This window comes from Oncorhynchus nerka, linkage group LG17 (assembly GCF_034236695.1).
Source record: "Oncorhynchus nerka isolate Pitt River linkage group LG17, Oner_Uvic_2.0, whole genome shotgun sequence".
Lineage (NCBI taxonomy): Eukaryota > Metazoa > Chordata > Actinopteri > Salmoniformes > Salmonidae > Oncorhynchus > Oncorhynchus nerka.
In genome coordinates, this window is record NC_088412.1 from 40,958,479 (window position 1) to 41,027,281 (window position 68,803).

General features: G+C 42.7%; 2 protein-coding genes and 2 long non-coding RNA genes across 5 annotated transcripts; 2 read left to right on the forward strand and 2 right to left on the reverse strand.

The window, feature by feature from the left end:
• Window positions 1-966: 966 nt before the first annotated feature.
• Window positions 967-13,676, reverse strand: LOC115145239 (serine/threonine-protein phosphatase 4 catalytic subunit B). 2 transcript variants are annotated; one of them, XM_029686655.2, is made up of 9 exons: window positions 13,573-13,676; window positions 12,817-13,025; window positions 12,667-12,718; window positions 6,598-6,648; window positions 6,280-6,381; window positions 5,765-5,938; window positions 4,056-4,182; window positions 2,509-2,698; window positions 967-2,318 (listed from the first exon to the last, which is right to left on the reverse strand). In XM_029686655.2, the coding sequence occupies exons 2-9, from the start codon at window positions 12,924-12,926 to the stop codon at window positions 2,189-2,191; spliced, it is 936 nt and encodes a 311-aa protein (XP_029542515.1). In that variant the 5' UTR covers window positions 12,927-13,025; window positions 13,573-13,676; the 3' UTR covers window positions 967-2,188. The 2 variants fall into 2 exon arrangements, with proteins under 2 accessions (XP_029542515.1, XP_029542516.1); XM_029686656.2 differs by having other exon boundaries at window positions 12,817-13,071; window positions 13,573-13,668.
• Window positions 13,677-13,721: 45 nt separating this feature from the next.
• LOC135561437 (uncharacterized) lies at window positions 13,722-18,062 on the forward strand. Its single transcript, XR_010459456.1, has 2 exons — window positions 13,722-13,984; window positions 14,439-18,062. It is a non-coding gene; the product is annotated as an uncharacterized LOC135561437 (long non-coding RNA).
• Window positions 18,063-26,209: 8,147 nt separating this feature from the next.
• On the reverse strand, window positions 26,210-44,148 carry LOC115145241 (fructose-bisphosphate aldolase A-like). Its single transcript, XM_065003163.1, has 9 exons — window positions 44,019-44,148; window positions 40,487-40,605; window positions 37,354-37,617; window positions 36,961-37,121; window positions 36,529-36,612; window positions 35,818-35,992; window positions 35,264-35,463; window positions 33,357-33,452; window positions 26,210-32,089 (listed from the first exon to the last, which is right to left on the reverse strand). Exons 2-8 carry the CDS (start codon window positions 40,596-40,598, stop codon window positions 33,357-33,359), a joined length of 1,092 nt encoding a protein of 363 aa, XP_064859235.1. The 5' UTR covers window positions 40,599-40,605; window positions 44,019-44,148; the 3' UTR covers window positions 26,210-32,089.
• A 19,710-nt stretch (window positions 44,149-63,858) lies between these two features.
• LOC135561438 (uncharacterized) lies at window positions 63,859-68,139 on the forward strand. The gene is made up of 2 exons (XR_010459457.1): window positions 63,859-67,452; window positions 67,485-68,139. It is a non-coding gene; the product is annotated as an uncharacterized LOC135561438 (long non-coding RNA).
• The last annotated feature ends 664 nt before the right edge of the window (window positions 68,140-68,803 follow it).

The following is a 68,803-nucleotide window of genomic DNA, read 5'->3' on the forward strand; positions in this document are numbered from 1 at the left end:
TTTTTTATTGAGGTAATTGACAATCAAAGTGTCCTGGCATCAGTTCAAAATAGATTAAACAAGGGGGTACTGTATAGTAATGACCTCTGCAGATGGAGAGGGTTTCAAAGGCCTCAGCATTTGAGTGGGGGAGGCTGTGAAACTCTCCTGCCAATGTTGGGCTCAAGGGCTTTGAAACCTCACACTTCCCACCTGTGCTAATAATTGATCTGATCTGTCCTAGCAAGCTTGGTAACCTTAACTTAGCATTCAGTCCTTATGAAGTGAAATATATAATTGTAATTATTTTTTATTCTTGGCTTTAAAAGTAACTTCAGTCTAAACATTACTCACTCAGTTCCAGGTTGGATGGCGTTTTCAGGTTTCTTGTGCTTCATTTGCTGGTCATTGGTTTGCTAGAGCATTTGCTGTATATACCTTGGAAATAAGAATATTTGGTAATAGGAATCCTTCCAGGTAATTTTGTCCAAAATTAGGTTGTAGGTTTGGATTTTTAATTTGGATTGAAGGTTATGTTGTGGAGGGTAGAATCCTGTATATGTCCTTGCAGAAAAATGTCAAATTTATCCAACTCTAAATCTTTTTTTTTGCAAAAACATGCTGAAAAATGCAGGAGCCCATCTGCTCATGATCTCACTCTCTCTCCAAAATTATTGCTCTGTGAATGTCCACATTATATATATATATAAACATTTATGTAGAAATATATTAAACAGTCACACTGGACAAGTGTGCCTGCTAAATTACTAAGATGTTATCTAAAATCACCACACTTACTCATTTCATGCCTCTTGTAAATATTGCAATTAGGACTTTGGTTGGGAACAACACTCAACAGTATATCATGTCTGGATATATAATTGAAGGTTAGGTCAAAATCATTGTATTTTTTTCCACTCCATGCATCAACTGGCTAAATAAACAGAACTTGAAACGTCCAAACTATAGCCACTCCAGCAGATAAAGGAGATTGATACAAAAAGATTTTATTTTCACAATATCAAAAGTCAACAGTGAACCCTACAGAGATTTGTGGATCAATAGGCATCAACAAGGTACAGAAAAAAAAAAAAATGTGTGTAGTGATCCCATTTAACCAGTTACTTTATTTTTGTTTGAGTGTAGGTGCTGTTTAGGCTGAGTAGCATCGAGAACAATGTTTTTGAAAACTGAGTTAGAGAAAACAAGCAAACAGGACACTGAAATAGCAAACTGAAGAAAAATAATTTTTGCAGTTCATCCTTTACACAACAGTTATACAAAAATCAAAGAAAAGAAAAATGTGTAAGAAATTATGCATATGGAAAATTCAACCCAGAAATGGGTTAATTTCCTATATCTGCAGATTAAAATATTCTTTCATCTCCTTTCAAGTATCCCTCCATCTGTAGGACAATGTTCACATTTTCAAATGTAAAAATACTACAAGATTAGGGGGAAGGGCAAATACCAAATAACTCAATGGCGGTGAGAGGGGATAAGAGAAGTTAATAGGAGGGGAGGAAGAAAAAGAACTATGGCCATTGTAAAGAGCTGAAATGGGCACAGATTCATTCAGACCCAAAGCAGTCACAACTAGATACTTCATGATCTTCCAACCAAGGCCTGAACAGTATCAGCAGTATGGTAATAGCGCCACCTCATCCTCTGATAGGGTAGGTGGAGTTTCTGCCATATTGCTCACACTGACACAGCTCTTTCATCTCTACAGTGGGGAATCAAGAAGTGTCTAGGGCAGGGGTAGGCAACCCTGGTCCTGGTGTGCGGAAGGCACTTCCTGCTTTTGATTAAACTGACCTGGAAGAAAAAATGTGTTGAATTGAACTGATAAATAAGCTTAGTAGCTCAATGTGGTGCCTTGAGACAATTGTACAGTACCTGCAGCACTCCAGGAACAGGGTTGTATACCCCTGGTCTAGGGGTCAGTTTGAAACAGAACCAAAGAGGTTCAAGACACAAGAAACCATCCTAACATAAAGGGTGCGTTCCTCTGCCCAGGCATTGCTAACGCATGCCAGATCTTACAACCCCTGGATAGACATTTTAAGTATCAGCTAACCACATCAAGTTATAGCAATATAGCAGTCGACGACAGTCAATGATGTGGCACGCAACCATTGGTTGATGCATGCAACGTCTGAGCAGGGGAACACAGCCAAAGGCTCCGTATTCCCTCCAGGGTGAGAGGTCACAGGAAGTAGTCTGCCACTGGCTTTTTGGAGGGAATACCCCTGGTTTCCTGCGGGGCGGCTTCAAATATGATGAACTCCCTCTGCAGGTGCTCATCCAGCTCCAAGATGGCTGCCACATTACCACATCTGTGTTACAGGGGAGGGAGAGAGGGAGCAGAAGAGTTAGATGTTTGCTATGGCGACCTAAACATTGCTTTAAGCTAACAACATGCATACACAGCAGAGTTTGGCCATAAACTCAGCAGTCCAAATGCAGAATATATAGAAAAAAACTAAACGACAAGCAAGCAAGAAAAGATGGAGACAGGACACAGACCTGTAGCAGTAGTTGGGTGCGGACCACACAGTTAGCACTGTCTCATTGAAGTGCCACTTGTAGCCCTCCATGACCAGCTGGTGAGCCCTGCAGATCATGTGGATGTCATTGGCCGCGTTGAACTGGGCCACCACGTCACTGCCAAACAGGTAGCCCGCCCCCCTCGGGCTCACCCCCCACCCTGTGGTGTCTGTGGGAGAGAAACTCGAATTGTCTCATTCCTTTTCGTTGGGGATAAATGCTATAATGTGTGAGACAGACTTGGTGGAATCTTCACCATCCTGCTTATCAACTCTCCGAGTTGGGCATCTCCGGCGCGGCCCACGCTTGGATTGCGTCCTACCTGACAGGTCGCTCCTACCAGGTGGCGTGGCGAGAATCTGTCTCCTCACCACGCGCTCTCACCACTGGCGTCCCCCAGGGCTCTGTTCTAGGCCCTCTCCTATTCTCGCTATACACCAAGTCACTTGGCTCTGTCATAACCTCACATGGTCTCTCCTATCATTGCTATGCAGACGACACACAATTAATCTTCTCCTTTCCCCCTTCTGATGACCAGGTGGCGAATCGCATCTCTGCATGTCTGGCAGACATATCAGTGTGGATGACGGATCACCACCTCAAGCTGAACCTCGGCAAGACGGAGCTGCTCTTCCTCCCGGGGAAGGACTGCCCATTCCATGATCTCGCCATCACGGTTGACAACTCCATTGTGTCCTCCTCCCAGAGCGCTAAGAACCTTGGCGTGATCCTGGACAACACCCTGTCGTTCTCAACTAACATCAAGGCGGTGGCCCGTTCTTGTAGGTTCATGCTCTACAACATCCGCAGAGTACGACCCTGCCTCACACAGGAAGCAGCGCAGGTCCTAATCCAGGCACTTGTCATCTCCCGTCTGGATTACTGCAACTCGCTGTTGGCTGGGCTCCCTGCCTGTGCCATTAAACCCCTACAACTCATCCAGAACGCCGCAGCCCGTCTGGTGTTCAACCTTCCCAAGTTCTCTCACGTCACCCCGCTCCTCCGCTCTCTCCACTGGCTTCCAGTTGAAGCTCGCATCCGCTACAAGACCATGGTGCTTGCCTACGGAGCTGTGAGGGGAACGGCACCTCAGTACCTCCAGGCTCTGATCAGGCCCTACACCCAAACAAGGGCACTGCATTCATCCACCTCTGGCCTGCTCGCCTCCCTACCACTGAGGAAGTACAGTTCCCGCGCAGCCCAGTCAAAACTGTTCGCTGCTCTGGCCCCCCAATGGTGGAACAAACTCCCTCACGACGCCAGGACAGCGGAGTCAATCACCACCTTCCGGAGACACCTGAAACCCCACCTCTTTCAGGAATACCTAGGATAGGATAAAGTAATCCTTCTCACCCCCCTTAAAATATTTAGATGCACTATTGTAAAGTGGCTGTTCCACTGGATGTCTTAAGGTGAACGCACCAATTTGTACGTCGCTCTGGATAAGAGCGTCTGCTAAATGACTTAAATGTAAATGTTATAGCTACACATTTTTGGGGTGGAAGGGTTATTTACCAGTATCTTACCTTCTGGGTCAGACCACAGCAGGTCACACATGGGGCCATCGTGAGGCACTTCCTGCTTCCTGTCAATAGTTCTGATCTGGTCCAGAGTTTGAATAGAGGGAGAAAGGCCACCATGCACACAGAATATCTACACAATGAGAGAAAGAGAGAGAGAAAAAAAATCTACATTGGACAAAAATATTAACACGTTTCATGAGCTGAAATATAAGATCCCTGACATTTTTCATACGCACAAAAAGCTTATTTCTCTCAAATGTAGTACACACATTGTTTACATCCCTTTTAGTGAGCATTTCTCCTTTGCCAAGATAATCCATCCACCTGACAGGTGTGGCATATCAAGAAGCTGATTAAACATCATGACCATTACACAGATGCACCTTGTGCTGGGGACAATAAAAGGCCACTATAATGTGCAGTTTTGTTACACACCACAATCCCACAGAGGTCTCAAGTTATGTGAGTGTGCAGTTGGCATACTGACTGCAGGAACATCCACCAGAGCTGTTGCCAGAGAAATTAATGTTAATTTCTCTACCATAAGCCGCCCCCAACATCTAGAGAATTTGGCAGTAGGTCCAACCGGCCTCACAACCGCAGACCACTTGTAAGGCGTTGTGTGGTGCGCAGTTTGCTGATGTCAACGTTTTGAGTGCCCCATGGTGGGGGTAAGGTTATGGTATGGGCAGGCATAAGCTATGGATAACAAACACAATAGCATTTTGTATCAATGGCAATTTGAACGCACAGATATGCCGTGATGAGATCCTGAGGCCCATTGTCGTGCCATTGATCCGCAGCCATCACCTCATGTTTCAGCATGATAATCCACAGCTCCATGTCGCAAGGATCTGTACACAATTCCTGGAAGCTGAAAATATCCTAGTTCTTCCATGACCTGCATACACAGACATGTCACCCATTAAGCATGTTTGGGATGCTCTGGATTGACGTGTACAACAGCATGTTCTAGTTCCTGCCAATATCCAGCAACTCTGCATAGCCATTGAAGAGTGGGACAACATTTCACAGGCCACAATCAACAGCCTGATCAACTCTATGCGAAGGAGATGTTTCTCGCTGAATGAGGCAAATGGCGGTTACAGCAGACGCTGACTGGTTCTGATCCACAGCCCAAACTTATTTTTTAAAGGTATCAGTGACCAACAGATGCATATCTGTATTCCCAGTCATGTGAAAGCCATAGATCAAGGCCTAATGAATTTATTTCAATTGACTGATTTTCTTATATGAACTGGAACACTCAGTAAAACCTTTCAAATCGTTGCATGTTGTGTTTATATTTTTGTTCAGTATAGTTAAGGCCTTACACAATCCAACTCAAGAAACAGGTTTCTTTAAAAACATTCTTCTCAATAAAGCAACAAAACATGTTTGAACCGATGGGTGCAATTGCGATCCAGAGTTACTTGCATTAATTACCAGAGGAAAACCTGAGCTAGCTGGAAAGATATAAAGAGGGGAGATTGTCACGAGTCATGCTGTTTCAGTGAGACCTAGCTATTTAGCGAGACTAGCCATCTAACCATAACAATCTAGCCTGGTCCCAGATCTATTTGTGCTGTATTATCAACTCCTATGTTCATTGTCACGTCCCTCCTTGGTATGACCATTGGAGTTGGTAAGACGGCACAAATAACAATCAGAGAGAAGCAGAGAAATGTGACTGAAGGGGCCGGGGAGCGCACCTTGCCGTCGATGATGGCAGAGAGGGACAGGTAATCAAAGATCTCGGTGCAATATCTCCACACGGTGACCGAGCCGTACTTGCGGAGGCACTCGTCATAGAAGCCGTAGACCTGTGTGATCTGCCGTGACTCGTGGTTCCCTCGGATCAGAGTGATCCTGTCTGGATACCGCACCTATGGGGGGAGGAAGGGGTAAGTTACTTGTTAGAATGGGTCCTTCAATGGGACCCTACTGGCCAAAAAGCAAATGAGGGGTAGTAGGTCCGACTTTGTCCCATAGAGAGGTTAGTAGTGGGGCTAGACACAAAGCGCACACTTCGCACAGTACAATGAGAAAGTATAAAAAAACGTCCAATCATTGCATTTCCTGAATTTACATAAGTTTAAATTGAACTAACTCCAACCCTGCATAGCATTAGAAACACTACAACAGAGGGAGTGAAAGAGGGTCTGAAGAATGAAAACATCTAGCCTCAGAATAATTGAATAGCTCCGATTTGGCTTCTCTCGAGTACCTTGAGTGCTAGGAGCAGCAGGAACGTCTCCACGCTGTAGAAGCCTCGGTCCACAAAGTCACCCATGAAGAGATAGTTTGTCTCCGGAACATCGCCCCCTACCTTGCACACACGCAATTGAAGTGTTAAATAATGACACGTCAAAAATGGCACAGCAGAATATGATATGCATGTAAATGACATGGAGTTTATGGCATAATGAAGCAAAATTGTGCCTATGTTGAGTTTGGAACTGTACAGACAAAGAGTGCGGACAAAGAGGCACTGAGAAATCATACAGATGAAATGCAGGAAATACAGACAGGAGAATGAACTTACTCTAAACAACTCCTTTAGGTCATAAAACTGTCCATGAATATCCCCACACACCTGTGATAGAAAATAAGAATTGTAGGGAATTAAAGGGCAACAATTCAGGAAGTAAGCTGAGCAAACATGTATTCAACCCACTAATACTAAACATGTGCTTCTAAAAATAGAAAAATCTATATTTTTTGTATTTTGACCTTGAACAACATTTATTAGGAGGTATGGGTAGCGGCATCTTGAATTGCCATTGTAACAACTGACGCCAATGTGTCTTTGGTAGGAGTGAGCAAATTGTGAGTTTTGGCATTGAGACAAAGTGAATGCGGCCACTGGGAGGTGCCGTGCCTCTACTGGACCTAAAAGGTTTCTCAACTTTGACAGCTCTGTCATTGAGATCAGGACAACAATATTAAGGTATGAAACTGTATACAATTCGCTTTAATGTTGATAATTATATGTACATTTTAGAGTATTTTTTCCAATTGACGAGTCAGTGAAATGAAATGTTGACAAGCCGAGTAGACAATCAGCCAAAATGAGGCAAAGTATCTAACTAGCCAGTCTACTTGATTTAGCTCGTCTTGTCTTTTTTATGTAAATAGTTTCATTGATAACTACAAGCTAAAATACTCCTATCGACAATTTGAAGAGCATGTCATTAGGTATTCGTGAGACCTAGCTAACACAAACTGGAAAATTATTAAGTTAGATATGAAGAAGTGTTGCATGGTATACCAGTACCACAGTAATGTCACGCTACCAAAACGTCATGATACCAACATTTTAGAATACCATAGTACCGTTTCATGATACTATGACATTTTTCAGCCCTACTGATCTGAAAGTACCCGCTGGCACCTGTTATATTTTTTTAAATACATTCTGTAAAAAAAAAAATGTAAGCAACAGCAACTAGTCTCTTGTTAGCACCGGTCCAATAATGTCCCCTTCACTTTCAAGCGCATTTCACATTTCCGCCAGTCGCATCCCATTCCAACTATCAATCACCAGCTTCTCTCCATCCGCTCTTCCTGCGCATCTATTCCTCAGTTTTAAAAATATAATTTAGACGTGATGGCGAGGGGGGATGCAGACACTGATCAGTCTTCTGTTACATTTGTTACATTTGTACATTTGATACATTGGAGCAGCGTGCAGAACGAAGAAAATTGATAGGTCTACATTCTATATAATTTCATCCCTGGTATATCCAAGAGCACAGGCCAGTCTGATAGGCTTTGCAAGTTCGCTGTCACACAGCAGTGCCAGAAGAAAAACAGCTCTGTGACAGTCATGCTTGCAGCTTTACAGCAAAGAAAATGACTTGCCTCCAGCTCAAAGGGTTAAAAAAATATGACTCACATTACTGGAGCAACCTTTTATTCTTCCTGCACAATTTCGCACGCATTTGATATAATTTCACAAAACATGTCGCTGGCTGGGCTGTTTTAAACTAATCCCGGGCCATTGTTCAGTCAAGTTACCTAGGTAGCTAACAACCTGGTAACTTGGCAGGTCTAGGCATATTTGATTGGCATAGGAAGAAAGGAAAAGGGTCTACTACTCATGAGATGTGCTTCAAAAGGTAAGATTCATATAGGCTTAATGTAAGACTAAACTAACAAAAATCTCTCTTTCTGGTGCTCCTTACATTCTGTTTGGTGCCTAACGTTTTTAAAGTTGGGAGCAATGAGTGTGTGTTTATGGGGGAGACAGAGTGTGTGAGGGAGACAGAGTATGTGTGAGTCTTAACTGAAGAGTAAAAGTTTAATTAAGTGTTTTTCCATTCCTGCCACAATGACATGCATACCATTATTTATGCATGTATATTCCATCATCCCATTCCTCCAGCCAAATCACAGGCAGGCCTTTGCAAATATGAGCAAATTAGTCATTCTATGCAGTGAACAGTGTGAAGTTAAATTAAATATTAAATATGTTGTATTGCATAGAAGTGTAAATATCAGTGACAGATTTTTTTTGTATAGCGCATAGCGTTTAGAAAATGGGAAAAAGTGTGGGGAATGGGGTGAACAGGATGCTAAGCCACTTGGCCTTGCTTGGCCTGGTATCGTTATGTTGGCATCGTGACAACACTAGCAAGCGAGGCAGGGATGTGTTTTTTTAATTGACACATCATTTTAAAGGGCTGCTTCTCAGCTTCCAAAATATGTATCATGTTTTCATAAATGGTTTGACACCAGCAATGTATGGCTCATTAATATACGCAGGGGTCATGATTAGGAGTGTGGCGTCGCAAAATAACCGTCAGTCTCAAGGTAATTGACTGTTAATTAACAAACACAATTAGCATCTCCTGGTTCCCACACATAGTCTACAAGCCATTTTAAAAAGTCTAATAAATCCATGCAATATAGCCTACACTTTCACAATAAATCCATGATTTATTTTATACAGGTCTAAAGAAGCATGATGAAGAAAATTGTCAATTTCAGAAGAATAGCATATTCTGAGTTGTCCTTATGTTAGGTCCTGATGTGGCTATGTCAAATGGATGTGGGCAACAATAGTTAATTTGCTTATAATTACGTGGCATTAATTTATATTATTTTATAGTATGAAGAATACAATTGAACAAAGCTGAATAAAATAAATATTTTCTCCAAACGATGAGGGAGTGTGCACATGCGGCTATTCTGTGTTGAGCGACTAACAAAGAAATAGTTACTCCTATATGCTTAATTTAGAGTTATTAATGTAACTTTAGTTGTTCTACAAACTTTGGGCTATATGTTTTGATGTTTAATACATTGTAAGGCTGCATGATGAGACGCTAATGATTATTTGAAAAAAAGTCACTTGAAAAGGCATGAGGTCTACTTTGTTTTTTGAGCAGGCTGTACACACTCCAATAGTATCTCACTCACAATTTGACAAGCACTAGAAAATAAATCCATGGGTTTTGCCCTGCTGCATTTTGCCCTTCTCTCTGAGGAGCGCAATCTGAAGCGTCTCTCACTCACATGGCTCTCCTTCACGTGATCGGGTCTTTCTCACCTGCTACAAGTAAAGACTGACAAATCGTTGACGCAACTGTGTGCGTCCTTATCCCATTCCGACATGCATATTGAAGATATTGGATGAACTGCGCACATTTACTCTTTGTCAGCCAACAAGATGAGTAGGCCTAACAAACAGCAAAGACACTAGCCTGTCAATCTACTATCCCCCATAGTACAAAAGTCAACATATTCTATTCTGTGCGAGAAATAAATATTCCACACAGTCTGGGACAGTTGTGGGATGGAATAGATCCCAAATGAATACAACCAACTAGCATTAAAAAAAACGTATGCAATGTGACGCAACAGATCATAACGTTTAGCTTACACTATTTCTTCACATTATAAGCTCAGAAATTAGCACATAAGCGCAATTGTTCCATTAGCGGAAAACACCATTATGAAAAGTGACCGCAAATGCAATTATGCATGTAATGGTGAAAATAATTTCCCCCAAACTTGAAACTCACTCGCAGCTTATATATGCCAGTTAGGCTCTACACCCCTTGTAAAGCAGTTGCAAAAAAAAGTCATTGTTTCTTATGCTGGGCATCATTCACAAGTGATGGGCATATTGTCACCCATCAAACTATTCTTGATTTAATATTGTCTTTACATATACTAAATAATATATGCGTGACAATTTCTTTGATTTAAAATGGGACATTATCATGCACCTGTCTCGAAACAGGGGCACTGGGAAAAAATACATGTCATCTATGCACTTAAATGGAGGACGTTTTTCCCTGTGGTTTATTTCATGCCAGGTAGGCTGTACTCCTGTTGTAAATATAAGCAATGTGCTTAACCCTCCTGTTATGTTGCAGGTCAATTTGACCCATTTCCACTCTTGAGTTGTCTAAAATACTAGTTAACCTCCCTTTTTCTCCATGGAATTAAAGGACTTTTCCTCATTTAGGGTCATGAACCTAACTTCAAAATTTGGACACACTGATGTGTTGTGGAATGTCTGTGTATATTTGATATACAAACATGATGTTGAGGGTCCTTTTGACCCAGAGCACAGGTCCAAAATAAACAAGTGTCTTTGTATTTTGTTTTGACTGGTTCTGGTTGCACTTTTATAACTATGTTTGGGTGAAAAGGAGTTTCCCAATGTTATCCTTCTCCGTGTGAGAGCAGCAGATCTCTGACACAGACACTCAAATTATCTCCAAAAAATGTTCAGTCAATGAAGCCTTATCACAAATTCTGTACTGTGACAGTGAAATACAATAAGAGGTTTCAGAGACAGAGGACATTTCAGAGACAGAGGACAATGCTGTTGATGATCCAGATTGTGAATTTTTCTTTGGTGAAGAGGAGGAGTCTGCTATACCATCCCCTCCATCAGATGAGAGAGAGAGCACGCAACAACCATCATCCAGAGAAGAGAGGACATGGAGGTCTAAAAAATGGTAATATAGACTGGTCACTGTCCCCACAACGAAGTTAAGGTAGGACTGTCAGCTTCCAATGTAATCAAAATTGTTCCAGGACCCCCCCCTCACAAAGACAGTAAAACCAGCAGTGTAGAATGCAATAAATACATCTGCAGGAAGCACACACGTACATTGTGTTCAACATTTAGAGAGAAAGACTGAAGGGATCATTTTGACCAATAGGGTCAAATCACACCTAAGTGTTACTGGAAAATACAACAAAAAATGTACACTTGGGGAAACAGAAAATGCTTGCTGTGAGAAAGGAAATATGTCAAACAAATAGTTCTTAAATATAGAGTTTTTTAAAAATCAACTGTTCTTGTATTTCTTCTTTCTGAAAGGTCTGACAAGACCGAATAAAGTTTGGGCTGTTTTAACTTGATTCTTTGACTGTCTTGAGCGTGTTTAAACTGTCCGGGTCAATCTGACCCATACCACAATGAACAAAATTTATTTTCAGCAAAGCACAAGGGTTAATATTAGGAAAGTTGAATATTAAATATAGTTGGCCTAGCCTATAGAAAGCTGATGGATCCTCTTTTTATTAGTCGTCATCAACATGATTTCTCCTGCAATTGCATAGCCTATATAAATGTTGCGCAACATGAGCTCATTGGCTCTCATTAAGTGTTAGATTAGATTCTCAAATACATTTGCATTGTCAGAGCGATTAGAGGGACAAGAGTGCTGAGTACCAGGCTGTTAGCAAGTTTAGTGGGCTACTAAATGACCCGCAGCATCAGAGCTTGGAGAAGCCTAATTACTGTGACTAAGCGGTCATGTGGAATTTGACTGCCGGTGTGCCGGTAATCATTCTATTGTCATCCGACATCAAACTTTGTACTTATGAAAAAGTATTAACACAAAACAGCCTCTGCATGACAACAGCAGGCTGGTGCTCCAAATAGCATATTTTCTCTATTTTAACACCAATATATCCATCTGTTTAAAAATGAATTCAGTAAATGTCAATCTAGCAAGCCAGGCAACTAAAAGCAATTTTCTAAACAACGTTTTGGTTTGTTGTCTAGCCAGTTCAAATATAGCTGACAACGTCTAAACTTGAGTTACTTCTTATTCATTATTACAGAAAAGTAAACCCAAAACAATTATTTACAAGGTAATGGCGAGCTTACAGAAAATAGCTTACTGCCACAGTGTGACGAAATAAAAGTAGGTCATTCTATCTGAGAATTTTAGAACTGCATCATCTTGTCACAGGAGGATTTGGTCTGGTTGCTGTGACAGTACAGTAACCACGACAACGGACGTTGTGACAGTCGCAGAGAAGTAGACTTTTTAATGTCTGCACGACAAGGAAACTGACAGTCGCAGTGACGGACTAACAGACATTCCACCGAAGTATAAATTAAATGTTTGACCAGCGACACTTGTCGCATAATTGCCTACAAACATGTTGTTAGACCAAGTATAAACTGGCCTTTACAGTTAGCTGGTGTTCTAAAGCCTAGCGTTTCCATTCCCCAAATGTATTCAATCATCCAACATTACACATGTAACAAGAGGAATCAGGTTGTGAAATGCAAATAATGGCAGTCTAGGCAGATCTACGAAGTAATCAAGATGTCTTCTATTCTGAAAATACTCACTGTAACTGGAGAGTCCACCCTCTGTACGTTACTCTCCTCTACCAGAATCTCCCTGTAACACAAACACAAGCAGACGACAGGCTTAGTGATGAAGATTTAGATTTTATCAGAAATGTTAAAGTAATATGGCCTGTGTGTGTGTTTAATTACCTGGCCTTGGCACACAGTGCTTTGACTTCATTTTCCTTGATGAGTTCACAGCGCCTAAGTTGTTCGATCTGTCTGTCCAGATCACTGATGTCCCCCATTGTCACACACATATGGAGCGAGAGGCTCACACACAATCCTCACTCTGGGGTCTGGAGTTGTCTCCTACAGAGCCTCGTAAACACAGGGTGTGTATACTTCACACAGTCACCCTGGTCCGGGAACACACAAACACACTCTCTAGCTGTTCAGGCAGTTCTAGTCACAAAAAGAGAGCGGCAGATTGGTGCAATAGAGAGGGATCTATGAAAGATTAATATATGACATGTTTTAGAGCATGGCTACATTAACACATTGTTATATGTCCGTTCTGTTCAGTTTGAGGGCTTCAAATAGTGGAAAGCCCAATAAACTAACTAGCTTATAGCTAGCTAACGTTACGAGCGAAGTTAGCGAGTTAGTTAGCATGAAGTGAGTTCAACATTAACATAACGTTAGTTAATTGGTAACGTTAGCTCAGTCGGTTAGTTGGCTGGTCTTTTCATGGAGGTTGGTATTATGGGTATATTTGCGTGAATATTTAATACCCATATATTTATTTTCTAGTTAGCATAAGCTAACTAATTAGCTAACAATCTCGGCCCGTTCATCAAGTAGTACGAAATGCTAACGTTGCTTGGCTAGCTAATTTAGCATGCTAGCTATCTGTTACCTATGTTTTTTAGGCGAAAATGGCGTAATCCAAGCTAACACAAATACCTTTGAATATTGGAGAAGAAGAACTCGAAATACAGACATACAGCTGTTTTATTCCACGGTTATTTTCTTTTTTCACCGGTTCACATAACCACCGCCGGAAGAGCTCTGTCTGCAACTTCCGCTGTCGGGGACCCGCATTTTGTAGTCATGAATCGGGAGGGGAATTTTCAGTTTTTAAGCAAATATCGTAGTTTGACATGGCTAATGCTGTCCTCTTATGCTCAAACATTATAACAAAATCAATGGGGGCCTGACTGTCTACATATCTTTTCTACAACAGCGCTATTGCGCAAAATAATATGCAGCATCATCTGGATATGTATGTAACAAAAGTTCAACATTCAACTTCTGCTTTCATTTCTGTCAAGCCGTCTACGCATACAATTTGACGCATAAATTCGATAAATTCAAGGTATGATATGCACCACACCAAACGCACTGCAACGCAATGCTGAAAGGCAAACGAAGCGTTTCGTTGGAAACGTATGTAATTGTGTACCAAAATGCAATGATGCTGTCGAAGCGTTTACATTGAAAGCGTTTTTCCCACCCTGAAAATGTCAAATAATAACAATATTAATTTACTATGCACAAAAATGTTATCCCCATTGATGTACACAATCCCTAAATTGCTAATGCTATGTATTGGCCAATGAGAGGCTTTGAATACATTTGCACTCCCCAGAAGGAGCAGTCCTCTATAAGATTAATGTAATTCTACAGTATTTCAATGTAATGTTTCAAGGACAATATTATATGTTATTTAAGTATTTTTTGTTGTTGTAGTGGGGACACTAAAATTAGTACTTTAAAAATATATATACTTAAAAAAAAAATAAATTTTTTTTTTCTCCCCAATTTTGTAGTATCCAATTGTTAGTAGTTACTGTCTTGTCTCATCGCTACATCTCCCGTACGGGCTCGGGAGAGACGAAGGTCGAGAGTCATGTGTCCTCCGAAACACAACCCAACCAAGCCGCACTGCTTCTTAACACAGCGATGAGACAAGGATATCCCTATCGGCCTAACCCGGACGACGCTAGGCCAATTGTGCGTCACCCCATGGATCTCCTGGTCGCGGCCGTCTGCGACAGAGCCTGGGCTCGAACCCAGAGTCTTAGACCACTGCGTCACCCGGGAGGCAAAAAATAATAATAATATATATATATACTTTAAGGAAAATGTTTGCAATTATTTGTTTCATTTTTATGTTTAGCTCACATATATACTGAATAAAAATATAAACGCAACATGCAACAATTTAATGGAATTGTTGCATGTTGCGTTTAAGGAAATCAGTCAATAAATAAATTAGGCCCTAATCTATGGACTTCACGACTGAGAATAGACATCTGTTGGTCACAGATACAGTTGAAGTCGGAAGTTTACATACACTTAGGTTGGAGTCATTAAAACTTGCTTTTCAACCACTCCACAAATTTCTTGTTAACAAACTATAGTTTTGGAAAATCGCTGGCTAAAATCCCGTGGCTTCCACTCAAACTCAAATCAATCTAATTATGACAAAAGTCTTCCTACTAATTATTTGCCTCCTTTTGCATTCTATTTCCAAGCCACTGTAATGCACTTTTAATGAAATCAGTGCTCATTGACATTGCATTGTGTCACGCCTGCTCCCGCTCCTCTCTGGCGTTCGAGGGCACCTGGCTGCCCATCATTTTTTTTTTTTTTTTTTTTTTAATTTTTTTTTATTAAACAACAAATCAATACATAAAGCACATGAGGGAACACAAGCATACATAGATTACAAACAATGGACAATCGAGCTAGGGGGTACAATTTCACATTACAATTACACAAGGACCTTAAGGGACATGCATATACTTACAATTCTAACAGCTTTTTTGTTAGTAGAGCATTTAACCGTCTTAAAATACAGTTCAATTTCTTTTTGTAGGATACGAAAATGTGGTTTTCTGTTTGTAAATTTACATTTGTGTATATGAAATTTGGCCAAAAGAATAATGAAATTAATTACATAAAAATGATTCCGCTTATTTCTATTGTATGTAAAGAATCCAAACAGTACATCTCTCCACAATAGTGTAAAATCTTCATAAATGTGTTCAATTATAAACCTACTGATGTCTTGCCACAGTTTTCTTACATGCATACAATGCCAAAAAAGATGCACAACTGTTTCTGGGTGGTCATTACAAAAGGAGCAATTTGAGTTGATGTTTTCCTTAAACTTCTTCATATAGTGGTTGGCAGGATAGTATTTATGAATAATTTTAAAGGAAACTTCCTTAATTTTGTTAACAAGTAGGTATGTTTGTGGCAACATCCAAACTTTTTTCCAACAGATATTATCAATAAATCCATTCCAGTAAGGCATGACATAAGGTATAGATACAACATCCTGCTGAAACAAGGATCGTATCGCTCTGTTGTTGAATGGACCAAAAGAGAAACAAATCTTTCCTACTGATGAGTCAACAGGGTCAATAGAAGGTAGGCTCTGAGGGTCAGGTCTTGACATGTTCCTGAATAACATAGCAACACCTGAGGGAATGGCATCTAAAACAATTGCAAAATCTTTAGGTGTTACAGGGACCTTGTAAAGTGATAAGAATTCTTTATAACTGAGTAAAAGACCCTCTGCATTTACCAGTTGGCTCACCAATAGGATATTATTTCTGAACCAATATTCTAAAAACAGAGGTATTTTTATACAATATATCCCGATTATTCCATATATAATATCTGTGTGGAGAAAAATTGTGTTTATAAATTAAGGACCATGACAAGAAAACCTGCCGATGAAAAGCAGAAAGTTTCACTGGAACTTTGTCAATATTATAATTGCAAAACAACATGAAGTTAAGGCCACCAAAAGTAGAGAAGACATGATGAGGAATACAATTCCAGATAGAAGTGGGTCTTCTTAGGAATTGTTTTATCCAATTGATCTTGAAAGTATTATTTAAAGTAGTAAAATCCAGAAAATTCAGTCCACCATTCTCATAAGTGTTCATTACAACAGTTTTCCTAATGTAATGGGTACGGTTTCTCCAAAGAAAGTTGAAAAGCATCTGGTCTATCTCCTTGCTTATTTTACGGTCAAGATATAAAGATAGAGCACCATATGTTAGTCTAGAGATACCTTCAGCCTTGGTTATTAGGACTCTACCTTTTAAAGATAAGTCCCTCTGTAGCCATTGATTTAGTTTCTTCTGGGTTTTTTTAATAAGAGGGTTAAAATTTAGTAAGCCTCTAGACTTCTGATCCTTTGTAATGGTTATGCCTAAATATGTAAGTTCTTCTTTTACTGGAATACCATAATATGAAGGTGTCACACAATCTTTGACAGCCATGAGTTCACATTTCTTAATGTTAAGATATAGACCAGACGCTTTGGAAAAGGATTGTAATCACATTGATCGATATGGGAATTTGGTTAGCATCTTTCAGAAAAAGTGTAGTATCGTCAGCCAGCTGGCTTATAATAATTTCTTTACCAGCTATGGAAATACCTTGTACAGGACTATTATTTAAAGAATTTGCAAGAAGTTGGGTGATTAATAAAAACAGGTACGGAGAGATAGGACAACCTTGCCTAATTCCTCTCTTTAACTCAAATCTAGGTGAGGTGCCATATTTCAATTTGATAGAGCTGTTACCATTTGCATAGAGAGTCTTAATAGCCTTACAGAAAAAATCCCCAAAGCCAAGTCTCTCAAGGGAGTGGAAGAGAAACTGATGCTCTACTGTGTCAAATGCTTTATAAAAATCTAAAAATAATATGAAGCTATCCTCAGTTATTAGGTCTGAGTAGTCAAGTACGTCTAATACTAGTCTGACATTGTTAGAAATATGTCTGTTCCTCATGAAGCCAGACTGTGTTTCATCAATGATTGCATCCAAAACTTCTTTAATTCTTTTTGCAAGTAGTGAGGCTAATATCTTATAGTCATTATTAAGAAGACAAATTGGACGCCAGTTATCGATGAGCAGCACTTCTTTTTAGGCTTAGGTATCAGTGTTATTAACCCCTGACTCATTGTAGGAGGGAGAACATTGTTTTTAATACTCTCTAAAAAGACTTGGAATAGGAAGGGAGCTACTTGTTCAGAAAATAATTTGTAAAATTCTGATGTAATTCCATCAACACCTGGTGATTTATTGTTCTTTAGATGTTTGATAGACTCTATAATCTCTTCAACTTTGATGGGTTCATCACACTGTTTAGATTCTATATCACTGATAGAGTGAACATTATTCAGTGAGTTAAAAAACATATCTGTGGATTCCTGACAGTACGTAGAGCTATACAATTTTCTGTAAAAATTGCTGCAGTATTTAGCGATTAATTTTTGGTCATCTGTAATAACACCATCAATGTTTAACTTATGGATAGTGTTATTTTTAGAGTGAAATTTCTCAAGTCTAAAGAAATAGGATGAATTCTGTTCTCCCTCCTCAATCCATTTTTTCCTAGATCTAATAAAGGCTCCTTCTGCTTTTAATTTATATATATTATCCAGTTTATTTTGTAACTCAATTAGTTCCATCTTCTCCTCCCCCAAGAGGTCAGCTGGGGACCTCTGAGAAAGGGAAGTTATCTTAATGATCACCTTTTCCTCCTCAGCTCTTCTGGTCTTAGCAAGATTACTACCATATTTTCTAAGATATTTGGACACCTCAAATTTAAAGAGCTCCCAGTTCTTGCAATAAGATTTTTCTTCACAAGCCCTTTCCCAAAAGTGTGAGAGCAGATCTTTAACCTCAAATGTAACTATATCATTATTTAATAATGAGCTATTTAGCTTCCAGTAGGATGCTCTACCAAGGTTCGTATCAGGGGTAAATATTTTGATATCAATGTAAATAGCCTTATGGTCTGTGAGGGGAGTAGTACAAATATTTGTAGTAACACACTCACTATCAATACATTTGGATATAAGCCAAAAATCTATTCTGGATTGTCTGGAGCCTGTTTTGTTACTCCAAGTGAATGATCTGTCGGCCGGAAACCTCTCTCTCCATATATCAGTAAGATCAAACTTTTCCATAAAAAGTATTAAACCCAAATTCTGATTGGTTGGCCTACCTGGGGGCCATCTATCAGTTGAATTATCTATTGTAATGTTAAAGTCCCCTCCTATCAATAATAACGAATTGGGAAATTTAGATAACCAATGAAGTATATGTTTCTCTATAGATTCAAGAAATTCATCATTCTCATGTTTGGTGTTGTACCCGTAGAAGTTTACAGTAATGAGTGTAATGTCATTGTAACTGATCACAAGACAAATAAAGTGACCAAAGGGGTCACATTCCGAGTGTAGAATATTACCACCAAAGGTATTTTCATTGTAGTGACACCAGCAGAGCGTTCAGATCCATGGGAAAGCCAAATATCGTTGCCCCACTGTGACCTCCAGAAGTTGGCATCAGCAGAAATTGAGTGAGACTCTTGAAAAAAGCAAAAATCTGTTCGAAATTGTTTAGCAAATAAAAATAAGGCCTTGCGCTTCACACTGTTTCGTAACCCCCTAGCATTAAGAGATAATATAGACAAAGACAAAACAACAAAGATTATATAAAAGTATAAACTGTAGTAGGATGAGTCAAAGACGTAGGAGCAGTGAACGTAAACGATAAGGAACCGAGATCTGCACCATTTAAGTCAATTTAAAGTGAAAATAGCTTATTCCATAACATTTGAAATGCAACTCAACTGGAAATTATGTTCAAGACCAAACCAAGTGTTCTTGTAGTACGAGAGACTAAAAACCCTCTTTAGTGTAATCAGGAACTATTCTGAGAAATCATACAAATAATAATTTAAATAAAAGGGTACTACTACTTTAAGTACATATGAAAACTGATCATAAAATAATTGAATAACAAAATGTTTTACATATAAACGTTCCTAAGACCTTTTTTGGAAATAAGTATTAATAACTAAATAGAACAATAACCGTGTAAAGTCAGAGCAGACCTGTATGCCATTTAAAACAGTATCTTAGTTACTGTATACATAAAACATCAATTCAGCTTTCAATTTTCTTCGTAAGTTTATAAACAAAATAGGACTTCTGGTCATACAAGAACAAACTAATGAATTGAAATACCTGAGTATTCCTTTAAAATAGTCACCTGATACTTGTTAGGTAAACAACATAAGGAAAATGAGAATACCATGGCTGAAACCATCAATCAACCTGTTCCTTCTGGTGAGATTTTAGGGAGGAATATGGATTTCTGAACCGTTGATGAAACCTCGTCCTCCGACGAAGTAAGCAGCCTTCCCCTCACTTCGTGCTATCTTGATCGTTGGCCACAACTTGTTCCTTCTTTCTATGTCTTCCGGGCTGAGATGCTCGGCGAAACGCATACCATGGCTCTGAAGGAAGGCGTTCTTCCTAGCAGCTTTCCAGACAGCATCCCTGTAGAATCTGGTAGTGAATAGGATGATGATACCCCTGGGTCTTGAATCGCTTTGCTGTTGCTTCTTGCCGAGGCGATGTACAACGTCGATGTTATCACCAACTTTGTTGTTCTCTGCAGGCAAAACTTCTTGGCAGATACGGATAGCCTCTCCTCGCACATCTTCATTCTCCACCTCTGGCAAGCCGTAGAGTCTCAGGTTCCATTTTCTTGTGTATTGTTCCAGATCAGTGAGACGTCTATGGTAGACATTGTTATTCTTTTCCACCCTTTCCACATTTTTTTCAACTTTTGTCACTCTCGTTTTCACATCATTAATTTCACCACATGCAAACTCCACAGTCTTTTTCAAGCCTTCGATAACCATGGTGTTCGCGGCTACCATTTTCTCAATGGCGTCACACCTGGAGTTGATGAGTAAGGAGAGGGTAGCCACGAAGTCAGAGTTCATGTTGGGTTTTTTGGAGGGTGGAGGTTTGCACGGAGTAACCGGTAAAGAGGGGAATTCGTCATCTTCAGCATTCGAAAGCATGATATTATCCATAGGCCAGGTGTAGTTATGGCAGTTGTCTATAAGCACGTTTCTCTCTTGTTGATTAGCAATAGAACGGCTAACTTTTTCCTTTATTTTTTTGTCACGACTTTGCATGGACATGCTGAAATAAATTATCCAATTATCATTCCAGTCGCAGGAAAGGTCTTATATCTTGAACAAATAAAAATAATAATGACTAAACTTTTTTTTAAACAATTTTCACAATCTTTCTGAAGTTTGGTACGGAGCTCGGTAAAAAAGCGTCTGTTCAAGCAGCCATCTTGGCCAATCGCCAGATCCTGGCTGCCCATCATTACAGCTCATCAGGCTCACTTCCCACGTCATGCCTCAGCCGTTTCATCAGGCTCCCACGCCTCAGCGGGGATATATTTTTTTGCTTTGAGATATGAGGGTTTTCATTTGATTTATTTGACTATTTTAATCACAATTCACTTTTTTCTCAATGCAATGATTAAACTAGCTCCACCTAGGCTGTCTCTGCCTAACTTTAAGTTTTACTTTTGTGCTACACCCCCTCTCAACATGGTTTGATCCAAATGCTTTAGTCTCCCGGAGACCTATAGAAGATAATTTGGCATTATCACAAAGACTTCAGGATCTAGTCTATTCAGCATTATCATTAAAACGTGATAAGTTAAGTTGGACCACTAATTACATACTCACACCATGGCGCTTAGTAGAAAAGGAATCGATCACAATACAGAAGTGGCATGCTCAGTCACCAATTTTCCACAATCATTCCGTTCTTTCTGGAGGTATCCCCTTTTCATTCACTCAATGGGAGGATAAGGGGGATCATATTTTGGACGATTCTTTTGGAGATTAAGTTTTGCAAGCTTTTAATGATCTTAGGGCTAAATTTCAATGACCTGATAAGTCTTTTTTATTTGATCTACATTGAAGATCAGCATGCAGGCATATGGTGTCCCTTAGGGCTCATCCATCCCACAATATAAATTACAGAATATTAGATAGACAAGGTAACTCAAAGGGTTTGGTTACTAATTTGGGGAAGAATATTCATCTTAATGATGAATTCTAGCTTGGTGAGAGTTTGAAGCTGTGACCATTTTGAGAGGTCTACTTCTATTCATATATTCCTTGGAAATTCTTTGGTCCTAAGCTTAATGACATTATAGCAGATTTTGTCCAGTTAATGTTGTATCCAGTTGGGCACTAAAATGATCAAATGTAGAGAGTATATTTGGTCATTGTAACGCTCTGGGCATAGTGGGTGCGAAGTCAGGCGCAGGAAGCAGAGAGTACAGGGTAGTGCTTTTAATTGCGCACACGGCGAACATAAGCCACCCCACAAAACACAGGGCGCACACAAAACAAATTCCCCAAACACAGGGACTCAAACAGTCCGGAGAAAAGCCCACGAACGAAAACATGTCAACCTCAAACGTGCACAGTAGCAACACAAAACAATCCCGCACAAAGAGCAGGCGGGCCTACTGGTTAACAAAGCTCGACTAATCAGCCTACACACAAAACAGGTGAAACCAATAAACAGAAAGGGGAAAAGGGATCAGTGGAAGCCGGTGACGACCGCCGAGCGCCACCCGAACAGGAAGGGGAGCCACCTTCGGTAGGAGTCGTGACAGTCATGAAGAAACAGCGTTATCAGTGAACAAAAATATGTAATCTGCATATAAGGATATGTGATGGGATGCATTATTAAAACTTCAAGGATAAATATTAGGGTGATTTCTGAGTTTCGGTGTTAGCAGTTCGATCGAAAGAACGAAGAGCAAAGGCGAGATGGGGGATCCTTGGCTACAGCCTCTGGATACGGGGAATTGCGTAGAGCAATTATCCCACTTGTGGTCACCATGGCAGAAGGATTTGGATAGATGAAACGTGGCTGGGTCTTTCAGCATGACAATGATCCCAAACACACCGCCTGGGCAACGAAGGAGTGGCTTCGTAAGAAGCATTTCAAGGTCCTGGAGTGGCCTAGCCAGTCTCCAGATCTCAACCCCATAGAAAACCTTTGGAGGGAGTTGAAAGTCCGTGTTGCCCAGCAACAGCCCCAAAACATCACTGCTCTAGAGGAGATCTGCATGGAGTAATGGGCCAAAATACCAGCAACAGTGTGTGAAAACCTTGTGGAGACTTACAGAAAACATTTGACCTCTGTCATTGCCAACAAAGGGTATATAACAAAGTATTGAGATAAACTTTTGTTATTGACCAAAAACTTATTTTCCACCATAATTTGCAAATAAATTCATTAAAAATCCTACAATGTGATTTTCTGGATTTTTAAAAATAATTTTGTCTGTCATAGTTGAAGTGTACCTGTGATGAAATTTACAGGCCTCTCTCATATTTTTAAGTGGGAGAACTTGCACAATTGGTGGCTGACTAATTACTTTTTTGCCCCACTGTATATTACATATGTGGTGTTCGGGTCCAGGGTAATACAAGTGTGGAAAAGTGTGTGTGTAGGTGAAAACAAGTAAAAATTAAACAAAAAGCTTTGCTGTGTGCCTTCACTCTGTCTTCCTCCTCCCTGGGCCTGCTGCTTCAACATAGCACCAAGAACCTGTCTGTCTCCCTGCCTGTCTACCGCTTTTCTCACACTCTTTACCCTTTGTTATGTGTGAAACTACACAATGTCTTGCAGGAACCTCCACATTGTTATTACAATACATTATTTATTTATTTTAATTAAACGCAGTATTTTCCGAAACTCTACCGCAGCCAGGTGCAAATTTGGGGAGGGAAACAACAAATAAATAGCTTTGCATGTGTGGCTCCTTACCACAATCAATCAGTATGGCAAAAATAATCTCTGCTCAGAGGGCCTTAGAAATAATTTTTGCAGAGAGAGAAGCTAGTGTGGAAGGAGCATCTTGCACTTTGGAAGATGAAGAATTTTCTGAATATGAGGATAATTTCTCTGTCAATTCGGAGTCTGATACTGGACTGCACTAATTTGGAGGGAAGGCGTGTTTTTGGAAGGAGATGGACCAAATCCATTTACATGAATACTTTGGGGTTCTTATCCTTGCTGGTGTTTTCAGATCCAATGGGGAATCCCTGTGGGATGCAGAAAAGGGCAGAGAACTTTTCCGTGCAACGTCTCTGGAAAACTTCCACATTATTTCCAGGATTATCCGTTTCGATAACCAAGACACCGGACCAGCTCTGTGGCAGACAGACAAGCCAGCTGTAATCAGGTCAATGTGAGACAAGTGGGTGGACCGCCTTCCCTTGTTTTACAACCCTGGGCCCAACGTTACTGTTGATGAGCAGCTTATGCCATATAGGGACCGCTGCCCTTTCAGGCAGTACATATTGTCTAAATCCGCAAAATATGGAATCAAGATCTGGGCTGCCTGTGATGCTACTTCAACATACGCGTGGAACTTGCAAGTGTATACGGGGAAGCCAGATGGAGGCACCCCTGAAAAGAACCAAGGGATCCAGGATGTCCTGGATGTGGCCACAACATCACATACTATCACTTTTTTACTTTGCACAAGCTGGGACAGGAGCTCCTTAAGAGGAAGCTGATGATGGTAGGAACAGTACAAAAAAGTTCTGTTAAGGGATTTTTATCAATAATGACTAAATCATGTATACATTTCAATCAGGACTATGACTAAACAGAATACTATTATGTTACGGTATGGATGTATGAATCTTATTATAATCCTAGAACTGAATATAATGTGTGTAATTATAATCAAGAATTTGAACAAAGACTGTCTGTTCCTTGGTAAAAAAAAAAACGAATTAACTTGTCGTCAGACTGGCTAGAATGCTTATCTACACAGGGAGAAGAAAGACCTTGGGCTGGTAGTAAATTATCTAAACCGGTGGTGGACGATGTGGGAAGGCTTGTGAACTATACTGCCGTTGTATCGGAGTGGAGGAGGGACGGTTTAAAACCTATGACGTTATTTTTAGTTTATAACCTGTTGTAAATTGTACCATGTTCAGTACTCTCGAGAATAAACGCTATTGATTGAATTTGAGACTGGTCTCTGTCCATTTTATGCAACTAAGTATTTTACAAATTCTTAGGAATGGGCAGAGTTATTACTTGAATTGGTTAATAAACATATAGGAATTCAATTCCACTAACAAGTTCCCACCTCAGCTGTTGAATACACGGAACAGGCCTATCAATTCCTCTAAGTTTGTGTTCACGGCCGACAGGTCCCTAGTATCCTATGTGCCAAAGAAAGGCAAAAATGTGGAATAGGGATGGGAGAATCTGTGGCCAGGAACATCAGACATTGGTAAGACCTCAAATCCAGAGGAGGAAACATATCCCAAGGACCCCAGCTTCTGCAGTCATTGGGAGGAGGATGCTGGTCCCCCTTCCGCCCGACCCACAGAACCAACAACTCCAAAACCGGAAGTAAGTGTGTGTGTGTTGCATGTGTGTGTGTCTGACTCTCCTACCTTGGCCTGTTGTAACTACCTATGTGAGTGAGTGAGTGAGTGAGTGAGGTGTTAGTAAAATTCCTGAACTAGATTGCAGCCGGTAGCAACAGGAGGAATCACTGCGATGTTTGTCCACCCATGTCTTGATTATAAGTGAGTTTTGTTTACGATTACAAGCAATGTGATCAAGCAGAGGTAAATGGCAAATATTAACCATGTATCCTATCTATATTGCTTGTAATTGATATAAGTCAACATCTAAGTATCATGTATTTTCACGTAAATTGTTATGGCTGTATTGTTTTAACAACCCAATAATGTTGTGGGTCCATCTGTCCCACAAACATTTGGTGAATAACAAAACCATGAACACCACATAAGGGTTAATAAACCCTGTCTGGTCGTGATGCACTAGTGTAGTCATATAAGATTCTAAACGGGCTAAGAGAACTTTAGCATACAATTTAACCTCAGAGCACAACAATGACAAAGGTCTACAGTTACCAGTTAGAGTGTGATCTTTATTGGACTTCGGACGTACCGCAATCGTTGCAGAGTTTACATTATTATGAAACGATTCCTTTTCAACAGAAGTCCAAATCATATTATGTAAAAATTGGCCTAATTTATCCCAAAAGGGAAGGTAGAAATCTGGGGGAATCCCATCCAAACCAGAGGATATACCTTTTTTCATCTTTGTTAGTGCCTCTTTAAGTTTGTCCATTGAAATGGGTTTCCCGAGGGATTGTGATTCTTCATTGGAAAGGTAAGGACAAATTCAGCTGAGGCATATTTATCCAAAGTAATATCAGATTTACATAGAGTAGAGTAAAAAGAACCAAACCGCATTGATTAGCAAAGGATTAGTTAACAATCATTTATGTGCTTTAATAGCTGAAATATTAGAGCATATCTCCCTGTTTCTGAGTCTCATTGCGAAAAGATAACTAGGTTTAGCTCCATTAAAATAATAGTTCTGTCTGGTTCGATGAATTAAGAATTCTGCCCTATGTCTGAACAAAGAATGAAGTTCTAACTTGACTACATCTATCCTTTTCTTTTTGTCATCAGAGTAAGAGTTTTGTTGTTCTCGTTCCTGATTATCCAAATATGTTTCTAGTTTGTTAATTGTTTTCATTCTGGTTTTATTAAGGTGAAATGTAAATGACACTGAGAAGTTCCTAATAAATTCCGTTATAGAGTTCCATTGTCAGGTATGCGTAAATGGCTGTAAGAGAGTCAGGTGCAGGAGAGCAGATATTGGGTAGCCAACGGAGCTTTTTATTTAGGCGAACCAAAAGCACACGGCAAAGTGAACACGAAATAACAATACGGGTTAACATAACCCAGCGCAACAGACTACCGTGCGCATAACGTGAAACAGAATAAACAATACCACACAAAGACATGGGGGAAACAGAGGGTTAAATACACAACACATGTTGAGGGAAATGAGAACCAGGTGTGTGGGAAAACAAGACAAGACAAATGAAAAATGGATCGGCGATGGCTAAAAGACCGCCGAGCACCGCCCGAACAAGGAGAGGCATCGACTTCGGCAGAAGTCGTGACATCCATAGGATATTTTCAACAGACCAAACATTCTGTGTTAGATAAACATCAAGTTATTTTTCAAATAAAGTACAAAATTGATTGTTCTTTAATAATATTATATTGAAACTATGATCCGAAATGGACGTGGGCATATTGTTGCATTATGAATATCTGCATATGCAGAAGCTAGAATATAATCTATTCTGGAGTAGAATTTATGTCTAGCAGAGTAAAAATGAAATTGTCTAGATGTAGGATTGACAAATCGGAAGATATCAGTGAGATTAAAATCCTTGACCAGGTTGTTAAATACCACTGACACAGGTGTGGGAGCTGTTTGAGATTGGTAGCCAGAGCGGTTCAAAGACGGTAAAACGGCAATCATTTGATCAGAGAAAAATCTGTAATATTTGCCAGCAAGTCCATTAGATTCTAATAAAATGTAGGATCATACTATGTTGGCGCATATACTGATATGAAAGCAATTTACTTACCTGAGATTACAGTTTTGATATATGATATCCTATCGTCATCACTACCATATTTTTACAGTCCGTGTTAATCTATGTCTTCTGACGAGGGAGGCGCGAGTTTTGGAATCTACAGAGGATGACGCTGCAACATAATAATGTCTGTTTCCAAATCTTTGGGCATGAGATTCTTTTAGGTGGGACGCTTGAATAAATATAACATCGATGTTATGTCTACAAAAGTCATCTAAGCAAACCACTCGTTTATTTTGGCCATTTACCCCATTAACATTCCAACTTGTTAGCTGTAGTGATACATTAAAAAATTATCTTGTGCATGAAATCGGAGATCAAATCCATCCCCTACTCTGGTCGCTAGACCCCCATCCCTGAAGCCCACTCACATAAGAACCTGAGAGTAGTTAAACGATACACCTAAACAAACATACAAACAAAACACACACAGCTGCTCTACAATGGTAAACTCTTTTCCTACAAACCTGACACTGGGAAAGCTAGATATGCAAAATCCGCCCCATCACATCCCCACGGTATCAAGATTAGGTTATAGAACACCTTTCTGAGTTAACCTGAACAATATTATAACACGTTAAATCTTGGTTGGGCACACTCAAAAAAAACGTTTTTTAGATGCATGCCATCAAAGCCACTACACAACACAACACGACACTAAACTATACATTAATTGGACTATAACGGTGACAAACGGTGTCCACAAACTGTTAGGGCCTACATATAGCAGTCCCAACACCTTATCACTGTCACACCTGGCTATCAGCGGACCCTTGTTTGTAAGCGAAACAGTTCATTCGTCCTCATCTACTGCATGGCTGATATGGCTGACTTGTTTATTAAACAAATGTGTTTTTTATTGAGACGTACAAATATGGCATAATAAGAGGCAATGCATAATTTAAATGAAAACATTAATGAGCGAGCTAGGACGGATGTAGTCAATATAACTATTTGTTCAGCACTTTTGAAATGTACAGCAACAGAATTCAGAACTTGGGCCGTTCTTACAGTATTCTCCCTGTAGACCAAGTCAAAACTGTAGGATAAATAAAGGGGGCATATATACAATGCATCCAGAAAGTATTCCACATTTTGTTACGTTACAGCCTTATTTAAAAAATGATGATTTTTTTTGCCTCATCAATCTACACACAGTACCCCATAATAACAAAGCAAAAAAAGGTTTTTAGATTTGTTTTGTGAAACAAAAAACATAAAACAAAATACCTTATTTACATAAATATTCAGACCCTTTGTTTTGAGACTCAAAATTGATCTCAGGTTCGTCCTGTTTTCATTGATCATCCTCGAGATGTTTCTACAACTTGATTGGAGTCCACCTGTGGTAAATTAATTTGATTGGACATGATTTGAACCAAGAACCAAGCCATGAGGTCGAAGGAATTATCCGTAGAGCTCCGAGACAGGATTGTGTCGAGGTACAGAACTGGGGAAGGGTACCAAATAATGTCTGCAGCATTGGAGGTCCACAAGAACACAGTGACCTCCATTATTCTTAAATGGAAGAAGTTTGGAACCACCAAGATTCTTCCTAGAGCTGGCCGCCTGGCCAAACTGAGCAGTCGGGGGACAAGGGCCTGGGTCAGGGAAGTGACCAAGAACCCGATGGTGACGCTGACAGAGCTCAGAGTTCCTCTGTGGAGATGGGAGAACCTTCCAGAAAGACAACCATCTCTGCAGCACTCAACCAATCAGGCCTTTATGGTAGAGTGGCCAGACGGAAGCCACTCCTCAGTAAAAGGCACATAACAGCCCAATTGGTGTTTGCCAAAAGGCAAACACCAAGAACAAGATTCTCTGGTCTGATGAATCCAAGATTGAACTCTTTGGTCTGAATGCCAAGCGTCACGTCTGGAGGAAACCAGGCACCATCCCTACGGTGAAGCATTGTGGTGGCAGCATCATGCTTATGGGGATGTTTTTCAGCGGCATGGACTGGGAGACTAGTCAGGACAGAGGGAAAGATGAACAGAGCAAAGTACAGAGAGCTCCTTGATGAAAACCTGCTTCAGAGTGCTCATGACCTCAAACGGGGGTGAAGGTTCACCTTCCAACAGACCCTGAGCAAAGAGCCAAAACAATGCAAGAGTGGCTTCGGGACAAGTCTCTGAATGTCCTTGAGTGGTCCAGCCAGAGTCCGGACTTGAACCCAATCTAATATCTCTGGAGAGACCTGGAAATAGCTGTAGAGTGACGCTTAAAATCCAACCTGACAGACCTAGAGAGGATCTGCAGAGAAGTATGGGAGAAATCTACAAATACAGGCATCCCAAGCATGTAGCGTCATACCGAAGAATATTCTAGGTTGTAATTGCTGCCAAACATGCTTCAACAAAGTACTGAGTAAAGGGTCTAAATACTTATGTAAATGTGAAATTTCAGTCATTTTGTTTTTTGCTAAAATTTCATAAACCTGTTTTTGTTTTGTCATTATGGGGTATTGTGTATTGATTGATGAGAAGAAGAAAAAACTATTGAATCCGTCCTAGAATAAGGCTGTAATGTAACAAAATGTGGAGAAAGTCAAGGGGTCTGAATACTTTCCGAATGCACTGTAAGGGAACAATGAAAGCTCTAACAATATTCGATGATGACATTTCTCTAAAGTAGGCTATAGGCTACATGTTCACCACCAAGTCAGAACAGTAGGCTGGAGCCATGACAGCATGGCTCCAACTCAATCATCAAGTATGCAGGTGACGCAACAGTTAAACAGGCTATATTACCAACAATGATGAGACAGCCTACAGGGAGGAGGTGAGGGCCTTCTTGGAGTGGTACCAGGAAAATAACCTGTCCTTCAACGTCAACAAAACGAAGGAGCTGATCGTGGACTTCAGGAAACAGCAGAAAGAGCACACCCCTACCCACATCGATGGGACCGCAGTGGAGAAAGGTGGAAACCTTCAAGTTCCTCGGCGTACACATCACTGACAATCTGAAATGGTCCATTCACACAGACATTGTGGCGTAGAAGGCACAATTTCACCTCTTCAACCTCAGGAGGCTGAAGAAATTTGGCTTGTCACCTAAAACCATCACAAACTTTTACAGATGCACAATTAAGAGCATCCCGTCGGGCTGTATCACCACCTGATACGACAATAGCACCGCCCGCAACAACAGGGCTATCTAGAGGGTGGTACGGTCTGCCCAACGCATCACCGAGGGCACACTGCCTTCCCTGCAGGACACCTACAGCACCCGATTTCACAGGAAGGCCAAAAAGATCATCAAGGACATCAACCACCAGAGCCACGGCCTGTTTACTCCGCTATCATCCAGAAGACAAACTTTCCGCTAGATTGTCGACTTGATTCAAAATGATGACTGTTTAACTTGGGTCAAACATTTCGGGTAGCCATCCACAAGCTTTCCACAATAAGTTGGGTGAATTTTGGCCCATTCCTCCTGACAGAACTGGTGTAACTGAGTCAGGTTTTTTAGGCCTCCTTGCTCGCACACAATTTTTCAGTTCTGCCCACAAATGTTCTACAGGATTGAGGTCAGGGCTTTGTGATGGCCACTCCAATACCTTGATTTTGTTGTCCTTACGCCATTTTGCCACAACTTTGGAAGTATGCTTGGGGTCATTGTCCATTTGGAAGACCCATTTGTGACCAAGCTTTAACTTCCTGACTGATGTCTTGAGATGTTGCTTCAATATATCCACATAATTTCCCTTCCTCATGATGCCCACAACATTATGCTGCCATCACCGTGCTTCACGGTTGGGACAGTGTTCTTTGGCTTGCAAGCGTCCCCCTTTTTCCTCCAAACATAACGATGGTCATTATGGCCAAGCAGTTCAATTTCTGTTTCATCAGACCAGAGGACATTTCTCCAAAAAGTACGATCTTTGTCCCCATGTGCAGTTGAACGTTGAATGTTCTATAAACGTTTGAACATCTTGGCCATGTACTGTTATAATCTCCACCCGGCACAGCCAGAAGAGAACAGAATCAGGCCACCCCTCAGAGCCTGGTTCCTCTCTAGGTTTCTTTCTAGGTTCCTGCCGTTCTACAGAGTTTTTCCTAGCCACCTTGCTTCTACATCTGCATTGCTTGCTGTTTGGGGTTTTAGCCTGAGTTTCTGTATAGCACTTTGTGACATCGGCTGATGTAAAAAGGGCTTTATAAATACATTTTATTGATGTTCTATTAACATTATATTTCCATGGAAATACATGGGTAGCCATGAGAAAGACCCCTCCCAACAGTGATCGAAGATCGCTATAGGGCGCAATTGGGCGATGTAGGCTTGTACACAATCTCCCAACCTTAACACACACACTCTCTCTGTGTTGTTACAGTAGGCTAATGTATGTCAATGGTTTTAGGAACAGCAGTAACATCCGGCAGGATTTAGGCTACCAACTGCCTAGCCAGTTGTAGCTCAATCTTGGGTGCAATGATCACGTTCCCGCACTGATTGACTATGTGAAGGCTCATTGATTTAATGTTACGTTAGCCTACACGATACACCAGTAAAGTAATAAAATATGTAGCTGTCTGCTATATTTGCCACGACTTACCGTTCTTTGTGCAGCTTCAAATGTCGAACAAAGTTGAAAATTGTTACGCCTCCGTCTGTAGTTTTCTTCCCGCATGTTTTGCAAGTTGCAATCAGTTTTTTGTTGATACAGCGTCGTCTTTATATCCTAAAATAATAATTTGGGGTATCATCTTTCCAAGGGCTCCATCTGAATTCACCCGTCGACATTCCTCTGCACTGCCACGCACACTTTTTTTCTCAGCTGGTACAATTTGATTGGCTGCTGTCCGGTTCAAAATGTAATCCGTTAAATGAAGAGTTGATGCGCTGCACACTTTTTTAATAGCATCATTTTTAATATTTGGGCTTGGGGAGGGTATCAAGTCAGGCCGAGTCATAAGGCTCAAGTCCAAGTCATGTCACGAGTCATTGGTGTTAAAGTCAAAGTCGAGTCATATTTGTGACTCGAGTCTGACTCGAGTCCAAGTCATAAGACTAGAGTCCACACCTCTGGTTCTTGGGCATCACAGGAGGTTGCTGATGGGAGGACGGCTCATAATAATGGCTGGAACAGAGCAAATGGAATGGAATCAAACAAATGTAAACCATGTGTTCAATGTAGATGGCACTCTTTTGCTAAGTGCAGAGATGTATTACAGGTAATGAATGTGCAATGGAATGCTACAGACTTTGTAGCATTTTACATTTACATTTACATTTAAGTCATTTAGCAGACGCTCTTATCCAGAGCGACTTACAAATTGATATTGGGACTATTGACTTGGATTTACAGTGCCAGGTTAACAAAACCAACACATGATCGCTGTCATACCATGTTCATAGACTGATTACACGGTAAGGAAACCAATATGTAATTTTGGAATTTAGGTGAACTATCCCTTTAAATCATGCATCAATGTCCTTTTAAAGGCAGCATATTGGTACTGATTGTGAGTGTGACTTCTTGACTGTGACTATTCATACTGCAATAATTATTGAGTCAACTCTGAAAGAATCAACCTGTGTGTGAGTCTGTTGTTTTAACTGCTGTCAGTGTGAGGCTGCTATTTTGTGACTGTTCAAATGTGTCATTCATTGCCGGTCAGTTGGCATCTACAATATTAATGTATTCCTTAGACGAATGTGCATCGTTCTTTTTCATGTTTTTATGGCTACAGCATGTCATGCTGTGAATCCACAAGCATGTTCTGACCCTGCTGTCACATATAATAGTAGTTACACCCCCACCTAGCAGTCTCTTTAGAGCAGGCAGTCTGCCCGAACCCAAAACAGGATATCACAAAAGTGCATTTAGTGAATATGATTCTTTATTTCTATTTCCAGTGTATAGAATATCAAACATTAATAATATACTCTAAAAGGTCTTCCTCTAGTGTTTTTTTCAGTCGAGAGAAGAAGGCACATGTACTTAGGAATCATCAAGATGACAACACTGAATCAGGAGGGGCAGTCTGGGGAGGAGGAGCATGTAAGCAGTGGGGGGGTGGGGACAAAGAGCTGGAACTCTCAAGCTCAGCAGTGAATGGGGAATGACTATGGGCAGAGGATCACAGATTCTTCTCTCGGGGGAGATGTTTGAGTGCTAAAATAAAAAAAAGTGACAAAACACACAACTTTCCTGAACTACACAATGACATAACAGTGACATCACAATCCCAAAGCAACAAAAAAAAAAGTGGAAGAGGGGAAGAGTTTTGGGAAGAAAAGAGTAACAGGAATAGGCCAACGAAGGGGGCGGGGTCGGGACAGAACTGTATCAGCTGAGTGGATAGTGTGGGTCAGGTTTGATATTGAAAGGGGTGGGTCCATACTTAATAGGCGTGGTTGGCCACATAGAGGGATTCTCCGCCGGCGGCGCCCTTGTCTCCGGAGGAAACATACTTGCCCTGACAGGCCTTGCTGTTGTTCTGTAGAGAGAGAAGAAAGTAAGATGGAGAAAAAGATGGTGTGAGAGAGAAAGCGCAAGGGATAAAAGGCAACGATTAGTACAGACCCTCTGTCTCCCCACACATGGAGCCTTAGCTCCACTTGCTCTTGCTATCTCATTGTTATAGGAACATTCGGTACACACCACATGGCATTACTTTATTAGGATTATATGGTGTATGTAGTACTGTCTAGGACCTTTCACCTTATCCTAAAGACTGTAGTCCAGGGCTGTCCAGACTGTAGTCCAGAGTTTGCAAAAACAAATGACCACCAGATTTATAGGCTACAAACCATCATGATATCATTCTGTCAGGTAGGCCTACTTTGGAGTCAACATTTAATTGGGAAGTTGTTTGGGAAAAGCCTTAAAAATCACTATTTTGACATTCTAACTGGCTACACAACACACGGGCGCACACAAGCAGGCGTTACAAAAAAAGGGGTTACTTCTTCAGAAAGTAGCAGGAAATACGAATCAGTGATGCATTCTTTTTATGAATGATGAAAAACGAGTTTAAATTTAACTACTCTACCGCTGTTGTTCTCCTGTAAGCTGCTTCATGGGACAACCAGTTGTTTGAGCTGCATGCTCTTGCTACCCGGCAGATGACATTCTGCTCAATTTGAACACAGTAGGGAAATGGAGCATTTTGTTTGGACTCAAATCAGAATCATGTCATTAACTGTTTTATCCCTCCCTTGTAGTACCAAATTAAGTCCATTCAAGTGATTGCAGATCACTCAAAAAACAAACCTTTGCTACGAACCGCCTATCAAGTATTTTTGCTAGATTTGGGTTGGCTTTCTTGTGGCGGCAATCGCGGAAAAAAGAAACTCTCTCCTACCTAAGCTCACATACTCTCTTGAGAGCATTACCCTTGCTTAGCCACCTAACATCATTATGTAAAAGTAGATCATGATGACTACGTAACAAGCGATGTTCGTGCGGTGGCACTGCCAGCTCTGATTGGCTATATGTTGGGGGATATTAATTGACAGCACTTACTGGGTGGGACTACAGGAAAACAGATTCTCCTACTGGAGAATATCGACAGAGGGCTCATTTTGGCACTAAACATCATATATTCTTTTGGATGTTTTAAATTAATGTTCAGAATTTATCAAAGGGGTGGCCTGAGGTGGTCTAGCGGTTAGGGCCACATATTTACTGCGTTGGCCCACACCTTTGTGGCACAAACCTCTTTACAATATTTCCTGTCTTTCTCTCACTGTCTCTAACCCCAATAAAGAAAAATACACAAGGAGTGGGAATGCCCCACTCCTTAAAAAAACATTAAAATAATTGATCAAAGGCTCATTATAAAAGTATAAACCGGCTGCTAGTTGAATAGCCCTGCTGTAGTTTGTTATCACATAGGGTCGCAATAATTATAAGAAGCTTGTGACGTAATGCCCATGTATTTCAGTTTGTATTCACTGCTACTGTTGAACTGTTGAACTATGCACAAGGTATCATCAGGCTTACTATATAAATGCCTTCACCTGACTCTGAGAATGTTGACAGCTGTGCTGCATTAGGGTCACTTGATATATTGGGAGTTATCATGGTTAAAAGTGAATCTAGGAACACTTTGATAGCCTGGTGCAATGGAACAAATGTAATAATTCCGAAAGTACAAACCCCGGGCACTCACGGCAGGCAGGCTCAATGAAACGCTCAATCAATGTATTTGAAAGAAAACAAATACTACTATTTGAACCCAGGTCTCAATGCCACCCATCGTATCTCCCTCCCTCCCTCATGTTCTTCTCTCTGTGTGGGTCATACCAGGGCTCTCTTGATGAACTCCTCCTGGCAGGCCTTGCCGTTCTCTGGCTTGCCTCCCCAGGCCTTGAGGGCAGAGGCCTGCAGGGCGCGGCCGTAGGAGAAGGTGATGGCCCAGGGCCGGTGAAGGGGACACTGGTTCATGGCATTCAGGTTGATGGAGGCCTCCTCCTCAGACTGGCCGCCAGACAGGAAGGTGATGCCTGGGGAAGGATGGAGGCAGGGAGACAGGGAAAGGAAGGGTAAGATAAGAGAGGGGGAGTGGATGTGTGTTGGGGAGGAGGGTTGTGTGTGTGTGCATGTGTGTGGAAAGTGGATTGAGTGAGTGCGTGTGTGCGTGTGTAAAGGACGTCATGCTGCTTGCTTAGTGAGTACCACTTCCTCCCGATTCGGCACATACCTGGCTCGAAACCAGGACCTCTGCTACACAAACACACGTGAGCATCCTCCCTCAAGCATCTTTACGGGTTGCACCCCTCAAAAGCTAGCTGAGGAGTAAGTGTGCTACACGTGCATGCATGTGTGTGTCCATATTTCTATACATTTCTCCTTCTCACCAGGCACAGCCGGGGGCACGGTGCGGCGCAGGGCGGTGACAGTTGCCATGGCTATCTCCTGGTTGCTGTACTTTTGGGAGCAGGAGTGTCCTGGGGTGACCATGTTGGGCTTCAGCAGGGTGCCCTCCAGGTATACATGGTGGTCAGACAAAGCCTTATACACTGCAGCCAGAACCTGGGTGCGAGGAGGGGGAGAGAGAAAGAGAAAGTGAAAGAGGGAAAGACAGGGGACAGAGAGAGAGAGAGAGAGACAAGGAGACAGAGAGAGACAAGGAGACAGAGAGAGAAAGAGACAAAGAAAGGAAATAGAAGAAATAGGATGAGACAGACAGAAAAAGTTAGAGATGTTGAAATTGATTGATTGAATGACTGATTGATCTAATGAGTGTTCCTATCCTACCTAAACTAAGTACGCTGTATTCCAACACCCACACTAGCACACTAAAGTTGCATTTACACAGACAGCCCAATTCTGACCTTTTTTTCACTAATTGGTCTTTTGACCAATCAGATCAGATCTGAACAAGATCTAATGTGAAAAGATCTGATGTGATTGGTCAAAAGACCAATTTGTTGGATAAAGATCCGAATTGGGCTGCCTTTGTAAACACAGCCTACTTAGAAGGAAGCAGACATGCATTTTAAGTGGCATGCTAGAATAGCCATTGGAAGGTAGCCATTGTTTTTCTGTTAGTCGGTGCGATCCCTCACCTTCTCAGTAACATACTGGCAGCGCTTCAGGTCATGGTCTCCGTCTGGCAGGATCTCGGGCTCCACGATGGGCACGATGCCATGCTAGGGAAGGGCACAGAAGCATGGCAACCAGTGTCATGACTACAGAACAGACAATAAAACTTTATTGGTAGGGGTGTCTGTGCCCGGCATATCAATGGCACCGGATTTGGCTACTTGGCACTCAAGCTAATATGGCTAAAATAACAACTCCTTGGTAAGTCATTATAGTGGTGATATTGTTTTTTGAAGCAGAGATGTGAAACATTTATAATATAAATAATACAATTGTGGAGATTGAGTGGGGAATGGCCAAGTGTGTGCAAACTAATTTTATGTGTGCCAATATGTTCCCACATGTTCAATGTATGTTTCTTGCTCTTTATGTGTGTGTGTGTGTGTGTGTCTCACCATCTGGCAGATACTGGCGTAGCGGGCCAGCACGTTGGCATTCTCCTTGATGGCTAGCTCTGAGGGGGTGGTGTCAGTGATCTTCAGCACACAACGCCACTTAGCAAAGTCAGCTCCGTCCTTTTTGTACTGGGCACACCGCTCGTACAGCCCATCCAGACCTGAGGGAGAGAGACAGAGAGACATACAGAGAGAGCGAGAGACAGACAGGCAGAGAGAGAGAGGAGGGAAAGAGAGGGGATGGATATGTGTAACATTATGAAATAAACATGACTCGACACTTTGTTCCAGTTTCCCTCTTCAAACCATCCCCTGAATAAAATCTGCATACGTAGCAAAGTTGAGCTCAATACTAGAGGTCAAAGGTTACTTAGCCCCGGCCCACCGTCTCACCCTGAGTGGTGGTCTCTCCGTTGGTCCCGGCCAGGGGGACGACACCTTTGTCCACCTTGATGCCCACCACCATGTCTCTCTCCTTGATGAGCTGAGGGAACAGCTTGCCGTCGTCTGTCTTCTGGTACAGGGTCTCATGGAAGAAGATGACTCCGCCGATGCATGGCTCTACGCGGTCGGCCGTGAAGAGGAGCTGGCGGTAAAGACGGCGGTTCTCCTCAGTGTTCTCAGCGTTGATGCTTTGGAAGCGCTTGGCCACGCTGCCTACAGGTGGGTTGGAATGGGGTTAAATATTAATATATATAAATGTAAAATATTTATATATTCAGACCCCTTCCCCTTTTCCACATTTTGTTACGTTACAGCCTTCTTCTAAAATATATATATATATTTTTAAATCATCAAACTACACACAATATTCCACAATGACAAAGCAAATCAGGTTTTTAGAAATACCTTATTTACATATATAGACCCTTTGCTATGAGACTCGAAATTGAGCTCAGGTGCATCCAGTTTCCATTGCTCATCCTTGAGATGTTTCTACAACTTGATTGGAGTCCACTGGTGGTAAATTCAATTGATTGGACATTATTTGGAAAGGCACGCAATCTTGGTTTCATTAGACCAGAGAATCTTGTATCTCATAGTTTGAGAATCCTTTAGGTGCATTTCGGCAAAATCTAAGCGGGCTGTTATGTGCCTTATATTGAGGAGTGGCTTCCGTCTGGCCACTCTATCATAAAGGCCTGATTGGTGGAGTGCTGCAGAGATGGTTGTCCTTCTGGAAGGTTCTCATCTCCACCCTTCCCCAGATCTGTGCCGCGACACAGTCCTGTCTCGGAGATCTATGGGCAATTCCTGTTCGGCCCACCTTTTCCTGTTGTCCACGATTAGCTCTTTTGTCTTCCTCACATTGAGGGAGAGGTTGTTGTCCTGGCACCACACTGCCAGGTCTCTGACCTCCTCCCTATAGGCTGTCTCATCATTGTTGGTGACCTGTTTTGTGTCGTCAGCAAACTTAATGATGGTGTTGGAGTCGTGTTCTGCCACGCAGTCGTGGGTGAACAGGGAATACTGGAGGGGACTAAGCACACACCCTTGAGGGCCCCCAGTGTTGAGGATCAGCGTAGCAGACGTGTTGTTGCCTACCCTTACCACCTGTGGGCGGCCCGTCAGGAAGTTCAGGATCCAGTTGCAGAGGGAGGTGTTTAGTCCCAGGGTGCTGAGATTATGTAATCTGTGGATCTGTTGGGGCGGTATGCGAATTGGAGTGGGTCTAAGGTATCCGGGAGGATGCTGTTGATGTACGCCATGACCAGACTTTCAAAACACTTCATGGCTACTGATGTGTGTGCTACGGGGCGGTAATCATTTAGGCAGGTTACCTTCGCTTCCTTGGGCACAGGGACTATGATGGTCTGCTTGAAACATGTACGTATTACAGATTTGGTCAGGGAGAGGTTGAAAATGTCAGTGAAGACACTTGCCAGTTGGTCTGTGCATTCTTTGAGTCCATGTCCTGGTAATCCGCCTGGCCCCGCGGCTTTATGAATGTTGAATTATGAACCTGTTTAAAGGTCTTGCTCACATCAGCTACCGAGAGCGGTATCACACAGTCGTCCATAACAGCTGATGCTCTCATGCATGCGTCAGTGTTGCTTGCCTCTTAGCGAACATAAAACAACATTTAGCTCATCTGGTAGGCTCTCGTCAATGGACAGCTCGCGGCTGGGTTTCTCTTTGTAGTCCATAATAGTTTTAAAGCCCTTCCACATCCGACGAGCGTCAGAGCCGGTGTAGTAGGATTCAATCTTAATCCGGTAGATGCTTTGCTTGTTTGATGGTTCGTCTGAGGGCATAGCGGGATTTCTTATAAGCATCCGGATTAGTGTCCCGCTCCTTGAAAGCGGCAGCACTTATTGATGAAGCCGATGACCGAGGTGGTATACTCCTCAATGCCATTTGATGAATCCCGGAACATATTCCAGTCTGTGCTAGCAAAACAGTCATGTAGCGTAGCATCCGCGTCATCTGACCACTTCCATATTGAGTGAGTCACTGGTACTTCCTGCTTTAGTTTGGGATTATAAGCAGGAATCAGGAGGATATAATTATGGTCAGATTTTCCAAATGAAGGGCAGGAGAGAGCTTTGTATGTATCTCTGTGTGTGGAGTTAAGGTGGTCTATAGTTTTATTTCTTCTGGGTTGTACATGTGACATGCTGGTAGAAATGAGGTAAAATGAATTTAAGTTTGCCTGCATTAAAGTCCCCGGCCACTAGGAGTGCCGCTTCTGGACAAGCATTTTCTTGTTTGCTTATGGCCTTATACAGCTGGTTGATTGCGGTCTTAGTGCCTGTATCGGTTTGTGGTGGTAAATAGACGGCTGCGAATAATGTAGATGAGAACCCTCTTGGTAGATAGTGTGGTCTACAGCTTATCATAAGGTACTCTACCTCAGGCAAGCAATACTTTGGGACTTCTTTAATATTAGACATCGCGCACCAGCTGTTATTGACAAATAGACACACACCCCGCCCCTCATCTTACCAGACGTAGCTTCTCTGTCCTGCTGGTGCATGGAAAATCCCGCCAGCTCTATATTATCCGTGTCGTCGCCACGACTCGGTGAAACATAAGATATTACAGTTTTAATGTGTCGTTGGTAGTATAATCTTGATCGTAGGTCATCCATTTTATTTTCCAATGATTGCACGTTGGCCAATAGAACGGATGGCAGTGTGAGTTTACTGACTCGCCTACGAATTCTCAGATGGCAGCCCGACCTGCACTCCCTTTTCGTCCATCTTTTCTTCACGCAAATTTGGGCCCATTCCCGAGACAGCAGTATATCCTTCGCGTTGGGCTCTTCCAGTTCGAGTTGAGTAATCGCTGTTCTGATGTCCAGAAGTTATTTTCGGTCCTAAGAGACGGTAGCAGCAACATTATGTACAAAATAAGTTACAAACAACGGGGAAAAACTAACAAAATAGCAGTTGGTTAGGAGCATGTAAAACGTCAGTCATCCCCTCCGGCGCCATTCTACACGCCATATCTTTGATATGCCATGTATGAGTGTGTTTAGAGGGTGATCTGATCCATGTGTGTGAACTCATCGGCAGTCCTCTACCTGTGGACTCATCGGCAGCAAGGATTCCTTTGCCGGGAGCGACGATCTTCTGAGCAATATCACTGAGCTCCTTCTTCTGCTCCGTAGAGAGGAATGGGAATGAGTGAGGCATTGTGTTACTGAGAGAGAGAGAGAGAGAGAGAGAGAGAGAGAGAGAGAGAGAGAGAGAGAGGAGAAAGAGGAGAGAGAGAGAGAGAGAGTGCAAAAGCGAGAGGGGAGTTGGGATTGAGGGGGAAGTGAAGGAGAGAGGGGGATGAATGAGGGAGCCATGGAGGGAGAGAAATCATTGTTATAAATCATTCTGTTGAAAGGATTATAGATGCAGTGTTTGTAGCATGGACGGTTTATTGCCACTGACTCAATCAACTGTCATAGCAGCATCATAAGGTATAGGCCTGGGCCTATGCTACTAAATTACCTATGTGTATTATGTTAAATAAATAGATTAACATTGGTAATCATAACCATACTGACATTCTTGACAGCCCTCGCTAGCTTAGTGTCTATTCCAAGCGGTTATCATGTAGCATGGCAGCCACTAGTGCGCTTTATAGATCTCCACTATCTTCTGAGCTTGACGTGCATAGCCGGTAATCACATGCGGAGCCAGAGGGGTGTCCGGGGTGGCACTGGACACCCCTGACATCTGATTGGCCACCCCAAAATGTAATTCGCTACTGGCAGTTTGATGCTGATTGACATCTCATTTCACCTCTTGTTGAAAGAAGCATTTATTTGGACTTTTTCAAATCGAGGACGAGTGAATATTAACGTTGGTTGCGAGATACATAAGAATAAGAAGAACATACAGAAGAAGAGAGAATATATCCACAGCTCCACAAGCTTTTTTCGCGATTGGCGAAAGCATCATATTTGAAGTAAGTTTTAAGGTTTAGCATCAGGTTTAGGTTTCCTGAACAACGTTTACGAAAGTTGAGTCGCTGTGTAAGTTAATGTTAGACCTTTGCCTCCATTAACAGACAGTTAATCAGATAAGAGAGATCGGTTCCCAATTTAGCTAAACATTATGTTTACATCTGTGCTAGTAATACACGCATATACAGTGCAGTAAGTTACAGTATATGAATGTTTAGCTCATGTGGGTTAACTAGTAGGCTACATCTGTCAGTGTTCAGCAAGTTAACATTCAGCAATTTGAAATCCATTAACTCAGATTTTCGTACCTGAACTCAAAATGAACAATTGTTATTATAAATCTGTTAACGTTACTTAAAAGATCACCACCATTTGCAGATAGCCTGATTGCTATCGTAAAGGTGTACGAAATTATAGCTAGCTAAGTTACTTACTGCAGAGTAGGGCTAGCCATGATCTGACTGGTAACTTAGGCTGGTAGTTGATTTTAAGGTACAGTTATGATCATGGGGATTTGTAATTAAGGTTGAGATTGGACTAAAATGTGGGTAATTGGATGCTTAGACGTAGACTTATTTTTGCATAGGGTCAATTAAACATGAAAAGAAAGGGAGAGATATCAGACTTATTTTCAAAGAAGCACAAACAGGCAGATCAGGTGCAAACAGACCCCAGCCCTTGCATCACCACCAGATCCCAGAGAAGCTCCTTACCTGAGGCTAGTCAGAGTCTGTGTGGTCAGACTTCACAAGGACCCAGTCTACCACCACCAAGTCAGAGCATCTACCAGGCAGTCAGTCACATGCCCAGTTCAGAATTTAAGTTAAGCTTCAGCTTGTAATAGATGATTTTGTCAGATTAAGCCTCACTTTAAAATGTTGGTTGTTGATTGATGTGTGTTCTTATTTTGATGGCTGTGGCATTTTTATTTTGATTATACACTAATGGCTCGTGTTATTTTAATGTATTAGATGTATCAAGTAGAGGTCGACCTCTACTTGATACAGGTCTTCCATGAGCTATTTAGACTTTGTAAGATGTGTGTTGTTACACCAGTCAGTAGTGCTTCTTCTGAGAGAAGCTTCTCAGCTTTAAAACTGATTAAAACCCACCTTAGGACAACAATGGTTAATGACAGGTTAAGTCACCAGGGAATTCTCAGTGTTGAGTCAAGAATGGCACGCTCCCTCAAAATGGATGAGTTTGTGAAACATTTTGCCAGTTCTCACCAGAACTGCAGAATTATGCTGTTTTAAATCTACCTAGGATAATTTGGTACTTAGGCGGTCCCTCTGGTCATGATTAAAACCTGCACCCAAATTATTTTTATTTTTCAAGTCCATTTCTGCTTGATACCTGGCACGTCAAATTGCAGTGTTTTTTTGTAAATTAAATGTTTTGTAAATAAACTGCAATGTATCTAACACACAAATGCTATCTTATCTCTTTGGTGCTTGAGCTTTATTTTCTGAAAATATTTTGGATGTTCAGACCCAGATTGTATATTCATGAAAACAGAGTGACCCAAGTCTCTCCAGTATGTGAGTATAGTGTGTGTGAGAGAGAGAAATAAATTGAGCTGCAGTTCCGAGGTAGAGACACTGACTATTCATAGTATGATAAAGAATTCTAGTGAAATAACCTTTTTGGACCACACTATCTGCCACATTGAAGAACTCCGGGTCAAGTGAATGATCACTTCTACCTCTAATCAGAAATCATAGGATTCATTCATGCTCCTTAGATGCCAGGTTAGGGTTACACACACGTTTTCTGTCATGGTCTATGGACCCCCTGAAGTAGCCTTGGCCACCCCCTGTATAAAGCCACTTCCGGTGATACACAACCCTGCAACCGGTTAGTACATGGCTGCAAAGGCTTCAATTTCGTTCTTAACTAAAATTTAATGGCGAGAAGGCGAAAAAAAGGTGAAATAAGCCTACTACGAACTAGTATTACCTACCCCAGACGATAGAGTAGATATAACCCACTAGCAGCTGCCCAGGCTAGTTATCACGATGAGACTCCAATATAACCTTGGTCTGCCTATGTGCGCCATCGGAGGAGAGCGTATGATTTCTCAAACAAAAGCCTCTCAAATATGCTGGCGAGCATTTCAACCGTGAAAACCGACATGACACTCGTTTGAAATCACATTATACATCCAAATCTTCCCTTATAGCCAGTGCGTTGCGGTCTATAGATTTTTCACATGCCGTGCGTACGTGAGGGATTCGCTTTTGGCATCCGTTGATGTAGGCGTGTACACGATATTCTGATCGTCATTTGGGGAACGCTTGTGCGATATTTCTGGATTTATTTGCGCGCTATGAACAGTTTACATAATGTGCGCGTTGTTACATCCCCTGTGAATTCGTGGCAAGCGTTACTTCCGCGTCTGTCCTTGCCATTGCATCCGTATGACCTTGTAATACATTGGGAGTTGCCGATAGGAAGTCACACGTTATTGTAATACTTGAACAACTACAGACATAAAATACGACATCATTCATACATCATATTTATACATACATACGTAAGTACGTATGTATTACATATTCAGCTTGAGGCTTATAAATACAATAATACAGTAATGTCTGCTGAAAATGACATCATCTATCATAACTAAGGATTAGTTGATGGAAAAAAAACTTACCAGTTTATCTGCGCGATAGATAATAGAGCAAAAGCTGTACGGGTCTGAGGAGGAAGCGATGCGTTCTGTTGCAATATCAGGCAATGAAGGAGGATGTCTAGTATTGTTAAACGTCAAGTGACAGGGGAAGGCCAGTGACGAAAAAGAGAGCCTTGCCTCAGACCACGTACAGAGACTGTCCAATCAAAATGCACTATGAAAGATTGACATTTCATTCTATCCATAGTCCGGAGAAAACGCTTTTTTCTGGGACAGTGGTTGGCTCACATCATTTTGAGTACCGGAAAAGAAAGAAGGCGTGTTTTGGGAATAATGGGGTGGAAGGGTTTGTGATAATGTACGTGACGGATCTCACGTGCATAATGCATGCTCTATACGTGCCCCTTATATACAGCAGAAAGGCATTGCAGTGGTGCCGCAGTGAGTCACGACTGCACCATAGATGCGGAATTATCCTCAATCTAGACCTGCTATGAATGAATAAACCTATTCAATTGAAACCTCAGAGACTTTATCAACATCAACTGTTGCTGCAGATTTGGCGTGAGACTGTTCATGACGATGATAGTTTTACATGGCATAAGAATAAACCTTGGTCATAATAATCAATTAAATTGAATTACTAGAACCACTATATACAATAAATACAATATGATGATGACAAGATGTACAGAAGAATACTGGCAGCAAAGCTATTCAAAATGCGTCCTATTATAGATTTACTGTAGCCTGTTCTAAACTCTCTGAATAATCAATGTTGCATCATCATCTTCACCATTCATTACTCCATTGTCTCCCTCTTTCGAATTTCGTTTCTAACTCTGCTCTCCTTTGCTTCCTTCACCCATGTCACCCATCCCTCCCTCCATGTTACTTGTGTGGAATATGATGTGCTGGTTTGGTTTGGCCATGTTGATGTCAGCCTAACATGCTGACCAGACCAGACGTGCGCGAGCGTCGCAAAATAAATGTAGAAATCCATGTTATTCAATTATTGCACCCACACTGCTCGCGCCCGCCAACGAGCGTCTGCGTTGCCACGGGCTAAAATAGAAGTCATTCCTATTTCTGACACAGTTCACGCTGCAAGTCTTGCCTCTCCCATCTCCTCATTGGTTTATAGAAGCAGGTACCCACGTGCCATCTCCTCATTGGTTGTACCCACGTGGGTGATTAAAACATGAATTGTTTTGCCGGTCGTCGTGGTAATACTATAAAAGTGTAGATGCCAATCACCATATAAGTTCAAAGATGAAAAAGCCTGGACGGAGGAAAGATGACTAGAAACGATTCAGTTGGCCGTTTTATGTGTGGATTAATTGTCGGAGTTGAGGACCTTATGCATTTCAGGTAAAACAACAACTCAATGTTTATATCCCAGGACAAATTAGCTAGCAACAGCAAGCTAGCTAAATAGGACAAATTAGCTAGCAAGTGCAAGCTAACTAGCTAAATTGCCATACACGTTTAATGCTTTTTGACCTGTCCCCAAATTAACGTCATTGGTTCAGAGTTTGTTTTGATATTTTAACCTGTGTATCGTGATCGCGTTTGGTGTAGGGGGACAAAATAAATATATGCACGTGTAAACGATGTGAAATGGCTAGCTAGTTAGCGGTGGTGCACACCAATAGCGTTTCAATCGGTGACATCACTCGCTCTGAGGGCTTCCGTGGCTTTTGTGGCGCGATGGGTAACAATGCTTCGTGGGTGTCAGTTGTCGATGTGTGCAGAGGGTCCCTGGTTCGAGCCCAGGTAGGGGCGAGGAGAGGGACAGAAGCTATACTGTTACATTGATGCTGTTGACCCGGATCACTGGTTGCTGCGGAAAAGGAGGAGGTCAAAAGGGGGGTGAGTGTAACCGATGTGAAATGGTTAGCGGTGGTGCGCTCTAATAGCGTTTCAATCAGTGACGTCACTCGCTCTGAGGCTTTGAAGTCGTTGTTCCCCTTTTGTGGAGCGATGGGTAACGATGCTTCGTGGGTGTCAGTTGTTGATGTGTGCAGAGGGTCCCTGGTTCGAGCCTGGGTCGGGGCGAGGGGACGGAAGTTATACTGTTACACACGATAGCGCACGATGGCGCACGCGCACAGCCGGTTTGGGTTCCATATTAGCCTCCATTGGTGCAAGGACTTGGAACACAGCGAAGGGATCACATTCAGCACCATCATTACACATTGGAACAATGTTTCCTTAAATGTTCAGAAACTGCATTGGTAATATTGAATTCAGTCTGTATGTGATGTGACCTTTGGCACAGTCAGACCACCATGTTACATAATACACCCTGGCTCTCTGTGCAACCCAGGGGACCACAGATGGACTGATTCTGGTTCCACAAGGGGACACATTCTTTTCAAGGCATTTCGATTAAGTTATTTTTGTAGCAGGTTAGGAGAGCATTTCCGCTAACCCTTTACCGTACCTTATCCACAGTCTCCTAATCTTCTACATTAATTCTTCTAACCCTGTTGTGTAAATTCTCCTAACCTGATACTAAAAAGTCACTTCGGAATCGAAGTGCTATGAAAAGAGTATTTCCTGTTTCCACAGAGGACGAAAGGTGGAGTGTGTCAAACACCAGAGGCCAGAATATAGCAGACTTAATGGGAGCATGGGAATCCTTGAAGTATCGCTGTTCCTCATAGTGTACATTCTGTGTTCTACTAGTACATTCTACTGTTCCAATCGAAGGTCATGTGGTTTGTCAAATATCTGCTAGGTCTATAGGATAACACCATAAGCCTGATTAAACAACAGTACATTTAATTCCAAGCGGCATATGAAAGTTTTCCTGTCCCACATCAGGATGACTTTGTAACAGCAGGAACTTAATCTCATATCTATTAAATGGAGTTGCCTCATATTACTTGAAGTTGACCTAAATGCTGCATAGTAACAAGGGATTTTAACCCGTTTGGGAGAAATATCTTAATTACATGTAACAGCTAAAAGTTAATTAATGCTACCAAAGTACATATAACATATTTAGTTAATAGTAACTACCGGTACATGTTTTTTTGCACAATTAAATGCAGAGTTGCTAAATATTGGAAAACAACATCCGGATAAGCAACATGGCAAATCAAATCGTATTAGTCAGATGTGCCGAACCTTACAGTGAAATGCTTACTTACAAGCATTTAGGGAACCAACAATGCAGTTTAAAAAATATGAATAAGAATAAGAAATAAAAGTAACAAGTAGTTAAAGAACAGCAGTAAAACAAATGACGAGACTATATACAGGGGGTACCGGATACAGAGTCAATGTGCGGGGCACCAATTAGTCGAGGTAATATGTACATATGTGTATGTGGAGTTATTAAAGTGACTCTGCATAGATAACAGAGAGTAGTAGCGGCGTAAAAGACGGGTGGGGGCAATGCAAAAAGTCCGGGTAGCCATTTGATTAGATGGCTTGGGGGTAGAAGCTGTTAAGAAGCCTCTTGCACCTAGACTTGGCGCTCCGGTCCCACTTACTGTGTGGTAGCAGAGAGAACAGTCTATGACTAGGGTGGCTGGAATCTTTGACAAATGTTAGGGCCTTCCTCTGACAATGCCTGGTATAAAGGTCCTGGATTGCAGGAAGCTTGGCCCCGGTGATGTACTGGGCCGTACGCACTACCCTCTGTAGTGCCTTGCGGTCAGAGGTCGAGCAGTTGCCATACCAGGCAGTGATGCAACCATGCTCTCGAGGGTGCAGCCAAATCTTTTCAGTCTCCTGAGGGGGAATAGGTTTTGTCGTGCCCTCTTCACAACTGTCTTGGTGTGCTTGGACCATGTTAGTTTGTCGGTGATGTGGACACCAAGGAACTTGAAGCTCTCAACCTGCTCCACTACAGCCCCATCGATGAGAATGGGGGCGTGCTCGGTCCTCTTTTTCCTGTAGTTCACAATCATCTCATTTGTCTTGATCACGTGGAGGGAGAGGTTGTTGTCCTGGCACCACACGGCTAGGTCTCTGACCTCCTCCTTATAGGCTGTCTCGTCGTTGTCGGTGATCAGGCCTATGACTGTTATGTCATAGGCAAACTTAATGATGGTGTTGGAGTCATGCCTGACCGTACAGTCATGAGTGAACAGGGAGTACAGGAGGGGACTAAGCACGCACCACTGAGGGACCCTCATGTTGAGGATCAGCGTGGAGGATATGTTGTTACCTACCCTTACAACCTGGGGGCGGCCTGTCAGGAAGTCCAGGATCCAGTTGCAGAGGGAGGTGTTTAGTCCCAGGGTCCTTAGCTTATTGATGAGCTTTGAGAGCAATATGGTGTTGAACGCTGAGCTGTAGCCAATGAATAGCATTCTCACATAGCTGTTCCTTTTGTCCAGGTGGGAAAGGGCAGTGTGGAGTGCAACAGAGATGGGTCTAGGGTTTCTGGTATAATGGTGTTGATGTGAGCCATGACCAGCCTTTCAAAGCACTTTATGGCTACAGACGTGAGTGCTACGGGTCGGTAGTTGTTTAGGCAGGTTACCTTAGTGTTCTTGGGCACAGGCACTATGGTGGTCTGCTTAAAACATGTTTGTATTACAGACTCGGACAGGGAGAGGTTGAAAATGTCAGTGAAGACACTTGACAGTTGGTCAGCGCATGCTCGCAGTACACGTCCTGGTAATACGTCTGTTGACCTGTTTAAAGGTCTTACTCACATCGGCTGGGGAGAGCGTGATCACACAGTCGTCCGGAACAGCTGGTGCTCTCATGCATGTTTCAGTATTTTTTGCCTCGAAGCGAGCATTGAAGTTTAGCTCATCTGGTAGGCTCGTGTCACTGGGCCGCTCTCGGTTGTGCTTCCCATTGTAGTCTGTAATAGTTTGCAAGCCCTGCCACATCCAACGAGCATCAGAGCGAGTGTAGTATGATTCGATCTTAGTCCTGTACTGACGCTTTGCCTGTTTGATGGTTTGTCGGAGGGCATAGCAGGATTTCTTATAAGCTTCCGGGTTAGAGTCCCGCTCCTTGAAAGCGGCAGCTCTTGCCTTTAGCTCAGTGCAGATATTGCCTGTAATCCATGGCTTCTGGTTGGGGTATGTACATACTTACGGTCACTGTGGGGACGATGTCATCGATGCACTTATTGATGAAGACAATGGCTGATGTGGTGTACTCCTCAATGCCAATGATATTTTGGAGATTATTGCAATTATTTAGTTTTCCCCCAAAAAAGTTGTAATCTGATTGTAATCTGAATCAAGAACAAATAATATTTGTAAAGGCCAAGACATTTATTTATGTTTTTAGAGGGAGAGAAACGCTGGGCCAATTGTGTGCCGCCCTATGGGACTCCCAATCACGGTCGGATGTGATACATAATAATAATACATTTTCCCCTTCCACGTGTTAAAAGTTACAATTGATAAATGTTTTTATCAATTAGGATATTTGAGTTTAACCACAATATTTGTTGTATTATTTATTCTGTCTTTTCTGCTGGATTAAACCAAAATTCCTTACAATAGGCCGGCCATAAGTATATAGCAGATCGAGAGCTATGCTGGACCCTATGTCAGAGAGGTGTTTCTGTTTTCTTCTTTTCTTTATTTCTGTTTTTAGAGAGAGAGAAATCAAAAGCCTACCATCACCTCATGGGTCTCTCGGTCAGCACAGGTATTGAACCAGTAATACTGACAAGTAGTAACAAATAAGTGTGAGTTAGAGACAGAGTAGTGCCTTGGGACCCAAAAGCATAACCAGTCCCCCTTGCGCTGGTCTGGAGTAATGAAGTAGTGATGCAGGCTATACCACAAATTACCTCTAAATCCCGCAGTATAATAGCAAAACTTTTAGTTGAGCAATCACTGTATGTGAAACAATGCTACAACCATTACATTATGAACCACTAACATGTAAGCTGACATTGACTAAAACCAACTAGACTAGAGATAACTAGCACTTAGCCAAGCTAAATTTGGTTAACATAAATCTAGCGAACAGTTAAACACTATTTTCGTAGCAATATTAACACTAACACATTTTATCGTGACATCACAAATGTACATATATTACCTAAGGTAAACTGAGCCTTTGTTCATAGAAAATAGTTGGATCTAAAACGTTGTTGAAAAAAAGTACAGAAAGTTTGGAGGCCATCTTAATCCCTTCTCTTACCCCAGGAAGAGTAGCTGCTGCTTTAGCAGCAGCTAATGGGGATCCATAATAAATACAAATACAAATCCCTTCTCTTACATGTAAACTATTAGCAACCTAGCCGAACTCCATTACTTACATTGGGGAAAATACCAACCAGTTTTTCACTCAGTTAAAACTCCCTTCAACTGCCTTCAAACGTCACCAAATTCATCGACTATGGAATTAACCATGTTACCTCAATATTTTGAGTCAAATTCCACTTTTGCACATTACATACCTGAATTAATAGGGTAAAATAATGAGACAGAAAAACGTTAGTTTTCAGTAGTAGTCATTCTCCCAGATTGAAGAAGAAATCTCCAAGACCTTACGATCTTACAAACGCACTCCATTGATGTCACAGCTTCCCTAGCTGTTGTGTCTGCTCCTGCAACACCCTCTACTGCTCATCCTGTGTCTCCTTGCCGCCACTCCCCCAGTGCTCACTCCCTCTCCTTCTCCCTCTCTCTCTGTGATTGTGTGGGTGGAGACAGGTGTGCTGGAGTCAGAGCAGATCCCCACCAGCTGCAACCTGTTCCATAATCAAGACCTCTACAAATACTCAGTCCTGCCACTTCCACACTGCCAGATCGTAATCTCTGCTCATTCTGCCCGCTCTGACTCTGTTCCCTGTCTCCAGTCCCACGGCTCCTCATCCTACTACTCTGCCCTGGATTCCCCACTTTACTGCTCACTTGGATTCTCCTCTGGACCTGCTTACCCTGTCCCAACCCCTCTCGCTCCAGCCTCAGCCTCCGCACCAGGTTTCCTGCAACCTGCAACTCCATCTTCCCCCTGTGTTTCAATGAATACCTTGGTTATTTCATCTCAGTCTCTTCATCTGAGTCTGCTTTTGGGTTTCCTTGTTCCACTTTGTGTAACAATAACAGCAGTAATCATATACATACATTAAATGTAAATACCTGGGAGACCTAGAAAATGATACAAGGGATGGCTCCATAGAATAACAAACAAAATAAAACATAAAAAATATGACCATACATATTTGTGTGTGTCACATACAGTACACATGGCATATGCTTGGGTACCACATTGACATCTCTGATCTGCTTGCCTCAATAAATGAATGCTAGAACATTGGTAGCCAGGATGAGCTATTTGTATCTAGTCTCTTAATAATTGCACAATGGTGCAAGTTAGACACATGTTATCTTTTGTTTGCATGTGAGCATGTCTTTTTTGTCTGTCCTGTCAATGTTGAGTGATCACACATGCCTCAGCACACATAGAAGGTTACTTTGTCTGCTTGCAAATGTGTGCTAAAAGTGGGGATGTTTTATAGTATTTCTGATTATCTTAACTCCCCACCAACAATTAATTTAAAAAAAGGTGCTATCTACAGTCGTGGCCAAAAGTTTTGAGAATGACACAAATATTAATTTTCACAAAGTCTGCTGCCAGTGTCTTTAGATATTTTTGTCAGATGTTACTATAGAATATTGAAGTATAATTATAAGCATTTCATAAGTGTCAAAGGCTTTTATTGACAATTACATGAAATTGATGCAAAGAGTCAATATTTGCAGTGTTGACCCTTCTTTTTCAAGACCTCTGCAATCCGCCCTAGCACGCTGTCAATTAACTTCTGGGCAACATCCTGACTGATGGCAGCCCATTCTTGCATAATCAATGCTTGGAGTTTGTCAGAATTTGTGGGTTTTTGTTTGTCCACCCGCATCTTGAGGATTGACAACAAGTTCTCAATGGGATTAAGGTCTGGGGAGTTTCCTGGCCATGGATCCAAAATATCTATGTTTTGTTCCCCAAGCCACTTAGTTATGACTTTTGCCTTATGGCAAGGTGCTCCATCATGCTGGAAAATGCATTGTTCGTCACCAAACTTTTCCTGGATGGTTGGGAGAAGTTGCTCTTGGAGGATGTGTTGGTACCATTCTTTATTCAAGGCTGTGTTCTTAGGCAAAATTGTGAGTGAGCCCACTCCCTTGGCTGAGAAGCAACCCCACACATGAATGGTCTCAGGATGCTTTACTGTTGGCATGACACAGGACTGATGGTAAGCGCTCACCTTGTCCTCTCCGGACAAGCTTTTTTCCGGATGCCCCAAACAATTGGAAAGGGGATTCATCAGAGAAAATGACTTTACTCCAGTCCTCAGCAGTCCAATCCCTGTACCTTTTGCAGAATATCAGTCTGTCCCTGATGTTTTTCCTGGAGAGAAGTGGCTTCTTTTGCTGCCCTTCTTGACACCAGGCCATCCTCCAAAAGTCTTCGCCTCACTGTGCGTGCTGCCATTCCTGAGCAAGCTCTGTACTGGTGGTGCCCCGATCCCGCAGCTGAATCAACTTTAGGAGACAGTCCTGGCGCTTTCTGGACTTTCTTGGGCGTCCTGAAGCCTGCTTCACAATTGAACCGCTCTCCTTAAAGTTCTTGATGATCCAATAAATGGTTGATTTAGGTGCAATCTTACTGGCAGCAATATCCTTGCCTGTGAAGCCCTTTATGTGCAAAGCAATGATAACGGCACGTGTTTCCTTGAGGTAACCATGGTTGACAAAGGAAGAACAATGATTCCAAGCACCACCCTCCTTTTGAAGCTTCCAGTCTGTTATTCGAACTCAATCAGCATGACAGAGTAATCTCCAGCCTTGTCCTCGTCAACACTCACACCTGTGTTAACGAGAGAATCACTGACATGATGTCAGCTGGTCCTTTTGTGGCAGGGCTGAAATGCAGTGGAAATGTTTTAGTTGGGATTCAGTTCATTTGCATGGCAAAGAGGGACTTTGCAATTAATCTGATCACTCTTCATAACATTCTGGAGTATATGGAAATTGCCATCGTACAAACTGAGGCAGCAGACTTTGTGAAAATGTAAATTTGTGTCATTCCCAAAACATTTGTCCATGACTGTACACACTAAAAGGATTATTCTGCTGTCGCCATAGGAGGACTCCTTATGGTTCCAGGTTGAACTCATTCTGTGTCTAGGAAGAACCCTTTTGGGCTCCATTCCACAGAGGGTTCTACATGGAACCAAAAAGTGTTCTCATTTGGTGACAGCCAAAGAACCCTGTTATAGAACAGTCAAGTCGCTCTGGATAAGAGCGTCTGCTAAATGACTTAAATGTAAATGTATAGAACCCCTTTCTCAAAGAGTGTACTCAACAAGTTTAGCCTGTTAAGTTTATACCATTTCATTCTGTACTCAAAACATCTGCCTGGTATTCAAGATAACACGCAACATAGCACCACAACCTTCGAAGGGTAACCTCTGCTCAGACTTAAATAGTAGTGGTCCATGAACCTCCACCAGGGGTGACTGTAGTATCCTCAAACGGACAAAAAGGAGACACAAAAGGGCACCCCACACTCATTTTAGATCCCAAGGAGCTGTATGCTCTCACTCTCATCACTATCTCCTTTGCCGTCTTCTCATGTCTTTTCTTGGAACTCCATCCATACACACACACACATACACAATACTGTAGCATCTTGTTTACATTTCTCACATTTTAGGTGTCCAGCTTTAGCCATGGATGGATCTTGTTGCAATGAGATGGGCACAGAGGTATGTATGTACAGTCCTTTTCAGTGTGGCGGCAAATTAGTTGAACAGGAGAAGAGGATGTGGTTGCTTGTGGAGAGAGAGCAGTGTGGGTGGTGGGTAGAACAGCTACAGTGACGCTGATTGGTTGCTCTGGCTCATCACTTCTTGACTAAAAGAAAGATATATTTAGAAATAAGTTAGACCTTGCCATAGTTCAACAGCTGAAAAGCCTTCATTAACATACTCCCAGAGATAGCAAGACAATACAGTATTATCTGAATGAAGTAGCCTACCCATCCCCATTTACAATTTCATTCATCAATTAAATCAATTATACTATAGCACATTCAATGACTTTATTATTGTAGGCTATAGGCTACTCCTGTATCTACCTTGTACAATACCGTAATCATTAAATTAAGTAGCTTACCCATCCACATTTCCAATTTCATTTATCAATTAGATGAATAATACAAGCACATAGTTACATTATTGTAGAATAGGCTACTCCTGTATCCACACTATATTAGGACACCGTTATGATTTTGTTGGTCTTGTCAGGCATGATTTTAAGGTCTGTGATCGAAGTTGTATGTTGTACCTCGTTCCCTTCTTCAGTGAAAAGTAGTTATGCATCCCCCATTACAATTCAGTTTGAGTGTGAATGTGAAGGCCTAGTAACAGTGGAAAAATAAACCGATAGCTCCAGCACACAATAATGGCATGTAGGGATAGTGTATTACAATGTCAAATATGTATATATCCTACGTGTGTATATTTTCATTTACAATTCAATTTTCACCCATCAAATAAATAATACTAGCACATCAAGTTACGTTATTATTGTACACTAGCCTACTCTCCTATCGACACAGTAAATAATATTGCCTATGTGTTTTTGACCATTTCTTATCAAATCATTATCAACAAAAAGTAATTATTTTCAAATAAATCAAATTACCTTATCAACACAGTAGGCCTAAAGATGTCCTAACAACATCACAACATAAATATAGCCTACTTACTACTCAATTGGATCAAGGACATATTGGTAATTCTTTTCATAGTCTCTAAGGAAACTCTCTCGAAAATTGCGTCTGCCGCTAGTGTAGAGGACTGCTAATTCCTATGTAGGTGACATTACATTACTGCTAATTCCTATGTAGGTGACATTACACTACTATAGCTGAGACACATAGTAAAACAGGTTGGGCCCCATACAGGATATCTCTCACACACACACACTCACTGTAATCATCCAGAACACTGTCACAACAGGATACTCCTAGCCACAGGTGCTAGCCGGCAGTTCGGCCACAACTCCCCTGAAGATAGGGACGCATACGCTCTTACACACTGACCCCAGAAGACAGGGACGACGCACATACAGTACACACATAGCTGCCGAGGACACCCAGATAAGACACCCACAGATTGGCAGAAAGCCTAGACTTAGAGACAAACTAACACACACACATAATCTCCCTCCCAGCCGAACATTGTGTGACTGAAGATAGCACACACACCAGATCTCCTTTTCAGCTGAACAGGGTGTGACGACCAAGAACAGGCATGGCAGGATTCTACGATGACGGACAGACAACAGAGCCAATGCCGGATGACTACACCCCAGCCTGATCCAATCCGAAGATCCGATCTCCTAGATATCAACCTACTTTCTGTTCTGTATATGAAGCTTGTACCCATTGTTAGCTAGTGTCTTTTTTGCTAGTCTCTGATGAGCTAACAGAGGGGCCCGTATATACGCTGTACCAGATATCTCCACTTTGAAATAAACCTGTCGCTTGTCGTACAATCTACCACCTTGTCTGCATCAATCCTTGACCGACTCACCCTTTATCATATCCCATTATCAACAGAAATGGTAGCAGAGGATGGTTAAATAACGATCCATCAAAGTGAGTTGATTTGGGTGTGAGAGGGAGAGAGGGTGAAAGGACGATTCACGGAGGACAGAGGTGAAGGAATTCGGGGGAGGACAACAATTCTGCTCAACTCGGTAAACTGATCACAAGGCGCACCACAAACAAGGTAAGCAAAACCTGTTAAATCAAACTTTGCATATTTTCGTATAGTCTTGTCTAAATTTTGATCAGTATTACTGAGTGAGTATGAATTCTTGTGTAAATTTATAATTTGCTGACAAGTTGAAAGTACAGTAAAGTGAATATATGTGGTGACAAACCGGTGACGACCGGGTGATCTAAATCATTGATGAGATATCAGTAGGGGGTCAGCACAGTCTGATAGCTTTCAATGATGAGAGATCACTTAAAGGCCTAGGATAGTTCCGATAGGGGTCAGGAATAGAGATCAGTAGGGGATAGTTAACTACTATTCATTAAACCTGCCGCCGAGGGGGACAAATTGTAATTTTGTCCTGTGGCCCGGTCTAGGCCAGTCTGATAAGAGATTCTCTGATAGGGGTCGGACATCGTGTAATAAACTCTGATAGGGGTCAGCTCGATATGGATCAGGAATAGAGATCAGTAGGGGATAGTTAACTACTATTCATTAAACCTGGCGCCGAGGGGGACAAATTGTAATTTTGTCCTGCGGCCCGGTCTAGGCCAGTCTGATAAGAGATTCGCTGATAAGGATCGGCTTTCAGGGGTCAGAGATATAACGTGTTGTTTTGTCTTGTTTTGTCTATTTGTAACTGTTTATATTAAAATGCAATGTGCTTGTAATTGTTTCCATTAAGATTGTTGGTGGTTAGATAGAGAGAGAGAGAATTCAATAAGGGTTATTTGATAAATCCGAAACTTCTATGTTGTATGTACCTATGACTTCTGTGTTAAATGTATAATCAGGAACAAAATGACTGATGTATAATTGAAATAAGATCTGAGCACAATATTCAATATCAAGACTAAATAGTCGAATTGATCTCTATACAAACCCATGAGTTTTTTTTCTCAAACTGAATATACGAGGGAGCAGCTCTGAGATAAGGCAGAGTACGTGGCTCCAGGAATTCATCACGGTATTTACCAGTGACGGGCTAAGTATACTCAGATAGTCTGAATATATATTTCAATTGGTCAAAATATACATATATATTTACTAAAATATACAATAAATGACAAATGGTGACCCCGACGTGGTCTGGTAAAGGACATCGCTGGACATTGGTGTGCCAGCCGATTGGCCAGTACTGTCGTCGGACGGTGTGTCTCACAAATCTTGACCGGTCAAATAAAAAGGGTAAGCAGACACCTGTTGTGAAAAACTAAAGTTCTGCACATTGGAGTTATCCAAATTTAGTTTTGTGAGATACCTGTTTGATGTAAGTTACTAAATTTAAACTACAATGATGTGTGAGATTGGAAAATAGTTGAGAAAGTAATATCTCCATTGGCAACTGCAATTTTATTATTGATCAACCATACTTAATGGTGCATTGTGTATGGGATGTACTAGTATGCCTGGCTGGTAGGTGGTAACAGAGAACACTTACTACATGTATGAATGATGGGTAACGGGTGGCCACCAAAGCTTGAATGGATAGTCTGGGACTACATGTATGAGTGGTGGGTAACGAGTGATCACCAACTAATTGGGGGCCGATTTAGCCGTAGGGAAAGGGTATCACTTGGGTTTCAGTAAAGGCATGGGTTGTTGGCAGTATTGTAGTGTACATGGAATGTCGTTGGAAATGGAAAAGGTGTTGAGAGCGCTGAAGTCCACTCTAGGATTAAATAAAGGCAGAGAGGGCAAGGAGTGGAGGAGATGGGGTGAGAAGCTGTACAGAGAATGGACAGAAGGTGGGGCTATTGCATCTCCTACTGGTCTGCTTGCTGGGGAGAATGAAGATTTGTGGAGCTGGTACCAGTGAGAATGTTGAAAAAGTCGCAGGCTTGCTGATGAGAGTTATATCATAGAATATTGAGGGGGTGTGCATGACTGTTGGAAAAGGTGTTAAACTCTATTAACGTAAAATTCTGTGTGTGGAGTTATATTATGAGGTTTGAACTATACTAATATTGTAGAATTACATAATCAACATCTGAACATACTTACGATAAACATTAATTGAGCCACTGAGTAATAGATAAGATATACACTAGGTAAGGGGCGACGGGCGTGGTCGATGTTAGACGGGAGTGGTGTTCTAACCAAGTGCTGAGAAATAAGGTAGATTTATTTTGTTCTTTTAATTAGTTTACACAAGTTCTTCCCGGTTATTGATTTTGGTTTGATTGTTCAGATAAAACCACTGAAATTAAACAGGAGGTTAAGGTAGACTAACATTAGAATCTGTTTTCATTATGGGGAACAATGAAAGGCCCGCAGAGGGGATTGCAGGCTGAAGTTTTTATGTTAAAGGGACAGTGCACGTTTATCACAGTTGTTTGTGTGTCTAATGGCTGGGTATCTAAGAAGTATTTTTGGGGAGACAATTTGGAGAAACACGAATAAAACATGAAACACCGAGACAAATTATTTGAGTTTGAGGGGATTATCATAATTATTAGGTTTTGTTTTTGTAGTAAACGTTTGGGTTAAGGGATTTTCACGTTCCCAGAGACATGGTATTTTACAGATAGGGGAAAAGGCAGACGGAGGGGCCCTCCGCCCGCACTGCAGAGACCTTGAAAGTTGGAGAGAGCAGAGGAGAGGTTTTGGAAAAGGGGGGGGCAGGACAGGCAAAGATAACAGTTGCTGAGTGGAGACAGGGGAGAGAGTTGGACATGTGGAAAATGATGGGGGCGCTCCTTCATGATGATGTCAGACATAAGGATAATATACTAATCTTACCTAAGTCATGATTTAGAGTAGGTAAGGTTGTTACCTGGGCAGAGCCAGGTATCAAAAGGGGGATGGGTAAATGTGGTCTAGGATAGGATGGGGCCGATTGGATAAGAAACTAATAATAAAAAATAAAAATAAATATGTAAGCTAACAATTGGGCATAGAAGTTAAAGATATAATCAGATAAAACATATGAGAAATTGTTTGTTAACCAAGCCTGTATGTCCAGGATTTTATGCATTACAGGTGAACTACAGGTGAAGTCACTCAATCCAGTCCCAGTGTAACAATACAGAGGCGGATGCAAGATGCAAGCAACGATGGTTTAATGAATACAGGTTACAGCAGCAACAGGACAGACAGACTGTACTCAGACGGAATCCGACCCGGGGACTAGGGCGCATCCTCCTATGTGAGCGTGCTGAGAAACCCAGGTGAGAGTGTCCGGATGGGTAGGAAGGAGCACAGCAGAATAATCCACACAAGGGCGGCGAGAGATGAGTACGGACACACGACACAACCTCAGGGAAGTAACAACGATCTGACAACAAGAAACACTGGTTACAGAACATATAAAGGGAAGATAAGTGATTCCAGCTGGCGCAGACAATCAGGCCGAGATTGGGAACCACGCCCACACAAACACGGGAGAGAGAGAGAGAGAGAGAGAGAGAGAGAGAGAGAGAGAGAGAGAGAGAGAAAAGGAAAAGGAGGCAGTGGATTCATGAACCGTGACAATACCCCCCTAGGAACGCCTCTTGGCGTTCCCAGGCGAATTTACCTGTCGATTGAAATCATCGATAAGGGAGTGATCCAGAATGTCCCTAGCAGGTACCCAACTTCTCTCCTCCGGGCCGTAACCCTCCCAGTCCACCAGGTATTGGAATCCAGCGTCCCCTCCTTCTAGAGTCCAAAATACGATTGACAGAAAAGGTGGGTTCCCCATCAACAAGTCGTGGCGGCGGGGAACCGGGACCGGTGGGTTAATGCGTGCCTGAAACACAGGTTTTATTTTAGACACATGAAAGGTAGGATGAATTCTCCTATACGCCGGAGGAAGCTGGAGCCGGACCGCCACCGGACTAATGATCCTGGTGACTTTGAACGGGCCGATAAATTTGGGGGCAAGCTTGTTCGAAACGGATCGGAGTGGAATGTTCTTAGTAGAAAGCCACACTCTTTGGCCAACGACGTATACCGGAGGCTTCGACCGGTGGCGATCGGCCTTAGTCTTGGTGCGCGCCCCCACCCGGAGAAGAGTCTCACGGGCTCTGCTCCATGCGTGACGGCACCTCTGGATGAAAGCGTGAGCGGAGGAACAGACACCTCGGACTCCGTACTGGGAAAGATAGGTGGCTGGTAACCTAAACTACACTCAAACGGAGAGAGACCCGTGGCTGCCACTGGCAACGAATTGTGAGCGTACTCAACCATAGAGAGTTGTTGACTCCAGGAAGAGGGATTCTTAGAAACCAAACATCGCAACACTCTCTCCAAATCTTGGTTGGCCCTCTCCGCTTGACCGTTGCTCTGGGGATGAAACCCTGAAGACAGGCTGACACTCGCTCCCAGTAACCTACAAAACTCTTGCCAAAACTTGGACACAAATTGGGGCCCCCTGTCAGAAACTACGTCCATCGGCAGACCATGTAAGCGAAAGACGTGATCCACGACAGTTACCGCTGTCTCCTTGGCAGATGGTAATTTAGGCAAGGGAATAAAATGAGCCGCCTTCGAGAACCGGTCCACCACGGTCAAAACAACCGTCTTGCCCTGGGAGGGCGGGAGTGCGGTAACAAAATCTAGCGCGATGTGGGACCAGGGTCTCGAAGGGACCGACAGCGGTTGGAGTAACCCATCTGGGGGTCGATTAGAAGTCTTCCCAGTGGCACAAACCGAGCAAGCCAAGACAAAACTGTGAATGTCACGAGCCATCAGTGGCCACCAAAAGCGTTGCTTAACCAAAAAGCTAGTGCGACTGACTCCTGGATGACACGCTACGTTGGAGCAATGCCCCCACCGAATAACATCGGACCGACACCCCTCCGACACAAACAACCGATTAGGCGGGCAACCGGGCGGAGGCGTTACCCCTTCTAAGGCCGTTTTGACCCTCGATTCAACCTCCCATGTGAGTGTGGAGACCACTAGGGTCCCGGCTGGGATGCACTCGGGAGTGGATGGGCGTTCGGAATGGTCAAAAATGCGAGAAAGGGAATCGGGTTTGACATTCTTGGAACCCGGGCGATACGAGAGAGAGAAGTCAAAACGTCTGAAAAAGAGTGCCCACCGCGCTTGCCTGGAGTTGAGTCGCTTGGCGGTTCTGATATATTCCAAATTTTTGTGATCGGTCCAAACTATAAAAGGTACCCCCGAACCCTCTAACCAATGGCGCCACTCCTCCAGTGCTAACTTCACTGCCAACAACTCTCTGTTGCCAATGTCGTAGTTGCGTTCCGCAGGTGATAACCGATGGGAAAGGAACGCGCAAGGGTGCATCTTGTCGTCAGAAGAGGAACGTTGGGAAAGTACCGCACCTACAAGACCATGGTGCTTGCCTACGGAGCTGTGAGGGGAACGGCACCTCAGTACCTCCAGGCTCTGATCAGGCCCTACACCCAAACAAGGGCACTGCGTTCATCCACCTCTGGCCTGCTCGCCTCCCTACCACTGAGGAAGTACAGTTCCCGCTCAGCCCAGTCAAAACTGTTCGCTGCTCTGGCCCCCCAATGGTGGAACAAACTCCCTCACGACGCCAGGACAGCGGAGTCAATCACCACCTTCCGGAGACACCTGAAACCCCACCTCTTTAAGGAATACCTAGGATAGGATAAAGTAATCCCTCTCACCCCCCCTCCCCCTGAAAAGATTTAGATGCACTACTGTTCCACTGGAGGTCATAAGGTGAATGCACCAATTTGTAAGTCGCTCTGGATAAGAGCGTCTGCTAAATGACTTAAATGTAATGTAAATGTACCCCCACCTCTGAAGCGTCCACCTCCACCACGAACTGACGCGAGGGATCGGGAGCTATGAGGATGGGAGCCGAAACAAAGCGGCTCTTGAGTTTGACGAATGCAGCCTCGGCTGTATCGGACCACCTGAACGTCACTCTGGGGGAGGTTAAGGCGGTAAGAGGAGCGACTATCTGGCTAAAGTTGCGAACGAAAACGCCGGTAGAAATTGGCGAATCCCAGAAACCTCTGTAGGGCCTTACGGGAATCTGGGCTTGGCCAATCCACCACAGCCTTAACCTTGTCAGGATCCATGCGAATACCTTCAGTCGAGACGATGTAACCTAGGAATGGAACGGATTGTGCATGAAAAATGCATTTCTCCGCCTTGACAAAAAGTCCATTCTCCAACAACCTCTGAAGCACTCGTCTGACGTGCTGAACGTGTTCCTGGAGAGAAGAAGAAAAAATCAGTATGTCATCCAGGTAAACATATATGAACTGATCAATCATATCTCTCAGCACGTCATTTACGAGTGCCTGGAAAACCGCTGGGGAGTTGGATAGCCCAAAGGCATGACCAAATATTCGAAGTGCCCTCTGGGGGTGTTAAACGCGTCTTCCATTCGTCCCCCCTTATGCGAACCAAATGATATGCATTACGTAAATCCAACTTAGTGAACACGGATGCTCCCTGTAACCTTTCAAAGGCTGAGGACATCAACGGTAAGGGATAGGTATTCTTCACTGTGATGTTATTCAACCCACGGTAATCAATGCAAGGATGCAGAGATCCGTCCTTCTTCTCCACAAAGAAGAACCTCGCCCCCGCTGGAGAAGAGGAAGGACGAATGAATCCAGATGCCAGAGAACCAGAGATGTATCTCTCCATAGCCTCCCTCTCAGGAACAGAGTGAATATAACTTGCCTTTAGGCGGAGACTCACCTGGCAATAATTCTATTGCACAGTCATAGGGACGATGCGGAGGAAGAGAAGCAGCACGGGACTTACTGAACACCTCCTTCAGGTCGAGGTATTCAACGGGCACGTTAGACAAATCCACCGCCTCCTCTAGAAACACAGAATCAGACACAGACGAACAAGCAGACACTAAACAGGACTCAAGACATTTGTTACTCCACATGGATATAGAATTATGACCCCAGTCAACTCTGGGGTTGTGTTGGAGTGAGCCAAGGGTGGCCGAGAACTAATGGTGCAAGGGTGAGTCCATGAGTAGAAATGATAGTGTCTCAGTGTGATTGCCAGAAGTGATGAGTGTGATAGGTTCAGTGGTGTGAGAAATGTTGGGTAGTTCTTGACCATTGAGAGCGTTGATGGATATCTTGTGCGTGAGTGAGGTGATAGGAATCTGGAGTTTGTGAGCGAGCTTGAAGTCCATGAAATTACCCTCTGCTCCTGAGTCCAGTAAGGCTTGGGTGTCGTGCGTGTGGTTGGCCCATCTTAGTCTTACCGGGAGGAGAGTAGATGATGAGGTCTTCTCTGTGGTGACACCACCCGATAGTAGCCTCATTCTTACTACCGGGCCTAATCTTTTACCGGGCAGGAGTGGATAAAGTGGCCCGCTCTACCACAGTAGAGACAGAGTCCTTGGGATCTCCGCCTCTCCCTCTCTTCCCGGGAGAGGCGAGCTCTCCCCAGCTGCATGGGTTCGTGAGCGGAGGCTGAACTGGCCGTGTTCCCGCCGCTGGCATGCCAGCCCTCCGTGTCGTTATACGGTCTGTTAGGGCATGCTCGGCGGCCAACACGACTCAGACGAGCGTCGACCCTCAAGGCTAGTTCCACTAGTCCATTTAAACTCCTGGGAAGGTCCAGAACATAAATCTCCTTCTGGATCCGGTCCTCCAGCCCATGCAGGAACATGTCCCACTGCGCCTCCTCGTTCCACTGACACTCTGCGGCCAGAGTGCGGAATTGGATGGAGTATTCCGATACTGAACGGTCTCCTTGGCGAAGGTCAGCGAGTAGTCTGGCCGCCTCCCTACCCGCCACGGCCCGATCGAAGACCCTTCTCATCTCCTCGGAGAGTGTCTGGAAAGAGGTGCAGCATGGGTCCTGGTTCGCCCACACCGCCGTTCCCCAAAGAGCCGCTTTGCCTGATAGCAGTGTGAGTACGAATGCTACCTTAGACTGTTCACGGTTGAAGGTCCGTGGCTGCAACGAGAAATGCATGGAACATCTCGTAAGAAAAGCTCTGCAATAGTCAGGATCACCTGAATAACCCTCTGGTGTCGGTAGCCGTGGCTCTAGCTGGGAATCCGGCTCTGGCGGGGCGGGTTGAACTGCCGGTGTAGGTGGCGCAGCGAGACCCCTCAGATGTTGTAATTGTTGGGTCAGCTGGGATACCTGCGTCGCAATGGCTTGTACTTCCCGACCTGTGCTGGAGATGTTCTCCTCTTGTTGATCCATTCTCGTGATACTACGGGAAATGAATTCGGTCAGACTCGTTGAACTCGCTGCATCCATGGTCTGGTCAGATCGTTCTGTAACAATACAGAGGCGGATGCAAGATGCAAGCAACAATGGTTTAATGAATACAGGTTACAGCAGCAACAGGACAGACAGACTGTACTCAGACGGAATCCGACCCGGGGACTAGGGCGCATCCTCCTATGTGAGCGTGCTGAGAAACCCAGGTGAGAGTGTCCGGATGGGTAGGAAGGAGCACAGCAGAATAATCCACACAAGGGCGGCGAGAGATGAGTACGGACACACGACACAACCTCAGGGAAGTAACAACGATCTGACAACAAGAAACACTGGTTACAGAACATATAAAGGGAAGATAAGTGATTCCAGCTGGCGCAGACAATCAGGCCGAGATTGGGAACCACGCCCACACAAACACGGGAGAGAGAGAGAGAGAGAGAAAAGGAAAAGGAGGCAGTGGATTCATGAACCGTGACACCCAGAGGCTTGGGGACCATAGATGACCCCTGGTGACAGCTAGCTGAAAGAGCTACCCAGATTCATATCGCACGGCGGAAAGGTAAGTCACTTTTTCACTGTCGGACATTAAAACAGTGTTCGAGAGAAGAACTGAAATTAACAGAATTCCGGGGGCCAACTCTCGAATGAAGTAACCCTACCTGTCCTATCACCCCTGTTTTTGTTCATAGAAGTGAAGATGTGTCTGGCTCTGGCTAAGTGATGTGTATTTTGTTCCAAAATGAGCATAAGAGATCCCTAGATCGGGGTAGACAAGAAGTTAGAGTAGAGATTACATGATAACCGACTTCGGACAGTTCTAGGATTGGAGAAGAGGGTATCCTTATAGCAAGGGGGATCCCACAAGGGTGGATAGGTTTTCCATGATATGGGGAAACCTGGGAGCAATGTTGAACTTTGTAAAGGTGATGAAATCCTACTAACCATCAAAACTATTAAGCTCTCTGATGCAGGCACTCACACCCTCGGACTACAAAGGACGAGGACAGACATGATGGGTGTGTTTTCTATTAAGGTACTGCCAAGACCAGAGGTAACCGGACACACTCCTCTACCACCACTGTGTTAAAAATACCATTCAGGTAATTAATGTTAGAGACTATTCGGCTATTGATCAATTAGGAACTGAGACTGGTTTTGATAGTAGGGACAATTTGTGGCTGTCTTATATGAGGTACACAGCTAAAACCCTGAGAGGAAAGGACTGCATTATTTGTAGTCATGCTAGACCTGTTCTGGCTACACACCCATTTGCTGTAGGAGAAGGAGAGGGGTGGTTGTGTATTCTGAGAAGTTTTTACCAGGTTAAGCCCAATTCAACCCTCTGTTCCTCTTTGAGCCTTGTGTTTCCTGCAGTACCTCCTCATCGGGCCTCTTGGGGTGTTGAGGCATATGGGGGCAATTAAGAGTGCATCACGGGTACAGGTAATGGCATTGATTATGGGGGATTGCCTGAAGCTGATTGCAGTAGTAACATAACCATTAATTCCACTTGGCCAGTTACAGGCTGATGTGAGGTGGATGAGTGGAGCCAAGAGTGCTGAGACCCATTCTTAGAGGAGAATGGCAAGGTACGTGTGCTCTGACCAGTTTGATAATTCCACTGACCATTGTTGATGTTACTGCTGAACAGCTGTTGGGTTCTGTATCCAAGGGACCTGAAAACATTCCATCCCATGGGAGACATAGACGTAGCGCTCAGAGAATGTAGTTGACATAAACACTAACCTGTTGGGTGTGCCAGTGGGGGTTCCTCATGAGTTTCAGGCCTTGGGTAGGAATGATGGACTCTGGCACTTACTACCTACTATGGGTCCAGCCATGGTGGATGCTAGACAGACTGCATGGATTAATTATATCTACTATAATCAACAGCGTTTTGTGAATTACTCCCGTGATGCACTCACTGGTATGTCTGAACAGCTTGAGGCCACATTTGGGGTTTCCAGACAGAATAGACTTGCCTTGGATATGCTTCTTGCCAGTCAGGGGGACGTTTGCAAGATGTTCGGTAAACAATGTTGCACGTATATTCCTAATAATACCAGTCCAGATGATATCTAGGGCGGGCTTGATGCACTATCTGATAAGATGAGGTCCACAGGGGGGGTGGAGGAGTCTGTTCTCTTGGCCTGGTTTGGTAAGTACACTGATATGATGGTTACTGGATTTCTGACCCTAGTTCTTGTATTATTTGTTATTGATGTGATGTGCTGCTTGCATCATACCGTGTTCTAAGAAATATGTTACAGATATGGTGAAGGCTTCAGGCATGTTGCCTTTGCTTGATGCTCCAGTTGGAGATGCCGATCTGGGAAGCATGCTTTCAGGAGAGGATGGGACTGACTGAGGATGACCCATGGTATGCTGTGGGTGAGGTAGTAGAATAATTTTACACCACCACAGTTCCTTGTTATAAATTTTTATGATAGGTTTTCTTTCCAGTATGTTTGTTCTCCCTGTTGTAAAGGTTTAGAGTCCCTGGGTGGCAATGAGCCCACCTGGTACAGGATAGGAGTAGCTGAGAGGACCAGATGGTTTCTAATAATTCTTTCCTCTGTTTTCCATGACCAAAGTTTTATCCTACATCTTACATGTCAATAACAATAAAGTTTTATCCTGTTTTTGATAAGTGACACCCTTGTGGGTGTCAAAAGGGGGAAACGCATATAACAATAGACATATATCACTTGTTATTAATAATAAACTTTTTATTATTTTCATGAAATGCTATGACTGCTGAAATAAAGGATAATGAGTGTCAAAAGGGGGACTTAAATTTCACACCCTTGGGGTTATTTTACATTATAGCCATTACCATATATATTATCTGCTGTTGCCTTGGGTGGATGTGTGTATGTGTTATGTTCTCTAGCTGATTTGAAACATTGTTGAAAGTATCAGGGCCATGGAACTTTCTCATGCTGGGAAAATACAGAAGGGAGGGCACATTCAGAGCGTGGGGTTGCGAGAACAAGCAGTCTTTTGTTAGATAACAGGAGCCAGGTGCGAGATAACGGTATGGAGCATGAGACCCATCTTTTAGTTTTTGCAGCCATTTTAGTGTTGTGCGGCTGCGGTTGCATTCCATGTATCCGGTCCCTTACTGCTAGAGTTATCTCCAGAGCTATTGACCCTTCTTCCCCTTCCCAGATGTATCCTCTGCTTGCTAATGACCTGCCAGAGTTTGAGGATGAGGTGGAGAATACCCTTTAGAGAGTGTCACATCTCTTTGGAGATGTGAAGAGAGGGTATCACAACTTTTTCCTGCTGGAAAAGGTTGGCTTATGTGGACAAACATTTTACTTATAGCTTAGAGCTGTTGTTCTCCGCAATTGTTAAATGAGGGTTGTAAGTTCCTAGGTGGCTGGTAGCCAACTTAGTACATAGTGGGATTGAGTGGATAACTTGGTGGTAATACATATACATCCATTTCTTTTTAATGTTGTGCCTTTTTCATAGCCCCTTTGGGAAAAGTTTTCTTTTGTATCAGAATCTAGTTAGGTTGTGTCACGTCTCTGGGGAGACGTGAAGAGAGGGATTTGTAGAGGACTGCTAATTCCTATGTAGGTGACATTACATTACTGCTAATTCCTATGTAGGTGACATTACACTACTATAGCTGAGACACATAGTAAAACAGGTTGGGCCCCATACAGGATATCTCTCACACACACACACTCACTGTAATCATCCAGAACACTGTCACAACAGGATACTCCTAGCCACAGGTGCTAGCCGGCAGTTCGGCCACAACTCCCCTGAAGATAGGGACGCATACGCTCTTACACACTGACCCCAGAAGACAGGGACGACGCACATACAGTACACACATAGCTGCCGAGGACACCCAGATAAGACACCCACAGATTGGCAGAAAGCCTAGACTTAGAGACAAACTAACACACACACATAATCTCCCTCCCAGCCGAACATTGTGTGACTGAAGATAGCGCACACACCAGATCTCCTTTTCAGCTGAACAGGGTGTGACGACCAAGAACAGGCATGGCAGGATTCTACGATGACGGACAGACAACAGAGCCAATGCCGGATGACTACACCCCAGCCTGATCCAATCCGAAGATCCGATCTCCTAGATATCAACCTACTTTCTGTTCTGTATATTAAGCTTGTACCCATTGTTAGCTAGTGTCTTTTTTGCTAGTCTCTGATGAGCTAACAGAGGGGCCCGTATATACGCTGTACCAGATATCTCCACTTTGAAATAAACCTGTCGCTTGTCGTACAATCTACCACCTTGTCTGCATCGATCCTTGACCGACTCACCCTTTATCATATCCCATTATCAACACTAGTAAAAAAACAACAACAACTGAATGCCCGTGTTGCCGCCGAGCTCTCAAATATCGTGACCCTCTCTCACTCTATGAACGGTCATTGCTATCCGGATTCCTTGGGATGTCCCTACCCTGGGACTACCTATAGATTGGAAATCTTTTCTAGGCAATTAGCGATAGCAGGAAATACACTATACCTCAAGGTTGCTACTTCGGAATGTCGGCTTGCATGGGAAAACTGTACATTTCTAAGACGTATGGTTGAGATGTAATTAATATAAATATAAACTATGCACCTTATGACTTTCATTAACATGTAGGAGTTGGTATGATGACATGTTGGTACACGCAGGCGTCACGTAGACGTTAGTAAAGGCGTTGGTATCATGTCATGTCAGTTGGACGTTCAATGGTAGGCGACAGCCACATGGTGGTACGGTTGCCTAGGCTTAATTCTGGCTCAAATAATTCCCCATAGTTTTATGCATTCTCCACACTAATCCTCACAAGAACTTACTCAAGAGAAGGATGCACTCGGAGCATGAGAGTGTGGAGCATGGTAGTATTGCACATTGAGTAACACCCATGGTTTAACTAAAACACATTTATTTTAGGATAGT

Excerpts from the sequence above, each read along its gene's own strand:
- LOC115145239 (XM_029686655.2), bottom strand. The coding sequence starts at position 12,926 with ATGTGTGTGACAATGGGGGACATCAGTGATCTGGACAGACAGATCGAA. Across the intron at positions 12,719-12,816 it reads GCACTGTGTGCCAAGGCCAG|GGAGATTCTGGTAGAGGAGA; the intron begins GTAATTAAACAC and ends TTTGTGTTACAG. Across the intron at positions 4,183-5,764 it reads CTGCCATCATCGACGGCAAG|ATATTCTGTGTGCATGGTGG; the intron begins GTGCGCTCCCCG and ends CTCATTGTGTAG.
- LOC115145241 (XM_065003163.1), bottom strand. The coding sequence starts at position 40,598 with ATGCCTCACTCATTCCCATTCCTCTCTACGGAGCAGAAGAAGGAGCTC. Across the intron at positions 36,613-36,960 it reads ACGCCAGTATCTGCCAGATG|CATGGCATCGTGCCCATCGT; the intron begins GTGAGACACACA and ends GCCCTTCCCTAG. Across the intron at positions 35,464-35,817 it reads CGTGCCCCCGGCTGTGCCTG|GCATCACCTTCCTGTCTGGC; the intron begins GTGAGAAGGAGA and ends ATCCTTCCCCAG.